At 31.6% G+C, this 72,089-nt stretch overlaps 3 protein-coding genes across 4 annotated transcripts; all 3 read right to left on the bottom strand.

The window, feature by feature from the left end:
- Window positions 1–6,848: 6,848 nt before the first annotated feature.
- On the bottom strand, window positions 6,849–11,980 carry LOC130663383 (protein pygopus). Of its 2 annotated transcripts, XM_057462563.1 has the most exons (5): window positions 11,678–11,980; window positions 10,454–10,748; window positions 9,356–10,378; window positions 7,826–7,971; window positions 6,851–7,749 (listed from the first exon to the last, which is right to left on the bottom strand). In XM_057462563.1, exons 2-5 carry the CDS (start codon window positions 10,667–10,669, stop codon window positions 7,629–7,631), a joined length of 1,506 nt encoding a protein of 501 aa, XP_057318546.1. In that variant the 5' UTR covers window positions 10,670–10,748; window positions 11,678–11,980; the 3' UTR covers window positions 6,851–7,628. The 2 variants fall into 2 exon arrangements, with proteins under 2 accessions (XP_057318547.1, XP_057318546.1); XM_057462564.1 differs by lacking the exon at window positions 11,678–11,980 and having other exon boundaries at window positions 6,849–7,749.
- Window positions 11,981–30,238: 18,258 nt separating this feature from the next.
- Window positions 30,239–32,095, bottom strand: LOC130678525 (trichohyalin-like). Its single transcript, XM_057485790.1, has one exon. It carries the CDS (start codon window positions 32,093–32,095, stop codon window positions 30,239–30,241), a length of 1,857 nt encoding a protein of 618 aa, XP_057341773.1.
- Window positions 32,096–37,655: 5,560 nt separating this feature from the next.
- LOC130663848 (uncharacterized) lies at window positions 37,656–58,983 on the bottom strand. The gene is given in 5 exon segments (XM_057463355.1): window positions 37,656–38,861; window positions 38,863–40,973; window positions 41,049–42,370; window positions 55,959–56,162; window positions 58,768–58,983. Coding segments are annotated over 3 exon segments (3,606 nt in total). The 5' UTR covers window positions 42,369–42,370; window positions 55,959–56,162; window positions 58,768–58,983; the 3' UTR covers window positions 37,656–38,686.
- Window positions 58,984–72,089: the final 13,106 nt, after the last annotated feature.

Raw genomic sequence — 72,089 nt, 5'->3', positions numbered from 1 at the left:
GAGAATATAATCGAGAATATAAATTTAAAAGCCGCTTCTTCATTAATGATTTTCGATTCTTAACTTTTCAAACTTTAGCATAAAACGTAACTTGTTAGAGCTCGAAAAGCTCATAAAAAAATGATTGCATGTAATAGCATTTTCGAGCTCGAGAAGCTTATAGTGATGTTTTCAAGCTCCTTGAGCTCGAACAGCGGGAAGTTTTGGGGCTAGCCCGCAGGACCAACCGACGCCCAGATTTTTTTTTGTTGATTATATTATAGACTTATTCTAAAGCTGCAAATTGAAAAAAAATTTTGAAAGCCAAAAGCGCATGTAGCTTAAATTAAGACGTCAAATGTTGATTTAGACACTTCTACACTAAATAGCTCCTATTTATAAACAAAGTATTTGAAATTTAAAAAAAAAATAAAAAATTGTTTATAAATATAATTATAATTGATAACGTAAATTTTTAGATTTCATTTTATTAACCCTTATTTTGATCACTTACATTTATTTCTGCCTGAAATACATTTATTGTGTTTTGAATATAATCGTGAATGAGAATTTTAAAAAACGCTTGCTCATTAATTATTTTCGATTTTTAAATTTTCAAACTTTGGCATGAAACGTAACTTGTTCGAGTTTGAAAATGTATTCACAAAAATGTTTGTAAGCTCCTTGACTCTGCGGGCCAGCCCCGTAAATTCCCGCTGTTTTTGAGCTCCTGGAGCTCAAAAATATTGTTGTAAATACATTTTGGAGCTCTTCGAGCTCGAAAGTACTTTTGTATGTCGTTGTTTTCGAAAAAAACCGTTTTTTACCATTTTTTCTCCAACGATTTCTCTCAAACGAATTGGCCGATTGAGACGTTTGAGGTGGAAATCAACGCGTTTTATTGAGTTCTAAAGCTGATCAAATTTTGGAATTGATTTATGTAGTCGTTTTTGAAATATTTCTAAAAAACTGAAAAAAATTTTTTTTTTTTAATTCTTTCGACAACGATTTCTCTTGAACGAATAAACCAACTTTGATGGTTGAGGTGGCATTCGACGCGGCTTATAAAGTTTTAGAGCTGATTAGATTTTAGAATCAATCCATCGCGCACATTACAAGTTATCTAAAAAAAACATTTTTGAAAAAATGTTATTTTTGGAATATCTCTGAACGAGCCCTACCGATCAAGCTCAATTGTTCACAGTCTGTAGGAATTAATAAGCTGCATCGAATGCCACCTCAGAGATCAACATCGGTTGATCTATCTTGAAATTAGTCAGAATAGCTTCCTAGAACCTCAAAACGTCAAGATCTCTTAAAAATTCGATTTTTGAAAATCGGACCGAAACCAATAACTTCCCGAATTTTTGAAAATTTACAATTTTCTTAGCGGGAAATTGAAAACTTAAGAAATTTTCCTACCAAAACTTATATTATTGAAACCAATGAGTAGTTGAAAACATAAATACGTACACAATCAGTTAAGCAGAGATCTGTGAAGCTTTAATATATTTATGTTTCTCATATGACACCTATTTTTTTCTTTATCGCATTTCCGGGCATTATTATGTCTACCGCAGGAACATATCGAGTAAATAAATACTTTATATCAATTCGTCATCAGGCATTTTGACTGAACACTTTATGTACTTCAGACTTGTAGTGTTCTGTTTCAATAATTCAGTTCTCAGAGAGATCTAGAAGTGAAAAGTATTTTAAAAGTATTATTTTTGTTCATTAGATATTTTATTTTTACAAACAATTTATGCTGTATTGTCGGTAAAGTGAGCATAAGGCTGATAAACATGAAGTGGAATTATGCTCGTTTACTGGTAATTGCAGCTTAAATAACTTCCTCGCAGAATTATAAAAAAATTGTCCCATTATATGATTCAAAGAACAAACAATTTCCATGCGGTACTCATATTTTAGTATAAAACCATATTATTGAAAAATTGGATTATGCTACTATATGAAGTGTCGCAAAGAAATAACGTTAACTACTATATTTACTTTCAACATTTTTTAATGATAAGTGAAATCCAATTTATACTTTTATGTGATAAATATTTTTCAGAAAATAGATATGATTCACATTCATTTCATTCTAACTCATCATCACTCCTGAAAATTATCTTATTTTATAGAATGAACAATTATTATATAATTTAATAGAATAAATTAAAATATCATAGTTTTGGTGAATTGAAAAATAATTGCAGTTGCAATTGTCTGATTGAATGTAGTAGTAAGTATGTTATCAAAATTTTTTTCATTCAATATTTATTTTGATCCACCAGTGTATTTTAGGGACTGTATTGAAGTGAACATACAATAATTTGAGTACGAATCTAAACTTTTCCATTGCGTGCTAGAACTTATTATTATGAAACCGTAATTTTTCACGTTTTTCTAATGAGTCATATTGAATTTAATTGATCCATTATTCAATTCATTTTTAAATAATTTTATCTAAAGTTTACAAGTTCATGATTTCACTCAACTTGTCATCTTTGAAAAATTTGATAGATATGTAGGACTTTAAACGTGTTTGAAATTAAATAGTTTTTTTTTTATAGTGATAATAATAATAAGTTAAAACAAATTGAAAAGATAATTGTTCAGTTTATTGTTCTATTATTTTTTTTATAATTAAAGTGTGTAACAAGATCAAAATGAATAAAAGAATTCTTGGAACTTCAGGCTATCAAGAGAGAATTAAATTACGATCAAAGACGCTATTTGATTATATCGCGTTACAGATGCCATAAGGGCGTATAAAAAAGTTTATTTTTCGGGATTCGACGTTATTATGTTCTAAAAGTATAATACTAAAAAAAAAAAATTTTTTTCAAAATTTCGTTCTTTTTCATACTTAAAAAAAATTTTTTTTTTTTTTTCAAATTCAAATGTTTTTTCAACTAACGAAAAAATTTTTCGTAAGTTCGAACGTTTTTTATCATTCTTATACTTTAAAGTCACAATCATATTGGTTGTGGAAACTAAATTTTTTCGTCTCTATCATACTTATAGAACATAATTATGTAAATTTCCGAAAAAAAAAAATTTACGCCCTTATGGCTTTTCAGCGATATATTTTGCAGGTATACACTTTTATAGCATCTGTAACGCGATATAATATTATGTATTTTCCATCATACTAGTATAAAGTTATGAATCTATTGAATTGTGTGAGATTTCATGAATATATGATTTTTCATAATTATGCCAAATTAGGCTCAAATTTCTTTTCAAGTCATGAGTAATTGTATATTATCCTAGATAATTTTGGATAATTATATATACGTAAAAAAATGAATTGTAAAAGTTAATAATTGATAATTTGGAATTTAGAATGTGGTAACAGTTTAATATCATTTCTAACAGTAATTTCGTGGTTTTATATAGAATAAATTTTAATAATTTTACTTTAAAGTTTATATGTAAATAAATCATGTTACAAGTAATAGAAATGACTGTTTGGTAGATGAAAATCTGTCTATCGGTTGACCCTGCGGGCCAGCCCTAAAACGTCACGCTGTTTTCGAGCTCTTTGAGCTTGAAAACTTTGTCGTGAATACATTTTCGAGCTCTTCGAAAAATTTTTTTGAATTCAATGACTGAGAGATCAGTAAAATCACGGAATGCAGCGACGTAAACGTGTTAAAAATTATTGGGTGTTGGTTTTGTAAATTTCCGAAAGATATTCCAAAAAAAAATTTTTTTGAAAAAATTTTTTTTTTGAAAATTTTGTTTCGAAAAAAAAGTTTTTTCTTTTTTGGAAATTTAAGCACTGTCTGCAATAAAATTGTGGACAAAGCTCAGAAAAAATGTTTGTTTTCATCTTGTTAAAGATTATGAGCTTTTCAGAGCAAAACACGTGATCCTTTAATTTTTTTAAAAATTTGATCGCGTGAAACAAAATAACGGCTGGTTGGATTAATCTGCCTCTCTGCAGGGTTTTTGTGGACATATTGAACTGTAAAATGCACAGTCAACATTATCGATTTCCACAATATTTTCGTTTCAGCGCTTGATTTTCCAAAAAACCACAAAAAGCCCTTTTTTTTGTTGTATTTTTAAATTCATGTGACAATAGAAAAAAATTTTTTTTTCGGAAAAGCAATGGCTAATCGTTGAAGGGAATTTATTCAAGTTTTTAAAACCCACCATTAACCTTCTGTGCGATCATTGGTTTCTGAGATATCGATAATCAAAGACAAAAGGATCCTTTTCCATTTGAAGACCGATATCTCGGCGAGAAGTGGACGTATCGAGGTCCATAAAAAAAGAAATTAAAGCTGAATAATGAAGGTATCCGATCCTTATAGAGGTTAAGTAAAAATAATTTTTTCCACGCCCGGAGACCAAAAAAAAAAAATTAAAAAAATTTGAACATTTTTTTGTCGCTGGTTTTTCTAAGATTACTCTGAAACCACTGACGCTAAAAAATTTTGAAGTTCTAATCCAAAAAGTAGATACTTGGAGCTACAATTTACTTTTTTTTTTTTTTTCTTGTACGACCATTTCTCTCAAAGTTAGAGCCTGTTGAAAATCGCCTAAAAATTTAGAATTTTTTTTTGATCCTTTAATTTTTTCCATTAGTGTATAATTTAGAGAATTTTTTTGAAAAAAATCAAGTGTCTCATTGAACGAAAAATTAACTTTTTTGACTAAAAAAGGCCGAAAAAGCGTTAAAAATTTTTTTGGTTTTGATTTCGAATTTTTTTTCAGAACGAGCGTTGAAAAGAAAAAAAATCTGTCTATCGGTTGACCCTGCGGACCAGCCCTGAAACTTCCCGCTGTTTTTGAGCTCAAGGAGCTCGAAAAAGTTGTTGTGGTTACATTTTCGAGCTCTTCGAGCTCGAAATATCTCACGAATGAATTAACCGATTTTGATGGTTGAGGCGGCAATCGACGTATATTATTGAGTTCTAGAGCTGATCAGATTTTGGGATTGTTTAGTTCAGTTGTTTCAAAGATATTGGCAAAAAACTGTTTTTCATCGTTTCTTTCTCCCACGATATCTCTCAGACAAATGACTCGATTTTGATGGTTGAGGTGGCAATCGACGCGTTTTATTAAGTTCTAGAGCTGATTAGATTTTGAAATTGATCAGATGAGTCACTTCAAAGATAATCGAAAAAAAACCGTTTTTTACCATTTCTTTCTCCAACGATATCTCTCGAACAAATTAACCGATTGAGATGGTTGAGGTCGCATTCGACGCGGCTTATGAAGTTCTAGAGCTGATTAGAAATCGATCGTTCAACTCGTTTCTGAGAAATCAATAAAATATTTTTAAAAAAAGTTTTTTTTTTCGTAATCGGTAATATTTTCGAGTATACTCCATCAAATGATCTGAAATTTTTTGAAAATTTGATGGCCAACAAGCTTTTTCGATTTCCACCTTAACCATCCAAGTCGGTTCATTAGTTAAAAAGTTATAGACCGGTCACACACACACATACATACATACAGACACTTGGACATCACTCTAAAAATAGCTTCCTAGGATCTCAGAACGTCGACTCTGATGAAATTTCAATTTTCGCAAATCGGGGTGAAAACAATAACTTCCCGAAATTTTGAAAATCATCGATTTTCTTAGCGGGAAGTTAAAAAAGATCCCTCATGACGTGGGATTATCATGACTATAGTCAAAGTTATATTCTTTTTAAGTAAAAATGATAACTCCGGAATGGGTGGAGATAAAGAGTTAAAAATTTAGCTGAAGACTTCTTTTTCCATGTATGAAAACATATTGAAAAATTTAAAAAATCGAATTCTTCGACCTAGGTTACCGGTGCAATGTTGTCGCATTGATATGGAATGACTCATATGTATGTAGTTGCCAAAATTTAAATTCAGTTTGTCATGAAATGGCATTTCTATTATTATTGTTATGATCAATTTTTTTATACAAATCATACAAAGTTTTACTTATGAAATTTGTTCAATTTCCAATAGCATACTATATTTTAATTATAAAAATTTTATCTTTAATCAATCTCCTACAGACAAGTTTCTTTCATGTATTGATATTAATACACTTCTTGTGACCAACATACTTTGTAGATGGTAGAGTATCGTTTTTGGCCACTTGAAAAATTTAAATAAAATCATTTGTAAAAGACGCAATGACATAGTTAATTTTTAAAATATGTACAAAGATGCTTCCATCACTTTGCAATGAAAATTTTATTTTTTGCTTTGTCATAATCTAAATTAAAAAATTAAATGTCCAAAAAATAAAGCAGTGGCCACAAATGGTAATTGTACCCTAATTCACGCGAAACAAATAATATGAAAAAGAATTTAACGATAATTTATTCGTTGTAATACTAATATGAGATTAAATTATACGAAAAATTCTGTTTTCAAAAACAATTATCAATTGATACTAGAGTAATAATTATAATTTGGGTAAAGCTAAGTGTACAATACGTGAAAATTTATTTTTTTATTCAGCTGCCACAGAATTTAAACATATGAAAACCCTTTAGTTTATAGTGAAGACGTTGAAATAATTTTTTGACGATAATGTTCCTGGTTTAAAGTTAACTGAATTGGGGTGAAATAGATTGCGATAGATTCCACGTAACTTCATAAAAAAAATTTAATTTTGGAAAAATAATTGTGTATAAATAAATAATAGTAAATGATGGACACAGACGTACGAGGCCAGTGGTTATTCAATTATATATATGAAAAAAAAAAATCGTAAGTTAAATACAAGAAATTATAAAATAAGATTAATTATGAGTTAAGAAGTATTTTTTTAGTTTTTAATTTGTACAATCAACCTAATTTTAAAAATTGATAATTTTATACAATATACCGTTATTAAATATATTCTAAATGCGATAAAGTACTGATATTATTTAATACTTATTAATATATTCTAAAAATTTATCCAAGATTTCTTTATACATTTTTGCCAAAGTTAATATTAATTAGCTTTTAATTTTGCATACGAGAGAAATAACAATAACACAAGAACTAATTTATCAGATCTGTATAGTAGGTATAAATGATTAATACAATATTAAATTACTGAAATTAAAGTCATTTTGCCTGAGAAAAATAATATTGTCAATTTTTGAGCCATATTGAGATATAAAATTTTATTTATATAAATTCCAAACATAATCTAAATTTTCAACAACTTCAAGCTAAAATTTTATTAACATTGTGAATTCTAATCATGTACATGAATATAAATTCACTCATGAATGTGTCTGCCCTAGCGGATCCGAATTACAGTAGATTATCGTATTTTTACCGCAAAATACCAGATTTTACTGCAAATTTGCCGCAGTTTACGGTAATCAACGGTAGAATATGACAAATTACGGCAATTTACCGCAATTCGTGGCATTTTGACCGTAACACGGTGAAATACTTCGCTTGACGTAAGTCTGCAGTAAATCTGCACGTTTACGATAAAATACCGCTACTTTTCGGTAAAATACCGCAAATTTACGGCTAATTAACCGTAACGTTATCGTAGGTCTTCCGAATACCGTAAATTACGGTAATTAGCGTAATTCGGATCCGCTAGGATGGGTACTGCAAATTATTGTTTAAAATTATATAAACTTCAACAGTGTTAATTGTGAATTATTGCAATAATGAACTAAGGGATGTTATGGTTTAAATTTCACTAACGGTATATTTTTAGCTTGTAAACATTTATCACACACCCACTCTGCATAAACTTCTTGAGTCAATAACTGGAAAGCAGCCTCCGATAATCCTGAGCATATTCTGGAATATTTATTCATAATTATTTGAATATAATAACAAACGTTTATAAAAAAATAATTTTATTAAATTTCCTCACCTGTGAAACCAAAAATTGCAACCCGACTCACACAATATGCCTTGATCATTGTCATGAACTTCTTTATGACAAATCCCACAAGGATAAATTGGTGGAGCATTCGGATTTTGTGAATTGAAAACCATTGGTTGGTCTGGAGGATAAATCTAAAATTAAAATAATTTGTTTCTAGATAAAGTAATCAATAATAGTTCATTTTTCACTCGGGTGATTAAATTGTTTGAGATAAGTAAAGAGTTTCCAGTCAATCTAAAAATACGAATTTTTTTCAATTTTAACTATCCATATTTCGAAACTTTATTTGTTGTGGCTAATTTTCAAAAAATGGTTCAGTCGATAAGTATGTGAAATAAAATTTTAGAAATAGATTATATAACTGAAAAGTAACTAATAAAAATAAATCACATTCGTTTAAAAATGGTATTCTGTTTATTTTTAGTTTAATGCTTGAAAAGAATATCTTCGCTCTCAGTAGAAAACCGTCTAACGCCGCATTTGATATAAAATGACATCTTTGCATTTCCTGTTTTGAAAATTTGACAAAACGCATTTTGATTTTGAGTCAATAAATATTTTTCTTTTTATTAATTCAACCCGTTAGTGAAATTACGAAGGATTAAATTTGATAAGCTTCGGAAAAATTTTTGACAAATATTTTATTTACAAAATTAATAAAATCCGTATATCACGTGAACGAATAACTTAAGCCACTTAACTAAGAGGACCTTTTTTATAGAGAATCAAATTTTCTAAAAAATCTTTATTTGCATTTTTACTACAAATTTCGTTATTTAGTCAATATCAACTAAAAACCTAGATTCTTATTAAAAAATGATTTTTTGAACCAATACAGAATAAACAATTAGTGTCTCAGTAAAATTACTATGAATACTTTTGAAGAGTATTAAATTGCCTACAAAATGCCGCAAACGGCGACCCGATAACTTGAAATGCGGCTGAGCTAAAGAATTGAAAAAAAAAAACTTAACTTTCTTGTGTATTTTAAATGGGAAAACTTCAAAATCAAATGTAAAGTACTTAAAATTAAAATTAAAGCTGAAAAACTCCGAAAGGACCACCCTAATCTGCATATTGAAATATATATATATATATATATATATATATATATATATATATATATATATATATATATATTTTTTTTAGTTGAAAAAATGACTTTTTCTTACTGTTTTGTAGTTCTCCAGTATAATTTACAAAGATGGTGTTAAGCTTTTTTCTACTGAGAAGCGCAACATATTTAATGATATTTTAAAAGTCACCAAAAAAATGTAACCTGAGTACACATAAGTTACTTTTTATTCAAAAGAATTTTTTAATTAAATAAATTAATGAATTTATCAGTAATTATAAAAATTTAATTTTCTTAAATAGGGAAATATTTATTCCATTAACGTTTTTGAAAGACTAATAATTTTTTGTTTTTTTTTTTAAACAGTATTTTTAAGTTTTCAAACGGTAATTTATTATTTTTGAATAATAGCGATAATTATGAATTATTTAAATTATTACCTTTCCTGCTGAAACTGGCATTGGTTTGGATCCCATACCAGGAGGCCCTTGGAATCCATGTGGTGGAATATTCATAGGATGACCCATAGGCGGTCCACTACCCATATTATTTGACATAGAACCCATAGGGCCGGATATATGTGTCATTTGATTAGAATGAGAAACATTCATATTTGACATATTATTCATTTGAGGGCCAGTTATATTCATATTGTTTAATGTAGTTGGCCCTGACATATTTATATTATTAGGCATCATAGAGCTCATAGTGGTCATGGGCCCATTAATAGGTCTTCCTAAATTATTGAGATTACTTCCCATATGGTTCGAATGTGGTTGCGAACCATTGTGGCTTAATGGACTGTTTACATTATTTATTGGGGGCCCATTAAGTGGACTGTTAGGCGGCATATGACCGGTCATATTATTTATATTTATTGGTCCATTCGGTAAATGATTGTGATTATTGCCTCCAATACTGTTCATTGGTGATCCTAAAGGCCCACCCATGGGACTTCCCATATTGTGACCCATATTATTCATTGGACTTCCCATTGGGCCACTATTTATACTGTTCATGGGGCTCCCCATTGGTGGCCCACTCATTTGAGAATTATTCATATGACTCATATTCATATGATTATTCATTGAGTTTATCGGTCCTGACGGTATATTGGATCCCATATTGTTCATTGGACTCATACCTCCCATTGGTGGATGATTCATTGGCGACATTCCTCCCATATGATTTATATGATTATTCATGGGTGAATTCCCCATTGGACTCATGTTTCCCATATTATGAGGAATCATTGGATTTATACCACTCATTGACGTAAGTGGGCTCATACCTCTCATAGAAGGACCAGTCATATGATGAGGATGGTGCGGATGCCCACCATGCATGTGCGGTGGTCCACCATGGATCATTGCACTTTGTGCACTTTGAGGCGGCGCATCGTCGAAAGGATTACTTGCCACTATTGTATCACCGTAACCAGATAAAGGTGGAGGTAATAAATCCTGAAATATTTAATTATATTGTCATTACTTTAATTTTAATACTTTCAGATTGATAAATATCGAACGATACATTACCTGTGCAGATGGAGTAGGTTGAGGAGCTGGTGGGGCTACATTAGCATTAGTTCTTCGTTTCTTTTTAGGATTGGCACCAGTCGGTGGTGGTGGTGGAGGATGAGGATGAGCATTAGATTCAGGATGTGGACCATTAGGTCCCATACCTACTCCCATTCCCATACCACTGAGTGGCATCCTAGCAAAAGGTGGCATGCCTGCAATATTATGGCTCATCTCCTTTATTCTGTTCTTTTATTTTATCATGCCTGGAGATTATTATGGATTAGTTACATAATTCTTAGTCTCCGGTGTGCTGCAATTTAAAAATAAATGTTCAATATTAAAACAAACATTGAATTTAACAAACAATAAATAAAAAAAAAATATGTATGTATGATCGTTCTCAGTAGAAAACCCCCTGACTCCACTTTTGTAAATAATACAGGAGCTACAAAACAGTACAGAAATCATTTTTTCAACTTAAAAAAAACTAAAAATTTTTAACATTTTATACTCGACTGTAAAACTAGGCTTTTTTGAATTTCCTATTAGTGATTTTCGTAATACTTTCAAACATTGAGGTAAAAAAATTATATCCTGAACAAGAATATTTGTATATTGTGCATATTTAAATATTTTTTTTTGTTTGAGCCAGGCGGTATTTGTGCGACAATTTTTAAAACTCGAAAATTCGAAAAAATAATTCAAACCAAAAATTAAAAACTTTTATTATGACGATTACCAACAGAAAAAGCAAAGAAGTCATTTTATATCAATTGTGGAGTTAGGCGGTTTTCTACTGAGAACGACGATTTATGTGTATACATATACATATACATATATATATATATATACATATATATATATATATATATATATATATATATATATATATATATGTATATATATATGTGTATGTACATATAAATATAAATATATACTTATACATATACATAGACATCTAGATATTATGTATAAGATTTAAAATTGACAAAGTGTAAAACTTTTGCGGGAAAATCAAGTATATTTTATATCACAATGAAATGGCGACTGCATGTAACTTGTAAGCGAATAGCCCTGTATCTTATTCTAAAAAAAAAAACGTAAAGCGAGCTTCACTATGCCAATTTTTAAAAGCAACCTAACCTACAGGTTTTCAATATTAAGTCGCGTAAGTTATCACGTTTTCGGTTACCGTTAGTATGTCTTAAAATATAAGAATACTTGTAACAGAATACATACCAAAACATTATTAAAACAAAAACAAATATATAATCATTGTTGAGCCTTCTTATTTATTTATTAATATCAACACAAATGAATTGTGTTTTGATGTTTTCATTGACCAACTTGTACAAATTTAACACTACGATCTTATTCTTTATTTGTTATGTTACACATTTTTGTCTTTTATTAAAATTGCCCCATTTTTTAAAATTATTTGTTTATACGAAAACACAAAATTCTAAAAAATTTAATTGTTCACTTTAAATTGCAGAAACCATTTTCGATACACGACCTCTCAGTAATGAAGCATAATGAAGCTAATGAAAAGAATTTACATGTGTACGTGTTGTGTTGAAATGGCGTGTTCGGCATACTTGCCAACATTTTCTAACGTAACTGGTAGATGGCGGTAATTTACACTTTTGAGAAAAATGTTTCCGATCGTTGTGTACATGTACTGCAGTCAACATCATGTTTTCTCTTATCCCAGTAAACACATTGACGTAAATTTGACGTCAGAGTGACCTTACGCTATGTCATCATTTACGTAAGATATGAGTCATGAATAAGTCAGGTGTGACTTATTATTTCACACTTTCTTACGTAAGGTTATGAATGTTATGATGTAAAACTAATGACGTAAACATGATGTAAATGTGATTATTGTGTGACATTCTATGACGTCAATATGACATATAGGTGATGTCAAAATTATCAATCTGGAAGAAATATTTTTGAAAATAAAAAAAAAAAGAAAATGAAATACCGAATTTTTTATTTGATTATTACCGCGCAAACCCATTACAAATTTAGCAACAAGATTTAATAACATAAGATAATGTCTGCTGGGCTCGAACACGGCTTCTCTTGGCTGGTAATCCTGAACGCTGCTCACTGGTCCACATCATGAAAGTTGGAGCTAAGTGTTTAATTGATTTATTTATAGTTAAATGCCGGAAAAGACGGAGTTTATAAGTTTTTGTGGTGGTTTTTTACAAAATTTAAAAAAACTCCATGAACTTTTATGAAATTTTATAAAGCTTCATAAAATTTTGTAAAAACTCAATATTGTATAACACTTTTTAGAAACAATAATACTGTTGGCACCGGATGATAATTTTATAGAATCTTATGAATTCCTATAAAATTCTTCGACATTTTATAAGAATTCTCATAAAATGCTAAAAGCATTTGATTAAATTTTATAAAATTTAACTCGAGAACAAAAAAAAATTATTTCAATCAAATTTTCCAAAATAGTGTAATACTTATTAAAAATTTTTGTAATTTTGCACGACTCATGATGCGAAGCAGAGTGTGCTTTACGATCGAAAAATTTTTTTCGCCTCACTTCGGCAACTATTTCAATTATTATACCCTTGTTAGTTCATGGAATTAAGATATTTTGCATACTTTAATGGAGATTAATTCCATACTTTTCAAAAATTTATTTAGTCCAATAAAAACGGAAAAAACGTCAAAATAGTTTAAAAAATTTTTGTGTCTGTCAAGTCTGAAACCCGTATACATTGCAACTTGCGAAAAAATGCAGTAATTGAATCAAATTTTTTTTAATAAAATTCTTTGAAAGAATTGTAGGTCTCTTATTGCGAATGGCTAGGTAACTCAGTGTCGTTTAATTACAATTAATAAAAGAATAAAAAAGGCTGTATAACTATATCTATATATATCTATGTAAAATTAACCCTAATAGCACAGTTTGCTTGAGCAAAAGTTTACTGTACAAAAGTTTTGTTGAATTTTTCGTAAAATTTCCGTCAACTTCGGACTTTTCCATTTTTTACAACAATTTGTATGCAACTTGCTATTGAATTTGACGTAAATTTACGGCCTGAATTAGAATGCAAATTCACTTCAAAAGTTGACTAGAAAAAAGTTGTCTTTAATTTTCAGGCAAATTTTATGTCAATTTATCGTTAATTCAACTTGAAAAATTGTTAAGTATATTTTTACCCTCAAATTGTAGACAATTTTAAGTATAAATTTGCTTATACCTTCTGAAATGGTAAGAATGAACATTACCGACTGTTTTTTTTCGTGAAAGTTACCTTCTAATTGAAGAAAAATTAACCGCAAATTTTTATTTTCAACTTTTGCTGTGAAATTGTTTGCAAATTCGGGCAGCAGATTTCAGATAATTTCAACATCGAATTACCGTCAATTTCAAGCTAAAGTGGCTATTAGGAAACATGGATGGTGATATATCTATCCCAGCAAACGAAGTCGGATTGAAGTCCAATACGAACCAACCCGATTCAATGCGATTTTTAAAAACAGTGTTTCGTGTTAAAACGCATTGAATCGGATAGAATAAATTCGAGGCAGAGTTCAACTTACCGACCAAGTCGGTAGTCCAGTCGATGCGCACGAAAAAATGGTCAAAGATCATTTTTTCGGTGGGTAAAGATCGATTTTGAAAATTTTTTTCTTTAAAATACTAGAAAAAATATAAGGAAAAAAGTTACCATCAATTTGGAGGTGGATCATTTTTTTTTTTTTTTAAATTAGATGTAAAATGAAATATCTCTGAAAGTATTGAGAAGTTATCGAGACAAACTAGTATCATTGTTTTGGGGATTTAATAACGAACAAACTGAATTTTGAACGAAGTCTCTACGACGAATAGTTGCTGAGATAAAAATTATCAAAGCGCGAAAAACGAGAAAGCGCGTCATTTCGTTTGAGCGCGGATAAACAAAAGAGTGTAACTCGGCAGCAAATCGATATTTTAACAATTTTTTTTCATTATTCTCTTAGTAAATCATATATCAACCATAAAAAAATTTGGTAACTTCCAAAAAATTTTTTTCGAATTTTAAATTTAAAAAAAAGTAAAAATCACTTTTTGTTAAATAAAATATAGAAAAAACGAAAAATAAATAAAATGACCTAATGGATAATTTCGTTTTAACCATTACCCAAACAATTACGGGTAATGACAGTTAAAAAAAATTTTTTTTTCATAAAAAAACTCGTTTTGAAAACTTTTGAAATTTATCAACAATTAAAAAAAAAAAAATTTTTTTTTTGATACGACACAAATTCATCTCGTGAAATTCTGAATCGAATGGTATATACGAATTGTTGTCGATTTTTTGAAATTTTTCCTTTACAATTTTCAATATAAGGACTTTAAAAAATTTCTTGCTACTAGTCCAGTCGATGCGCACGAAAAAATGGTCAAAGATCATTTTTTCGGTGGGTAAAGATCGATTTTGAAAAATTTTTTTTTCAAAATACTAGAAAAAATATAAGGAAAAAAGTTACCATAAATTTGGAGGGTGATCTTTTTTTTTTTATAAAAAAATTAGATGTAAAATGAAATATCTCTAAAAGTATTGAGAAGTTATCGAGACAAACTGGTATCATTGTTTTTGGGATTTAATAACGAACAAAATGAATTTTAAACGAAGTCTCTACGACGAATAGTTGCTGAGATAAAAATTATTAAAGCGCGAAAAACGAAAAAGCGCGTCATTTCGTTCGCGCGCGGATAAACAAAAGAGTGTAACTCGGCAGCAAATCGATATTTTAACAATTTTTTTTTTTATTCTCTTAGTAAATCATATATCAACCATAAAAAAATTTGGTAACTTCCAAAAAAATTTTTTCGAATTTTAAATTTAAAAAAAGTAAAAATCACTTTTTGTTAAATAAAAAATAGAAAAAATGAAAAATAAATAAAATGACCTAATGGATAATTTTGTTAAAACCATTACCCAAATAATTACGGGTAATGACAGTTAAAAAAAATTTTTTTTTCATAAAAAAACTCGTTTTGAAAACTTTTGAAATTTATCAACAATTAAAAAAAAAAAAAGTTTTTTTTTTGATACGACAGAAATTCATCTCGCGAAATTCTGAATCGAATGGTATATACGAATTTTTGTCGATTTTTTGAAATTTTTCTTTTATAATTTTCAATACAAGGACTTAGAAAAATTTCTTGCTACGGGACTTTAAAAAAATAGGACTTCGGATATCTTCGGGAATTGCTAGAGAGAGAAAGTAGGCATAAGACGTAGTGTCGTTTTCTAACGGATAACGACTACTTTTTCTCTCTAGCAATTCCCGAAGATATCCGAAGTCCTATTTTTTTAAAGTCCCGTAGCAAGAAATTTTTCTAAGTCCTTGTATTGAAAATTATAAAGGAAAAATTTCAAAAAATCGACGAAAATTCGTATATACCATTCGATTCAAAATTTCGGAGATGAATTTCTGTCGTATCAAAAAAAAAACTTTTTTTTTTTTTTTTTGTTGATAAATTTAAAAAATTTTCAAAACCGGTTTTTTTATGAAAAAAAAATTTTTTTTAACTGTCATTACCCGTAATTATTTGGGTAATGGTTTAAACAAAATTATCCATTAGGTCATTTTATTTATTTTTCATTTTTTCTATTTTTTATTTAACAAAAAGTGATTTTTACTTTTTTTTAAATTTAAAATTCGAAAAAATTTTTTTGGAAGTTACCAAATTTTTTTATGGTTGATATATGATTTACTAAGAGAATAATAAAAAAAAATTGTTAAAATATCGATTTGCTGCCGAGTTACACTCTTTTGTTTATCCGCGCGCGAACGAAATGACGCGCTTTTTCGTTTTTCGCGCTTTAATAATTTTTATCTCAGCAACTATTCGTCGTAGAGACTTCGTTTAAAATTCATTTTGTTCGTTATTAAATCCCAAAAACAATGATACCAGTTTGTCTCGATAACTTCTCAATACTTTTAGAGATATTTCATTTTACATCTAATTTTTTTATAAAAAAAAAAAGATCACCCTCCAAATTTATGGTAACTTTTTTCCTTATATTTTTTCTAGTATTTTGAAAAAAAAATTTTTCAAAATCGATCTTTACCCACCGAAAAAATGATCTTTGACCATTTTTTCGTGCGCATCGACTGGACTAATGATCACATGACTGATTGTCACGTCGACGCATGTCCGTAAGGGTGAAGTGGGGACGGTCCCGAGGCTAGCCCTACGCCCAAAATTATCGGTCAATGACCGATCCTGGATCAATTAGCGTTCAGACGTCTGTATTATTTAGTATCGATTATTAATCAGGCAATTATACTTGCAATATTCACGTACTTTCCCGAGTCGAAATTTAAGTCGTAGATTCAACGTTTTGAACGTTCAAATCGTAAATTCAACGTATTGGACGTTGAAATCGTAATTTGAACGTACACAGAAAAAAAGGAAATCTTGAAACAAGAAATAAAATGTCTTCGAAATTTTTTTCTTGAACCAAGCGAAATTTCTTACTTTATTGAAGTAAAAAAATTATTTGGATCAAGAAATTATTTCCTTCGCGGAAGACATAATTTTCTTAGTCTAAAACATGAATTCTTTAAAACAAGAAAAAACTTTCTTGGTCCCAAAAAATTTTTTTTTGGTTCGAGAAGATTTTTTTTTCAATTCAACAAATTTTTTTTTTGGCTGAAAATTGTTACGTTTTTAAGTTAAGAAAACATATCTTGAGCTGAAACGAAAAAGTTTTTGAACCATGAAAAATAATGTTTTAAACCAAGAACAAACTTTCTTGGCCCAAGAAAGTTTGTTCTTGGTTTAAAGCATTATTTTCTCGGGCCAAGAAAGTTTGTTTTTAACTCGAGAGATTTGTTTCTCGTCTAAAGACTGTTACCTTATCGAGTCAAGAAACAATGTCTTGAGCTAAAAAAAAAAGTTTTTGTACTAAGAAAAAAAATTTTTTAAACCAAGAAGAAACTTTCTTGGGCCAAGAATTTTTTTATTTGTCGCAAACAAAAAAAAAATTTTTCAGCCAAGAAATTAATTTCTTCAATTAAGCAAATAAATCTATCGAGCTAAAAAATTTTATTTTTTTTTGTTTCATTTTTTCAATGAACAATTTTTTTTTTGTTTAAATATTACAAACAATGCTGTGAAGCAAATAAATACTGTATCAGAAGCATTTATAAGGGATGGGCAAGTTTCGCAATAAGTTGAATATTTAAGCAAATTGAGAAAAAACAATTATCGCTTAAGCGAGGAATCGAACCCAGATCGATTTGGCGTCACGCGGGAGCTTTACCAACTAAGCCACCCCAGCCTTTGCTGGGCCACGTTTACTTTGCCCACATATACTGAACCACACTGGCTTATGGTCAGTCACATTTTTAAATCCTAAACCCAGAATTAATATTACAAATGTTATCGCCAATAATTTAGAAAAATGTTAGTTTTGACATTTTACCAAAATACTGAACGGATTGTATGAATCGTTCATAAATGAATTTCGACATAAATATAAAAAAGTTAAAAACAAAAAAACAAATGTAATTACAAAACAAATTGAAAAATTATTCAATATTATTTAATTAATTTATTATAATAATATAATTTAGTTATTTAATTTATTTAAAATAAAAAGGTGAACTCAAAATCCATTTGCTGCGCTAGTGTGAGAAAGAGAGAGAGTGGGGAGTATTCATTCCTTCGGTTGCGAAGGAGGGAGCATCTATGAGTGAGAATCCAAGAGAAAACTTTCTTGGCTTGAGACTCTAGTAATCTTGGTTTGAGATTTTTCGTGTGATTGGTCAGAGAAAGTACACTATACTCAAACCAAGAGTTTAAATTTGTTGAATCAACTCCCTTTATTTTTAGTTCGAGTTCGTACCGTTTATTGTTTCAAAACATCATAGTTCTTTAATTAAGTGTATAACTTTCTCGAACTAAATATTTTTATTTCTTGGTTTAAGTAAGTAACATACTCAGGTTAAGAAAAATTATTATTAAACTAAAAACTGCAAGTTTTTAAAACAAGTAATTCTATTATTGGACCAAGTATGAAATATGTATTGGCTTAAGAATTTTTTTTCTTAATTGAAGATTTAAAATTCAAGAAATTATTTCACTTCGTTCAAGAAATTTCCGGTTTTCATTCCACTCGTTAAAAAATTTCTTGGTTGAAGAAAAATTTTCTTGAGTCAAGATTTTTTTTTTTCTGTGTATTGAACGTTGAAATCGTAGTTTGAACGTATTGAACGTTAAAAACGTTAGTTGAACGTATTCAACGTATTGTGAGCGTAAATCAAACCGATAAGGAGTGTAAATAAGTAATATCAAAACTATTCAGATAACCACATGCTTTCAAATGGAAGTACGATAAAAATTATTTTTATAATTCTGTTAGGAGAATTTCAGTTTTTTGGTTGAAATTCTACTATCTGTTCAATGAAAATACTTAGTCCGAATTTTTTATTTGTGGAATTTTCTGTTGGGATTTTCTATAAGTGATGGAAAAATAATTTATGAACGAATTTCACGATATTCCACCCCTCAGCGGGTTGCGGGGGTGGGTATTAACAATGAAAATTTTAAATTTTCAAGCTATAGCTCCTATCGACTTCAAATTCGGTAGGAATCTTCTTTAAGTGATGTAAAAATAATTTATGAACAAATTTTACGATAGCTCACGCCACAGGAGTTGCGGGGGTGGGTGTTAACAATGAAAATTTTTAATTTCTAAGGTGTAGCTCTTATATGCTCTAAATTTGGTAAGAATCTGTTATATGTGAGGTAGAAATGATCTAAGAGCGAATTTTATGACAACCTACTTCCAATATGATCTGCGGGGGTGGGTGTTAACAATGAAAATTTTAAATACCTAAGCTATAGGTGCTACATACTCCCATTTTGGTAGCTATCTTTTATATGTGATGTAGAAATAATTCATAAACGAATTTTACGATATCTCACCCCGAAAAAGATTGCAGGGGCTTTAACAATGGAAAATTCCTGATTTTAAACTATAGCTCTATAGGGTCCAAATTGGGTAGGAATTTTCTGTGAGAGATGTAGAAATAATATACAAACGAATTTTACGATAGCTCACCTTACAGCGGGGTTTGCGGGGGTGGGTGTTAACTATTAAAATTTTTAATGAACAATTAAAAAAAAAAAAGTTGATTACCACAATTTTCACAAATTTTCAAAAAAATTTATAAATTTTAAAAAAAATTTTGATATTCAACTAGAAATTGTGCACCAAAAATGAAATTGCCTACTGAAAAAATCCATAAATGAGCTCCAAATCTTCAAAATATTTTTGAAATGCAAATGAAAATCAATCTGATAGTTTTCAAAGATCTCAAAATATCAAGATTGAATAAGAATTTGACTCTCAAAAATCAATCTCAATTTAATAACTTCCTTAATTCCAATCATCTGTGATTTTATTAGTTGATTGAATAAGCAAGTATCTAAAAATTAACTCAATCAAATCTTTAGGAAAAGCTTTTAGCTAAATTTAGCCCATAGGTTATTTTTTACGCATTGGTATATGTCATTTTTTCGTAACTTTTAATTTTTACTATGGATCATATATTTATTTTAAACAGTTGAATCTATATTTTTTACGTTCAATACGTTCAAATTACGATTTCAACGTTCAATACGTTCAAATTAGGATTTGAACGTTCAAAACGTTGAATCTACGATTTCAACGTTCAAAACGTTGAATCTACGACTTAAATTTCGACTCGGGTTATATTCTGTAAACCTTATATTTCTTTCTGGCAATTAACTTGCAAAGTAATATTTTTATTGTTTATTAGTTAGTAATTATAATTAAATTTAAGTATATTGAAAACATTATACGTTACCGGCGACACATTCGCGGTAATAATATTAGAATTAAGTAATAAAATCAGTGTACAACAAGGCGTTATTCCACGTGGTTACGGATTGCGTATCCGGCGTTCCAACTAGGACTGCGTTATCGTACCTTGCGGAAATTAATGTAAGTAAATGAATCTCTGTTACGATTGGCAATAAACTTGCATAATTCTATAATATCAACCCTTGACATTATACATTGCCTTCTAATCTATCCTTATCCTAAAATACTGGTAAGACTACCGAATAGTTTGATTTAATAATTATAAATTGAGTTACAAATAGTAATTTCACCACACAGAAAAAAAAATTAACTTGATTCAAGTGAAATATTCTTGAACCAAGGATACTAGTTTGAAAAATTCCATTTTTTTTGCTTCAAGAATTTATTTCTTGGCTCAAGAAGTTTCAGGATTCTTAAATCAAGATTTGTATATGCTTGGTTCAAAAGTACATTTTTTTTCACACAATAAATCTAACTCTCAAACCAAGTAACAGATTTACTTGAGTGAAGTGAACATTTTGACGCCAGGTGGTGCCTCGATGAGAACAGCGTACTTGCTTGTTTTTCTCGGTCAGTTGTAGTTAGTTTTGAATTGTAAGTTCACAATTTGAACATCAAAACATTAATCTCGCCGTTGATAATTATTTTTGTTTAATGTATATGCATATGAACAAATTTCGGTATCATAATACTTAAAGTACTAAATAATTACTGTGTTCAAACTTTAAAGATTTTCACAGTAAATGTATTTAATTGTCAATGCTTATTTACTGGGTAACCTCAAATTTTCTATTATTGAAAATGTGGCCATTAAACAAAAATATTATTTAAATTTTTAGTACAAATAAATTTTTTTTCAAATAAAAATATGCATTTAACTTCCAAATCAAAAATTAGTATAAGTAACCATTGTAGTAATAAACTGATTAATAATTTTTAAAAATATATTTGTATATTTCTGATCCGAATAAAATAACATCCTGATTCAAAAAATGCGCCATACTCAAACTAAGTCGGTATCATCCTGAGTCAATATTATCGGCCTCAAACCAAGAGAAAAAAATTCTTGGGAGAAATACATATATATCTTGTTTGAAAGCAAAAAAAAAGGCCATTCGGCAGCCGAAATGGAAGTAGATTTCTCATTGTTTAATTTTGTTCACTGTTCAAATAAAAGTTAATAATGAAATAAAATTTTTTTTTACATTTTCTTAAAAATTCTCGAGATACTAAAACAAAAAAAAACCAAAAATTATAAGTATCATGCCAAAAATTGAAGCTAACTAAATGATTTTCAGAAGAATTTTTGATGATAATACACTATATGTTTTGATTTGACATTATTTAAAGATACGTATGCATATATTCAAACTATCGGACCAATGGTATTCTGGACCCTATTCGAAAAATTATGATAGATTATGGTTTTAATGTTCGAGAATTCTACCATAAGGACAAAGGCGATAATTGGCTTTCAATAAAATCTACTAATAAAATATTCTAAAATTAAAAATTGATTGCGATAGATCAAAGTGTCATACTTGAAATTAGTACTAATATTTGAAATAAATAGCCTATTAGAATATCAAACGACGAGTAGATATAGAGAATATTATCATCATAACTAATGTTAATCTTGTTATTGATATATCATATCATTTATACACTGTCGATAAAACAAAATTGTATATACCCACTGAATTGAGATGTATGGATTTTATAAGTGTCACACTGCGATAATATGAATTTAAGTAGCTCCATGAATGTACTAAGAAGTAGGAGAACTAATGCAATAGCAAAATTTCATTGAATGAATGGTAAAATAAGTAATTTCAGTGGTCTAGGCATATATATAGGCATGAAAATTAAAGCTTATTTGAAGAGCTTTCAGATGAATTTGATATAAAGTCGATAAGTTATCACATTCAAAAGATATTGAAGGAAGAATAAGTAAAAATATGAATTTTTGACATTTTGAAAATTTTGAAATGCTATAACTTCTAAACTAATCGACCGATTGAGCTCATTTTCAAACTCGAACATGGTAGTCACGCACAAAATACGTATACTAAGTTTTAAGGTGATCGGTTTGAAATTGTGGCTATAATCAAAGTGAAAACCTGCATAAAATTAGCTTTTATAATATTTTGTAAATGTTCAAAACCATTGATCTATTAGAAAAAATGGTCAAATCAATGAGCTGTATAGTCAAAATTGAAGGCAATCGAACGAGCTTTCATATAGAACAAACGAAAATAAGCTATCTCTTTCCGTTAAGAAGTTACATCCAGTTAAAGCGGCAAACAATTTTTTTTTGAAAATTTTACAAAATTTCAATTGACCATAACTCCTAAACTTATTGGCCGAATTGGCTCATCTTCGAACTCATCCAAGGTAATCGTCCATAGAATAAGTATACTCAGTTTCATTAAGATCGGTGTAGAATTGCGGACGCTATCGTTGGAGAACGGCGCGTTATATTGTATATATATATATATATATATATATATATATATATATATATATATATATATATATATAAATACATATATAAACTTTTGAACTGAATGTATTTCCTGACTCAGCTCGCCGAGCTGAGTTTAGAGGTAGCAAAATTTTTCGAAAATTCCATCATGAGGACAAATACAATAGTTAGATTTTTATGAAATCTACTAAAATGCTTCTTTTAAGATTAAAATTTTTGAAAGAAAAATTTTTACTCTCCATTGAAGAGTAATAATTTATTTATTCAAGACTGAAATTTTTTTGAATTGAGAAGTTTAGATGTTTCGAAACAAGAATAATATTTTGAAGAAAATCATTTACTTGAACCAAGTTCATTTTTTTTTCTGTGCATCATTATAAGAATATCCTATAATTTTATAAGCCGTGAGGTAAGTTGATAAGTTTTAACCTGCGTTGCCGAGTTTGAATAAGTGCGGGTCTTTGCTTTGCAAGAACCCCAGCCCACTGCTCTGTCCAAGTAAAATAAAATTCGTTAGAGGCCAGCCTAAGCCAGGGTTCAACCCGCGAATTCTGGTGGCTGCTGGTAAAAATCGCGAAGACGAAAAGCGATTTGTCTCAATATATATATAAATAATTAATTTATATTTGATTATATATAGATCTAAAGATCTAAAATATAATAAAAACTACTATATATGGGTCTATATAGGTCAGGTCTAATAAGATCTAATCATATAGACCCATGTATAACTATATATGGGTATATACTATTATATATGGGGCATTCCACGCCAAATCGACCACTTTTGACCCCGACCCCTTTCGATTTGGCTGAAAATTGTTTTTCCTTTTATACCCGATTAAAATCATTTTTCAGAAAATTTTCAAATTTTTTTACCCAACCCAAAAAAAGTTATGAGTTTTTCAAAAATAAGGCTTTTATTTTATCAAATAGCTATAACTTCTTCAAGAATTGACTAATCGGGACGTTTTTTTCTTCAAAATTTTTGTCATTGAATGTACTTTAAAAAAAAAAATACAAAAAAATTTTATGATGATAAACTCTATGAAATTTTCAGTTTTTTTGAAAAAAAACCGTGATTTTCTTAAAGTACGTCATGTTTTATTTTTTTTTTTATTTTCTCAAAAAAAACTTCATTTAATGCTGCAATTTTTCCCGCCAATCCTAGAGTGGGCCGACTATTCCTTCTATTTTTTTTTATCAATTGAAAAAAAAATTTTTGCCCAGTTGGGCTTATTTTGCTAAACATCAGTCTGGAAATTTTTGAGGATTTATAGATGACATCCGGCTTTGAAGAATTTAGACAAAAAAATTCATTGATAGTGGTAATCCTTTTGAAATAGCGATGGACGTTAGACTTTTTTTTCGACAGCCTGTGGCATGGTCAAAAATGAACCAAACGGCAATTTTTTTTTTCATTTTCTTTGTTTTCACGTCTAGTTTTAAAAAAAAGTTACAATAAAATTGATTATGTATCTACAATTTTTTTTTCACTTTTTTGAAAAAAATCCAAATTTTTTTAAGGATTACCACTATCAATGAATTTTTTCGTCTCAATTCTTCAAAGCCGGATGTCATCTATAAATCCTCAAAAATTTCCAGACTGATGTTTAGCAAAATAAGCCCAACTGGGCAAAAATTTTTTTTTCAACTGATAAAAAAAAATAGAAGGAATAGTCGGCCCACTCTAGGATTGACGGGAAAAATTGCAGCATTAAATGAAGTTTTTTTTGAGAAAATAAAAAAAAAAATAAAACATGACGTACTTTAAGAATGTAACGGGTATTTTTATCTTTTTTTATTAACTAATTTATTATAAACAAATCTTACCCCCGGCTCGAGTGAAGCTCGCCGGAGTCCAGGATTCTGACGAGGGTAAACTATTGTGCAGAAGTAAACTATAAGTAAATTACCAAAACCTCTTTATTTTAATAAAAAAAATAACAGTAGTACGATTACAATAAACAGAGAAAAAAAAACCCACTCATACACGGCGTTACAATTCTTCGCCGTCGGTACAAATCGCGTTGCTAATCTCCCCTTCTCGGCCCTCTGTCCCCGTTTCCTGACGGGTAGCTAGTGCCGCCCCGCCGGCCCTATTCCGCGTTACCCGAGGGGAGAGTGAATAACATCCACCTCGCCCCCACCTACTCGGTTGTGATTGCCTACCACCGTTTGGCTGAAGGCCTCCGGGTGGGGAGTCGCCTTTTCGTCGTGGGTGAAACGGCTCACTTACCTGTGTTGTAGTCCGCGCCAGGTAGAGTGGACCCTCTTTAATTTCTCGACTAGAAGGCTCCCGTCGAGGAATTAAACCCAGAGAAAAGGTTGCCCAACGGTGGATAATTTTTCGGCTTTATCACCTCAACCTGATTGATCTGTCACCGAAAATTATTTGCCCAACATCGCCACCTATCGGGTGCCGTGGAACTTCGAAAATTCACCGATTCATTCTAAGTCTCACTTAATTTTCGCTGTGACATATTTATTTTCAATCAGACAATTCATACTTTTTCACAATAAATTATATCTTTGTACAAATTCTCGCCGGGACTTAGGCCCATGACAGAAAATTTAATTTATTGTGAAAAGGTATTTATCATAAATTATTTTCTATTCTAAATTTTCTTCGGACTTAGAATGAGAATGTAAATGAGTATTAATTTATAACATTTAAGTAGATAATACTTTGCATAAACTCGATTTTTGTTCTTCTTTAGAACAAAAATTATCGGCTCACTAATTCGCTTTTATCAGTTCGACGGTAGTTGCCGCACGCGAACCAACGTCGACCTTGTCAGCCCTCTATCGCAGCGGTGGCGAACTCTCGACGTTCCCTCTCATTTCAACATTTATTTACACTGAACCGTCGCTGATAATAATTTTAATCCCGGAAATAATAAATCAATAAAAATAATACATGTTTATAATAATATTTGCAAGTAACTAACAAATAATTTGTAAAGCATCCTTTAATCATAATGACAGAATTAACAATATTAATAAATGTAATTAATTATCATAATAATAACGATAGTAATCGTAATAGTAATCATCGTAATCATACGAAACAAAAAAAATAATAAACGTAAACAAAACAAAACTATAAAACAAAACTACTGTAGTTTCATGGTCTACGGCCATGTTCTTCACACCCCTCTTTCTTTGAAACGAAAAGTGGTGAACTTTGTTTGCCACTTTTCGTCTGGTAACTCCTTTCTTCATTCTTCTTTTTCGGCTTTGGATGCCCGTAGTCTGGCCAGCATGTCATGAGCAGTCTCATCCGACGAGACTATAGTAGGTGTTTTCTGGTTACGGGTTTGGCTCACTTTATACAGTCGTAGCTCGGCGTCATATGCCGTGTATCTGCGTCGCCTTTGATGCGGAAGGAACGGTAGACTTCTGACTTCGTTCAACGGCGTCAGAGTTGCCAACAACTGCTTCAACGACAGTTCCGGTCGTTTCCTTGGGCGCTCGAAGAGATCACCTGGCTTGTCCTCGAATTCTTCCGGATAATCCATCAATAATGGTGCATCGTCATATTGAGCCCAACTGGGTAAACGGGCCCCTGTCGGGGTATTTTCTGATGTCGTAACTGCCAAGGGTTTGTCTTGGCGGGGACTGTGTTCGTCTCGGAGGTCTGCGTGGACGTCGCTATGGGTAGTCTTTGGTTCGGAGGTAATCAGGATTTCCTCTAACAGGCGGGCTACCTTCTCCAACGAGTCAGTCGTTGGGTGATTTTTCCTTGGTCGAGTCCGTACAAACCCAGGATTGGCGGGATCATACGGCTCGGGGCCTGGTGCTATCCGGATCTTTTTGGGCAGTGTTCGGATCTCCGCTATTGAGACGTTCGGTCGCTGAAGTCTCTTCTTCTTAGGAGTTCGTCTGGTTTGTTTGCTTGGTTCGTCGACGCCCTTCCACTGGCGTGGACCTGGACTGGCCGAACCGAATAGCTCTGACATTTTTTTGCAGCGTTTTCGAGCGAGGCGAACTCGTCGAATATCGTGACTTGCGATCAAGGTAGCTGTGGGAACGTGGGGGTCGTTCTTCAGAACTTCCTCGAGGCGACGAACTTCTTCTTGAAACTCGCTGATCTTCAACGGCTCCATCGTCTATGAAAATTGTCGAAAAAAATGTGTATCTTAAGGCTATAGACACTTTACATAATTTCATACCCGCGTTATTAAAATAAAGAGGTTTTTTTTTTTTTTTGAATTTACGATCTGATTATCTTAAACTACCTTTTCGTCACGTTCGGCCATTTTCAAATCGGAGCCCACGACTCTATGACTAATTTTGCTAATCCGCGCTTCGTTCTCGATCGCGTTACGCGAGCATCCTCGTCGGGTTCCTCGATCGTCACTTTTGGTTCGTTTACTTGGGGTTCTGATGATTCCTTGAACTGTGCATTACCCTCATGGTATGGTTTGATGTCCTTGATATGCACAATATACGTTTTTCCCGCTTTTTCCAGCTCGTACACCGATGGTCCTACTACTTTAGAAATTACGAAACCCGTGGAAAACTTATTTGCCAGCTTGGCTGAAAAGTTGTCCCCTGCGGCAGACAGATGGTGTTCTCTTCGACTCACCAAGTCTCCGAGTTCAGGTTGCCACGACCCACGTTTCTTATCGTAGTATTTAGCCTGACGCTCGTACGCCTGCGCTAGGTTCACGTTTACTAATTCCATCGTTTCTTCCAAAGATTTCACCGCCTTATGGGAGTCGTGCTGCGCGTGTGTTCCTTTGTCGCTCAATGCCCTTATTGATACAGGTGGCATAATCTCGCGTCCATAATTTAGATACGCCGGTGAGAACTGCGTTGCCTCGTGTTTAGCCGTATTATACGCGAACATTAACTCCGGTAGCAGTTTATCCCACGTTTTCTGACTCTTTTCGACAAATTGGGCAATCATTGTTCCGATTACGCGATTTGTGCGCTCTACGGGGTTGCACTGAGGTGTGTAGGGTGGGGTTTTCACGTGTTGGATATGGAATCCTTGTAACAACGAAGTGAACTCTCTGCTTACGAATGGGGTTCCATTATCCGTGATCACCGTATCGACTCGTCCAAAGCGCAGTAAAACTTTATCCTTGAAGACTTTACTAATCGCGTCGGCCTTCTGGTGGCGTAACGGGTGCGCCTCGACCCATTTCGTGTATTTATCTTGAAATACCACGATATATGCCATTCCGCTGGTTGACCTAGGCTTTGGACCGATGATGTCTGCTGATACTACCGCCCAGGGTCTGGTAGCCGGTATAGTGCCCATCGGCGCGGACGGGGGTTGCTGTGACGGCTTGTACGCCTGACATTTTATACATTGACGGACATGCTCCGTGATTTCAGCGCGCATTCTTGGCCAATAATAACTACGTGATATCCTCGCGATAGTTTTTGCAATGCCTCCGTGTCCGGCGGTCGGAGCGTCATGATTTTCGTGCAAAACTCGGCGTCTACCTGCCTCTGGGATACATAACTTCCACACGTTTCCTCGATCCGCGTAATCCAGACTGTGATACGCGTGTCGGTATAAAAGATCGTTTTTCACGCAGTATTCTGGATACCTCTGTGGGTCGTTTTCGACGCCCTTTTTAACGCGCTCGTACCACGAGTCTCCCAAGATTAAAGCGTCGATTACGAGCTCGGCATCATGGTCCTCAGCTTCTTCGCTGTCGGCATTTTCCGGTTGACTACGTGACAAGGCGTCAGCCACTTTATTCCATTTTCCCCTTCGATATACAACGTTAAAGTCGTATTGCTGCAAATACATGTTCCACCTAGCCACTCGACCGCTCGGGCTTTCCATAGTACGCAACCATTTTAATGATTGGTGATCGGTGATTACCGTAAACTCATACCCCTCAAGATACTGTCTCATTTTTTGAATCGCCCAAACTACGGCTAGGCACTCCTTCTCAGTCACGGAGTAATTACGCTCCGCTTTATTCAAGGCTCGACTCGCGTATGCGATAACTTGTTCTTTACCCTCGTTCTCCTGCGTTAATACCGCGCCCAACCCTTCGTTACTCGCGTCGGTTTGCAAAGTGAACTTTTTGTTGAAATCCGGAGGAGTTAGCACCGGCGCGGATTTAAGATGGTCTTTCAGAGCGTCGAAGGCCGTTTGCTCTACTTCTGTCCATCTCCAACGTTTCTTTTTCTGGAGTAAGGAGGTGAGGGGTTTAGTTTGGTCTGCACAGTTCGGGATGAAACGTCGGTACCACGAAACCATTCCCAAGAACTGCCGTACTTCTTTCGTCGTCCGAGGTGGAGGGATCTCGCTGATTGCTTTCACCTTTTCTGGGTCCGTATGAATCCCGTGCTCGTCGATAACATGCCCGAGATAGACAACCGATGGTTCCAGGAAGCGACTTTTCTCGTGGTTAATCTTCAGGTTCGCGGCTCTGAGGCGTTCTAGCACTTTTTGCAATATTTCCATGTGGTGCTCGAGAGTTTCGCCGAGTATAATAATATCATCTAAATATACTACGACGTAAGGTTCCAAATCGACCCCTAAGACTTCGTGCATCGCTCGTTGAAATGTCGCAGGCGCCGAATGTAACCCGAAAGGCATCACGCGGAACTGGAATAAACCACGCCCGGGAATTGTAAAGGCAGTGATGGGTTTACTCTCTTGGTCCAGTGGTATTTGCCAATACCCGCTCTTTAAGTCAATTACGCTCTTATACTTGGCTCCTCGCAATTTGTCCAAGGAAGCGTTGACTTGGGGAATTGGAAAGGCATCCTTCTCGGAGACATCATTTACGTGCCGTAGATCGACGCAGAAACGATATTTTTGGTCTTTCTTCCGTACCATCACAATTGGTGAGCTCCATGGACTGCTAGACGGTTCTATTATGCCGTCTTGGAGCATTTTGTCCACCTCGTCGTTCATAATCTTTTGCATTTTTGGATTTTTCGGATAATAACGTGATTTGATTGGTTCTGTACCGGGTTTCAGCTTAATTCTATGAGTCGCGCAGCGAGTTGGACCTTTTACTCCTTCATCGAGCTTGAGTAAGGCTTTGATCTCTCGGCGGGCGGTCTCGAGATCGTATTTCACGTCGAGGGTATGACACTCGAACGTATTCTGCCTTCGCAGCAACTGGTACCCCATTTTGTTCAAGTTATCGACCCCTAAAAGCATATCATTCCTGTACGATGGAATAATATGAAACGGCAACGTGTAAGCTCGGCCTGCCTCGGATATCGCGATCCACGCTGTGCCGGTAGTTTGCACTACGTGGCTTCCTAAGCTTGATCCTCGTATCGGCGTTGGATCGTATTTTTCAAATAGCCCGTTATTTTGTACGAAGGTCCATGTGGCTGGCGAGATTACTGAAGCTGTCGCGCCAGTATCCATTAACGCGTGTATATCCCTTCCACCAAGTTTAACTTTGGCAAAGGGGCGGTTATCTCCTGTTCTTACTGTCGAGGGGTTGTACTGCTGCCGGGCTCCGACGCAGCCGTCGTCACGGTGTTGCCCCTCTTGTTTGTCTGAGTCTCGGCTCCCGATGTTCGTAAGTCTTGACGGTCCCCGGGTCGACTCTGGGAGCTGGTGTCGACCCTCGCGGCGTTTCCCTGCCACGGGCAGCAATCACGGGTCCACGTGCCCATTTTACCGCACCGCGAGCAAAATTTCACTCGTGGGTTCGTGCATTGGGGTTGTCGGTGGCCTTTCTGCCGACAGCGCCAACAATGTTCTCTCCAATCGTACTCAAAAATTTCTAACGCCGCGCCTGGTTTCGTAGTTTTTCCTGTAGCCGGCTTTCCGGTGTTAGTCTTCCCCGCTGCTGGCTTGCTACTCGACGGTGATTGCCCGCTTTCTTGAGCCACGAGCTGCTCGAACTCGCCTGCCAGTTGCAACAGTTCTGGAACGTTGGTGAACTCGGTTCGCTTGATATACCGACGGTATTCAGGTCTTAAATTTTGGTACAATCGCGCTAACTTGGCCTGGGAAGTCATCTGACCGTGTCGACGCATCACGGTCTGCAAGCTTGTCGCATACTCTTTTGCTATCTCCGTCTCTCTCTGCACCCGGTTCCGAATTTGTTCTTCGAGTTCGATCTCCCGGCCCGGGGATAAGAAGAAAGATTTTAAATCCGATGTAAAGTCTTCCCACGATATCCAGTCCCTCTTATTGTTTCGATACCAGTGTATGGCTTTATCGCGGAGAAGCATGGGAATGCAGTGGACTAGTTTGTCCTTCTGGAACCCGTAACTTTCAGTCAACTCGTCGATACGCTCGATGAAATCTAAAACATCGCGCTCGCCGTTGAAGGTAACGCCCCACTTGCGTACCACGTCTCTCGATCGGAATTCGTCGGTCTCTCTTGGCACTGCCGCTGGATAAATCGGGCCCGGATTCAATGCTGCCTGATTGGCTTGTCTTTCTAATTCTATTTCCCGTCGAATTTGTTCTGTGATTTCTCGTCTCAAGCGTTCTCGTATCTCACGGTCCTCTCGTTCCCTTTGCTCGCGCTCGCGTCTTTCTCGCTCTACTCGCAGTTCTCGCTCCCGTCTTTCCTGTTCTTCTTGATCTGGTGCCGGTCTCTCTCGTACCTCCTGTACCCTTCTTGCGTCTATCTCTTGCCTTACTTGTTCCCTAATCTCACGTCTTAGTCTTTCTCGTAGTTCTTGTTCTTCCCGCTCGCGTGTTTCACGCATCATTCTTTCTCTCTCAGCGCGTTCCTCACGTCCACGTCTTTCCTGCTCTTCCCGTACTCTCATCTCTCGTTCTCGGGCCTCAAGTTCCTCTCTTTCTCTTTGCTCGCGTGCTTCTCTCTCTCGTACCTCTTGTTCCCGTGCTCTTAATTCCTCGAGTTCACGTTTTTCGCGTTCAACTCGGCGCCTTTCTCGCTCTTCGCACTCCAACCTCTCTCTTTCCTGTTTTTCCATCTCCGCCCGAACTTCGCCCTCGACTTGCCGACGTAACTCAGCTTCTCTAGCTTCTTGTTCGCGGGTTGCTTTTGCTTGAGCGTCCCCTTGAGACTGATTATCGTCTAGCGACCGTTGTTCCTCCTCTGACTCGATCCCTTCCTCAGTATCATCTAATTCTATCTCGGACCGATCGAGATCACTCAACAGTTGGTCGTATATTCCCTCTCGTCCCGCGTTCGCGATCTTGGATTTATTTAGCTGGGCTCTCAGTAAGATCCGTAACTCCGATAATGTCGCCCTTGATTCGACTGACACGTTGTACTTCTTCAATTCCTCAATCACGTCGGATTTTCGTAAGGACCAAAGCCACGTTTGGGAACCCACCGTTGCTCGCGCTGCCATTCTCAAAATAAAATTTTATTCTACTCCGTTTGAAATAGCCGATCGCGTCGCGGTTTACTAAACTCCTACCCCGTTACCCGAAAGCTAAACTAGTCCCTGTTCGAGCGCCAAAATTTGTAACGGGTATTTTTATCTTTTTTTATTAACTAATTTATTATAAACAAATCTTACCCCCGGCTCGAGTGAAGCTCGCCGGAGTCCAGGATTCTGACGAGGGTAAACTATTGTGCAGAAGTAAACTATAAGTAAATTACCAAAACCTCTTTATTTTAATAAAAAAAATAACAGTAGTACGATTACAATAAACAGAGAAAAAAAAACCCACTCATACACGGCGTTACAATTCTTCGCCGTCGGTACAAATCGCGTTGCTAATCTCCCCTTCTCGGCCCTCTGTCCCCGTTTCCTGACGGGTAGCTAGTGCCGCCCCGCCGGCCCTATTCCGCGTTACCCGAGGGGAGAGTGAATAACATCCACCTCGCCCCCACCTACTCGGTTGTGATTGCCTACCACCGTTTGGCTGAAGGCCTCCGGGTGGGGAGTCGCCTTTTCGTCGTGGGTGAAACGGCTCACTTACCTGTGTTGTAGTCCGCGCCAGGTAGAGTGGACCCTCTTTAATTTCTCGACTAGAAGGCTCCCGTCGAGGAATTAAACCCAGAGAAAAGGTTGCCCAACGGTGGATAATTTTTCGGCTTTATCACCTCAACCTGATTGATCTGTCACCGAAAATTATTTGCCCAACATCGCCACCTATCGGGTGCCGTGGAACTTCGAAAATTCACCGATTCATTCTAAGTCTCACTTAATTTTCGCTGTGACATATTTATTTTCAATCAGACAATTCATACTTTTTCACAATAAATTATATCTTTGTACAAATTCTCGCCGGGACTTAGGCCCATGACAGAAAATTTAATTTATTGTGAAAAGGTATTTATCATAAATTATTTTCTATTCTAAATTTTCTTCGGACTTAGAATGAGAATGTAAATGAGTATTAATTTATAACATTTAAGTAGATAATACTTTGCATAAACTCGATTTTTGTTCTTCTTTAGAACAAAAATTATCGGCTCACTAATTCGCTTTTATCAGTTCGACGGTAGTTGCCGCACGCGAACCAACGTCGACCTTGTCAGCCCTCTATCGCAGCGGTGGCGAACTCTCGACGTTCCCTCTCATTTCAACATTTATTTACACTGAACCGTCGCTGATAATAATTTTAATCCCGGAAATAATAAATCAATAAAAATAATACATGTTTATAATAATATTCGCAAGTAACTAACAAATAATTTGTAAAGCATCCTTTAATCATAATGACAGAATTAACAATATTAATAAATGTAATTAATTATCATAATAATAACGATAGTAATCGTAATAGTAATCATCGTAATCATACGAAACAAAAAAAATAATAAACGTAAACAAAACAAAACTATAAAACAAAACTACTGTAGTTTCATGGTCTACGGCCATGTTCTTCACAAGAAAATCACGGTTTTTTTCAAAAAAACTGAAAATTTCATAGAGTTTATCATCATAGAATTTTTTTGTATTTTTTTTTTAAAAGTACATTCAATGACAAAAATTTTGAAAAAAAAAACGTCCCGATTAGTCAATTCTTGAAGAAGTTATAGCTATTTGATAAAATAAAAGCCTTATTTTTGAAAGACTCATAACTTTTTTTGGGTTGGGTAAAAAAATTTGAAAATTGTCTGAAAAATGATTTTAATGGGGTATAAAAGGAAAAAAAATTTTCAGCCAAATCGAAAGGGGTCGGGGTCAAAAGTGGTCGATTTGGCGTGGAATGCCCCATATACTATATATATATTCCATATACAATCATATATAATTAGGCAAAATCATTTTGTCCCGGGATATAATTAGATCTAATTATATATAAGGCTATATATACTTATATATAGGTCTATATCTAACCATAAATATTCTATATATAATCATATGTAATTAGGCGAAATCATTTTTTTCCCGGTATAATTAGGTCTAATTATATATAAGGCTATATATAGGTCTATATATAACCATATATATTCTATATATAATCATATACAATTAGGCAAAATCATTTTTTTTCCGGTATAATTAGGTCTAATTATATATAAGACTATATATACTTATATATAGGTCTATATATAACCATATATATTCTATATATAATCATATATAATTAGGCAAAATCATTTTTTTCCCGGTATAATTAGGTCTAATTATATATAAGGCTATATATGCTTATATATAGGTCTATATATAACCATATATAATTATATATAATACCATATATAATTATATATATTCCATATATAATCATATATAATTATATATAATTAGGCAAAATCATTTTTTCCCGGGTACTTATTTGATTGCGTACCGAATCTGAATTAAAAAGTAATTTTCAATTTTTGATCCCATGTGTTTGAATTAATAAGTAATTTTTTAATTTTTAATCCCTCGTATCTGAATTAGAACTAATTTTTGAAATTTTAGACCCACGTGTCAATTTAAAAACTACTTTTTTAAATTTCAATTTCACTTTTCTTATTAAAAATTGGTTTTTCGATTCTTAATCCCACGTGTTTATATTTAAATTATTTTTTCAATTTTTCAATTCAAGTTGTTGAATTAAAAATTAACTTTGTAATTTTAATCGATATAATTTCAATTACGGATTGAAAATTAAATTTTTGATTCCAAATATTCTCATTAAAGAATTCGCAACCGTGTGTATAGCCTCCCTGCGTTTAACGTAATAGTAATGATCAGATGGTTCCACTTTTGACCACCAGATGGTGTAATTATCGAATGATATAATAATAATAGCAAACGGCAATAATAATAACAGTCATCCCATAGACTATACATTAGACAGTGTATAGCCACCATACATAGACTATACATAAAAAGGTTACGATTTTTTTTCTCGCGTTACGGACGTTTTTTGCCGGCTAGGGTACCTCTCCGCAACGCGCCATAAGGAACTTCGTTCCAAAAAAAACAATTGAATAACTATGTTTAAAAAATTGCATTAATTGAATTTAAAACTATTACAAAAAATAAAGAGAACATCATATTATCAAAATTTCAATAATAAATGAATATAATTTATTATAATTTTAAATAAAATATTTTTAAATTAATAAAACTGTATGGTTTAAATGAAAGCAAAACTTTTTTTAATGTAATTATGGAATTCATTGAAACTTTTAGTAAATATTCAGTAAAATAATTTTTTTAAGCTTAGTCTTGGGAATATATAGTACTGGATATTTTTAAGTAAAAGAATAAATTTCTATTTCCAAATGCATATTTTTTCGATTTATCAACTATCCCAAGCAGACTTGATTTACCGTAAATTAACGGTATTTCTACCGTAAATCTACCGTAGAATACGGTACATTACCGTGAAAATCCGGGCGGATTTACCGTAATTTACGGTACATGGGAAAATTACGGTGGGTTTATCATAAATCACGGTGGATTTGCCGTAAACTACGGTATTTCTACCGTAAGTTACCGTAAATTTACCGTATTTTAGAATTAAAATTTTTAATTCGGTCGAATTTAGTTGTTTAATCAGGGTAAAGAGAAAAGTTTTTTGTTTTTTTATCTTTCTACGGAGCAACTACACCCGTGTTCCGATATTGCACTGCGAGCACTGTTCAGTGCTCGTAATGCATGTCGAAGGTCACACCTTACAGTGGTCACAGTGTATATCGGAACATAGCCTACATAACTCGATACAGGGGCATTCCGTCTACGTTTCCTATATTCTTTATGTTAAATTACGATATTTCAATAACTAATAACGCGAAAACTCTTCGTCAGATGTACCTGAAAAAATTAATTTATACGTATTTGATATTAATTAATAACATAGTAAAAATTCAGATTGTTATCTAAATGTCGCAGTAATGTCGGAACAACCTTAAAATTTCCTTTAAACCTGTGGTCATTGTTTTCCCCTATACTTAGCGGTTCGTCTTAAATAATGAAAAAATCACGATTTTCTTCAAAAAATAGAGTTCGATAGCTCTTACTGGTGAACCAGCGCAAGCTACATTAATAAACCCGAGAGCAATTTTAAAGAGCATGGAATCCCCTACAAGATCCGATAATTCGTTTTTCAATATCGTGAAAAGCAGCTCAGCATTAGAAATTTGAAAAAAAAAAAAAAAAAATCGGTCTATAAGTCGACCCCGCGGGCCAGCCCCAAAACGTCCCATTGTTTTCGAGCTCGTCGATCGGCGTGTTTTATCAAGTTCTAAAGCTGATAAAATTTTGAAATTGATTTATCTAGTCGTTCTTGAGAAATTTCAAAAAAACCGAAAAACAATTTTTTTTTGAATTCTTTCGTCAACGGTTTCTCTTGAACGAATTAACCGATTTTGATGGTTAAGGTGGCATTCGACGCGGCTTATAAAGTTTTAGAGCTGATTAGATTTTGGAATCAATCCATCGAGCAAATTAAAAATTATCCAAATAAAACATTCTTGAAAAAATTTTAATTTTGAAATATCTCCAAACGCACCCTACCGATTAACCTCAAATTTTTACAGCTTCAAGATATTTACAAGCCGCGTCGAATGACACCTCAAAGATCAAAATCGATCTATCCGTTCAAGAGTTATGAATATTTACATACATACGTATGTACGTACGTACACACATACATACACTCGGACATCATCGTGAAATTAGTCAGGATAGCTTCCTAGAACCTGAAAACGTCAAAATCTGATAGAAATTCGATTTCTGCAAATCGGACCGAAACCAATAACTTCCCGAATTTTTGAAAATTTTCAATTTTCTTAGCGGGAAGTTAAAAATTTTTTTACATGCATTTTAAATGGAAAAATATCAAATTCAAATAGTAAGTACTTAGCATTGGAATTAAGAGCTCATCTTTGGTAAGAATTTTTTTTTCTTTATGTAGATTAAGATTTTGCTTGAACACTTGAAAAAAAAAAACTTTTGCGGAAATGAATCACCCTAATCATATATGATGATATTTAATCATATATGATCAGACATAGTCAATTTTCATATATGATCATATATGGCCAGATATGAACTTTTTTTTCCGGGTCATACCGAATTGTTCTTAGTACTGTGAAACCGTTAGAATATGAAATAATTGAAAATTTTTAATCATTCCGAATATTTTTTAATCTTAAAAATATAATTAAGAATGATTTGAAAGTATTAAAAATTTTTTAATCATTTCAAATCATTTCTTTCAATCAGAGTAAGTATAGTTATTGTTCAGTAGAGCTGCTGAAAATATTATTTCATTTTGTAGTCATATCGTGTACATAATATCTACTAACCTCATAAAGTGTTCTATCTATTGGTATCACTTTTAGTACTCGTGAGACTAAGACAGAGCTTCCTAGAGAAGTTTAGTGATTAGGATCAATTGTTATTTACTTTCAATTAGTTGAAAATAATTATGTTAACCAATCTTTTTGAAAAAATTTGAAGATCAATGATTATTAAATAAGATGATAAAATAATAACAATTTAGTCATATCTATATTTATTCACAAATAAGAAATAATCCATTCGGGACCTAATTTGACATCTCAATTGGGTTACTGATCCTTGATTTTGGATTTCTGGTTCTTAGTTTATTGATGGGCGATGCACGCGCCCAGATGAAGCACTAAGTAAATGAATAAAATATTAAATTAAAGAAATTCTTTAAATGCAGTTAGAATAATGACTGTTCCTTTAAAAAATGAAACTAAAATAATAATACTCAATTAATGTTAAATAAAATTTATTTCACAATTTCCCTCTATCCTACAATCAAGCCAGGTACTTGGCTATACCATAGTATCGGCTATACTATAAGACACGCTTGAGCAAGATTCTAGTGCCAGTGCCTTGAGCAAAACCCCTGGTCACCAGTATCTTTTTCTACGTATGGATCTTGTGCAAGATCATACATAGCAAGAAATCGTCATCAAGACTTGTGCATGACTTGTTCGAGGCGTTATATATAAGAATACCCTGGCGGTTTTGAATCACCCTGGAAACAGCCTGGAAACACCCTGGGAGTGGAAACACGGTGGAATCACGGTGGATCCAGGGTTACACGGTGGATTTGTGCCATTTTATCACCGTGTAACCACCGTGGACCCACCGTGATTCCACCGTGTTTCCAGGGTGATTCAAAACCGCCAGGGTATCGAAGATATCTTATATCAATGGTGCAGTTGAAAAGTTTCTCACGCATTTCTTGCACCAGTAACTTACGTTAGGTACTTATGCATGGCTTGCTCCAGATCTGCTCAAGGCTCAAGGTCAATTTTGAGCCTTGAGCAGATCTTGAGCAAGCCATGCGCAACTATTTTCAGCTAGAGTTTTCCTCCAGAATTGAATTATAATCTGGCACAAATTTCTGGTGTAAGGCTTGCACTAGACTTGCTATTGAAATCTGGCCATAAATGTCTGCAGCAAGACACATAGGTAGGAAAAGACACTAACGCCTATCGAACTTGAGACCAGACTTGCTCAAGCCTTGAACAAGATTGTTATATGGGTAGATATTCCTGAATTCAGTGCTCAAATACCCATATTACTGAAGGAGGATTGACCAAATTCTCTAGTACGAGGGAATAAGGTCACACCCTCACAACATGGACTTTTGCCATTGATACTAAAAATTCTATCACCACGTTTAATTCGCCCATTTTTATTTGTAATTGAATGTGCTAGTGTTCGATTTGGTGTCTCCGTCCTCACAATCAATACCATTACTCAATATTTTTTCTACATTCCCATTCGGATTATCTTTATGAAGAAAATCAACAGCCATATCTTGAATTTCTCTATTGTCATTTAAACTGGCTTCTTCAACTAATTGAGCCAATTCTTGTTGTGATATCGAACTTGTAGTATTGGCTAAAGAACTAGTACTTCCAAATTTGTCATTACAAAATATTCTAATTTCATTTTTATCGTTGATAAGTTGTTGATTTTCTTTGATTTTGCTTTTGAAAGTTGGTAATTTATTAGAGTTCGTTGCACTTAAACTTGTATTATCTTTTGAGTTGTCTGTTTTTTCAAATACTTTTTTTATATCCGTGACGCTAATACTTCGATATCCAATAGTTTTTTGAAGGGGAATTTTTGAATGCTTGAATCCATTTACTCTCTTAACAGTTTCTTGAATAGTATCAGTACTTATCGACCTTCTATATGGTGGAATATTCGATACAAAAATCTTATTTTTAATCACAGTTTCATTTGTTAGGCTGGATTTTATTGACGGTTTTACAGTATGAGTGGACTGAGATAATTTTTCATGTGAAAAAGAATTTCGATGACGTCCGCCAGGTCGACTAATAGTCGATTCTGTTTTACCCAATAAAATATCTTCAAGGTCCATCTGACTTTTAGATCTTATAACTGTACTATCTTTCAAATCGATTGACGCTCTGGATCGACGCCGCGTCATTAATGCCGTTAAGATATCACTGTTATGAATATTTTCTGACTTCATTTCATTGTAATTAGTTGATTCTTTAGAAGAAATTTTATCATGCAATTGTGGTTGACATGTATCATTTTGATTAGATTTAAGTGGATTAGTGAAACTTAAATTTTTGTCAGTTTGAAAACTAGAATTTTTTACCAATATAGCTTTTGCTTCTGTTTGAACCAGCATTTCTGAATCATTAAAATTTTGGAGATCAGCCTTTAAAGCTACTTCAGTCAATGATCCATAAGAAGATTTTGCCGGTGAAATTTTTAAATTTCCGCACTGTTGTTCAAGTTCTGGTCTACTTTTCAAATGATCAATCATTTCAACATATGCAATTTTGATATCTTTATCACTCGAACCATCATTATTAATATTAGCTGTATTTTTTAACGATGTAAATTTGTGGTTTTCTTCAACAGAATTAGAAACAAACGAATCTTTTGTAGTTGTCAATTTTCTTAGTATTGATGAAGATCTATTAAGATTTTGCCCACTTCGGCATCTTGCACTGGCTAAAATATTTTTCCGATTGATTGCTTCAACACTTTGAGGTTTGAGAACTCGTTGCGAAAAAGATTCAAGGCTCGTTGGAGAACCAGAAGTGAGAGTTGACGAAGAACTGTAATTGGTCTCAGTACTACTTGATCGCCTCAGTGTTCGTATTTGAGGCATTGTAGATTGTTGCAAATTGTATTCGGAAGACGGAGAACGAGGTCTTGAATATTTACTACTGCTACTATCATTAAAAAGTTTATCAAATGCTAGACTTGATATGTCTGATGAATAAATTGGTTTTCTATTAAATTGAAGTTGTTCATTAATCAAATAATTTTTTGGTGGTAATTCTATCATCAATGACGTTGAATAGGATTTGTTTGAGAATAAATGTGATCGTTCAGACGATACTGGAGAGGCTGGTGGGCTGAAACCTCGTGATATACTACTCTGTGAGCTACACACAGCTGAGTCATTATCGGAATCATCATAGTCGACTCGAATTCTTCTTGGATCTATTTTCATGCGGCGTGATACATTTTCGGATGTTACATTTGAAGTGAATTTAAAATTGTAATCACTACGAGTTGGATTGCAGATACTCTCAAGACTCCTTGGTCCTTCAATTTGTGTACCCGCTAATACCAGATTATTTTGTTGAGTTGTAGTGGTGATTGCAATCGATGCAGAATCATTTGATAAACCACAAACTGTCGAGCTCTTTCGCTTGAATGCTGGCGAGTATTTAGGGAGTACCAGAGGTATTGGCATCTTGAATGAAGCTGTTTTGAAGGGAGCGCTTTGAGTGCTGACATTACTGGCCAATGAGTTTTGTGAACCCCACTTACCTTCAGTATGGATTTTCGGGAACTAAAAAAAAATAGAAAATTGTTTTTGGATGAAATAATTAATTCATTTTTCAGTAAAAATATTTGATTAATTTACCTGTTGAATAAGAATAGAGTCTCTGGATTTGATTTCTGGCAAATCAATAATAGGCTGGTCAATTGCAGCCACATCTTTTTCTGGTATAACAAGTCCACGTAGTTTTGATATACTTTTTTTTCTTTGTTCTATCAACTGATTTAAACGTGTTTTTCTCAAATCTATATTACTTCTTGGAAATATTGACGATAGCGAGTTTGTCCTTGAAATTTGGCAGTTACTAGGAGGTGGGAGTTCATAACTATAAGACATGCCTCCCGAAAAACTAGTTGCTCGAGATAAAGATGGTGATTTCGTTGTGGCCATTGATTTATTCATAGGAATAGTTTTTTCAAGTGATTCTGGTTTTGATAATATACTGGAAAGTTTCGTTATTGCAGGAGAATTTAACTCTTGTAATTTCTTTTTTGATGAAGTCAATATGGAATTATTTGACGGAAAGCTATTAGAGTAAAGTAATGAATTTTCAGTAGGCAAAAATAGCGGTAGACACGATTTTTTTTCGCTGCATTTTGTTGCTAAAGAAATTTCTGAATTTTTACAAGGTCTCGTTAAATTGCATGGATTAGAGAAACGATCAACCAAGCAAGTTGTCTTATTTCTCTCGTCTTTATTTTTCACATCACCAAAGGAATTCTCGGAAGAATTGTACTTCAAGAGTAGCGGGTTAGAGTTGGTCACAACACTCGTGATTGGATCAGTTGGGAAAAATGGCGTTTCAACATTATCGTTCGATGAGAACATTGCAATTTTATCTCTCACGGATTGCTCAGATCTATCATTTTGATGTCGAGAATCCTTACTCGGCGTAAACTTTCTAGAAAAATTGTCAATGGACGTGCTCTTAATTAGTGAAATAGATTTTTTCGTTTTCAATGGCTCTGTTAATGTTAGAGGTAGAGGTGAACAATCAGGATAGTTTTTTTTTGAAGACTCTAACTTGATTTTCGATTCTTTTGGTTGGTATCCCGTAATTACTAACTTTTCGGTAATTATTGAATGTAGGTTCCCGACATTACAGGGATTCATTTCAACACTATTTTGTGTCAAGTTTACTATTCCAGAGGTCATCATTTTTTTTTTTGATAAACTTGGATTTATACATTCCTGAAATTTAGTTGCAGTGTAACAACTATTGATATTTCTGTCGTTATAAACTGTTTTTACTTCTACAGAACTTAGACAGTTGTTTTTATGGGATTCAATTTCTGGACACTGTTGTAAAGTTACTCTCGATTCTTGATATGCTGTTGGAAACTCATCCCCATCAGGGGGTAGACGTTGACCACCTCCACAGTTATCCATTTCACCATTCGTCATTCCTACAAACAAATAAAGAAAGATTTATTTCAAAAGAACATCACTTCATTTTATAATGTCTTCAAGAAAAAACATCTGGGAATCGATTGAACCTCCGGGCCAGCCCCAAAACTTCCCGCTGTTTTCAAGCTCAAAGAGATCGAAAACTTTATTTTAAATATTTTTAACTTGACGATATTAAGTTTATATTAGTTCTTGCAAGTTTTGAAACAGAAATATTTTATATTAGACTTGGAAAATTCAAGACATCAAAAATGATTAATAAACAAGTTTTCTTAAAATTTTTATTGCACGACTCATGATGCGAAGCATCAGAGAGTGCTTTACGATCTAAAAATTTTTTTCGCCTCACTTCGGCAACTATTTTAATTATTATACCCTTGTTAGTTCACGGAATCAAGATATTTTGCATACTATTTTGAAGATAAATTAATGGAGATTAATTTCATACTTTTGAAAAATTTATTTAGTTCAATAAAAACGGAAAAAACATCAAAATAGTTTTAAAAAATTTCCTGTCCGTCAAGTCTGAAACCCGTATACATGATAACTTGTGAAAAAATCCAGTAATTGAATCAAATTTTTTTTTTTAAATTCTTTGATAGATTTGTAGGTCTCCTATTGCAAATGGCTAGGTAACAGTGTCGTTTAATTACAATTAATAAAATAAAAAAAGGCTGTATAACTATATCTATGTACACGGAAAAAAAATTCACGGATTTTTTACGATTTAACTATCGTAATTTTCATTATATAGTATTGTAACGCTGGACTATAAGTTTTCAATAATAATTTTTACAATAGACTATCGTAATTTTTATTTTATAATTTATACTACTACCTGAAAGAAAAAATCAGATACTATAGAGTAAATTATACAAGTTGCGTTGACATAAATTCTAATACAACTATCGTAAAATGAATGAGTCGGTAATGTAGAATTTCTTTAAATATAAAATAATAATTAGAAGTCAATGGAGTAAAATATATTTTCTTAAGAAAGTAGAACTTATAATTAATATAAAAGAAAAATTTATCATTTGGAATTTTTTTTTTTTTTAACAGTTAAATTGAGAAGGAAAATACAATCTCGAAATAAAAATAAAACATGTTGAAGTAGTAATAAAAAACATTTATTTAATAATTTTTCAAATATATTTTTTTGGTACATATAAAATTTATTATTAATTAACTCAACTTTATCAGTTATAATTTCACATCAGATTCCGAAAGTATTATAATTTTTTCCTTTTGAATAAATAACTCATTTCTTTGTATTCAAAATACGCACATGTAGAAAATTAAAAAAACCATAGGCGCAATTTTTTCGAATACTTTTTTTTTATAATTTATCATTTAAAAAAAAATCCAAAAATTATTAGGCGTCTGCTAACTTCAGTATCATATAGAAACGTTAAATGTCCATAATTTGAGGTTATTGAAATGTTTTACCTCTCGCAAAGCCGGGTAAATTATTCATGGTCGACAAATGAAGAATATCCTGTAACAAAATTAGAAGAATTGAATTTATCAGAAAAAAGAAATTTTCATTCTTTTAGAATCATTTATCCTATGACCATAATACTACTAAAATTTTTATAAAAATAAACTTCATGTCCAGATAAATAATTTTAAAACGAACGATATACCCACAGAATATCCAGTTTAATAAAAATTGAATAGTAATAATTATACTTACACCGCCAAATTATTATATTCCATAATCTATGTAGGTTTGTAATGAAGAAAGCACAGTTTTTTTTTAAATTTCTTATTTACAATTGTCCAAAAAACATCATGAAAAATAACCTCTATTTCTGCACTACACTGTAGATATATAGTTGAACCACAAATAATACACACAAAGTAGATGTCATCATTTGTATATATATGTATATATACTCACACAAGCATCACATCATGGTATTGTGACATTTGTCTTTCATACGGAAACGCTTCAGATGGCATATACTATACCATTTCAAAAAATTTACAATTCAACTATCGTAATTTTTGTGACTTGTATTGTAAAAACATAGAGGCAGCACTGTAAATTAAGAGGAAGAATAAAAGAATAAATATTATAATTAAATCTCATTTTTTATTCTTTTACTATTTACGATAGTAACATTGTAATATTTCTTATTGAATTTTATACAACAAACTCTTAATAAAATTACGATAGTGAATAGTAAAAAATCTTTTACAAACTGTAAATTTTCGTATCATATATTTGAAAGTTACAGATAATAAAAGTATAGTCCAGGATTACGATAGTAATATTGGAATTTTTCGTCGAATTTTTTTTCCGTGTATATCTATGTAAAATTAACATGGATGGTGATATATCTATACATTATACGTACATTTATCCCACCAGGGGCGCTTGCGAATTATCGTACTAGTGCAGCTGTTTTTTTTTTGCTAATTGGTAAGCCTGAATTTTTTCAATTCAATTTTTTTTTATTTACATATATTTTTTTTGTTTTTGTTATTAATCGAGATATTTTGAGTAGGTTCTTTTATAATTATAAAAAAAATACTATTATAATTAAAAAAAAAAAAAAAAAAAAAAAAAAAAAAAAAAAAAAATTTAATGAAAGAAAATTGTATATATTTTAAATTTATTCGTGCTTCACGCCATTTTTTTTATTATTATTTTATTATTTCATAATAAATGAGTATTATGAGTCGTGCACTTTTGGATTTTCCAAATTTTTACGATTACGTTCAATTAAATCAATGTATTAAGATAGAAAAAAATGTAAGGGATTGAAATGAGTTTTGACTCAGATTATAGTGTTAATACTCAAAAAATCCGAGAAAAATATTAAAATAGTTATTGGCGTAACTAGTAGGGTAAGTGATTCATAATGTGTCCCCATACAGGAAGCCCCAGAGTTGAACGACGGGGCCATGTCTGGGACATTGTTGGGAAGCCCATCTTGGCAAACCTATACTGTCCCATGCCCGGGCCATAACTGGGTAATTAGTCTTGGCCATTCCAATGATCACCCAGGCTTGGGCCAAGGCTGGATAACGTAGCCTTGGCCAAGCCTAGAGTCACCCTAACTTGGGCCAAGTTTGCGTAACCTAACCTCGGCCGTTGGATGGTAACCCTAACATGGGCCAAGATTGGGTAACCTAGCCTTGGCCAAGCCTAGAGTCACCCTAACTTGGGCCAAGTTTGCGTAACCTAACCTCGGCCGTTGGATGGTAACCCTAACATGGGCCAAGACTGGGTAACCTAGCCTTGGCCAAGCCTAGAGTCACCCTAACTTGGGCCAAGTTTGCGTAACCGAACCTCGGCCGTTGGATGGTAACCCTAACATGGGCCAAGACTGGGTAACCTAGCCTTGGCCGAACCAATGATTACCCGAATTTAAGCCAAGACTAGGTTCCCCTGCCTTGATCATTCAATGGCAAGCCAGATTTGGGCCAAGGTAGGATTATCCAAGTTCGGCTATACCTATAGTTTCCCATCCTTGGGCCAGAATTGGTTAACCCACATTTTTTATTAATTATTCAATTAACTCATTATTATGGTTTTTTAAATTAATAATTGTTTATTTTTGAATTAAAATAAGTTTTAATTAATAAATATTATAATATTGCGATTAAAATTATTTACAACTAATAATTGAAATATTTTTTAGTTCGTTGTTATTTGCAATCAACAACCGTAATTTTATAATTTTAATTATAAAAATTAATTTAAGTAAGAAATAACTCATGAATTTCTACGATAAATGTTATTTTTAATATTGCGGGTGGTAGAGCAAGACAATTCAACTGGGTTTCTGATAAATAATCAATTAAATTTAATAAATTTTATTTTTAAAAATTATGTAATTATAATAAAAATAATACGAAATTATTATTTTTTTTCTTAATCGAAAATATTTATTTAATTGCTTTTTATATTTCATAAAACCAAGTGGTTGTAGTAAAATGAATAAGTACAACATATAAAAGTTTCGGTTCAACATTAGTAGGATCGTCCAGTAGCTACCGTTCAAACCTAGAGATCAGAAGGACGGCAGTTCGCGCCCAGAGCCCAGCAGAATTTTCATTGAGTTTTTTTACATCATTTACCTCACTTAAATAGTTTAAACGTTAATGATCACAAACTCTATTAGGATAATAATAATAAAATTTTTTTTTAATTAAATTTATTTGTTTTGTCGATGCATGGGCCAAGTCTGGCAAGCAAGCATGGGCCAGGTCTGGCAAACAAGCATGGCTCAGATCTGGCAACCACGCATGGGCCAGCCTTGGCAATGATGCCTGGGCCATTGGTAACAACCAAGCCTGGCACCCTGTTATCATCCCAGACTTTTGCCAAAGCTGGGCCAAAGCGGGTTTACAAGCATGGGCCAGAGATCGACAGCATTGCGCCATGCGTGGTCCATATCTGGCCCCGTCGTATTTTCCTGTATGGGTCAGCGCGATGCGTTTAGCACGAGTTGCAGGTGCGCAGGAAAGAGCGAAGCGAGTGCATACTGCGCACCGGAGACGAGTGCTAAACGCATCGCGGGTGCCGGATTATGACTTACCCTACATGTTGCGCCCATAATTTTATTCAACTCATATATGCGCTATTGAAGTTTTATTAATCGCCTAAAAATCGAAGTCTCAATAGCTGTTTAGTGACATGGTGAAAATGTCTAGTGACATTCGGCATCACAATCTTGGCTACTCAATGGATAACAACAGGGAATTGTAATTACCCAATATTTAGTAAGAGCTCGAAAGATAGTTACGTTTATTTTCATTACGTCACAATGGCCGGGACAGTAGACATCTTTATTGCGTTTTGACAAATAATTTTTCACCAGTCGGTAAGAACGGCCATTTAGGGTTCGCATTTTAGGCATGATAAAACGTGAATAGCGCGCATGAGTTGAGTAAACGGTGTTTATGTTTATTTGGGATGCGGAAAATTTGTTTGTGAAGTGTATATGAATAGCGAACTCGTTCTATATAGAAGTTGGCGTAAGGGTAACTTGTAAATATAAAAATTCCATGTGGAAATTTTTTTGTTCCATCTGTTTCATTTGTTAGCTTTTAGCATAATTGTTTCTTTGTTTTTCTATGCGGGATTCTAAATAAATATTCTGAATTATGAAATTACCTGCTTGGTTGTGTGGAATCACGACTTTCGAATTTTCAAATTTTCCGGTTCGCATTTTTTTCCCTAGTACTTTTTATACGGGCAAAAGCTGCGACACTACTTATATGATTAAATTGGTACATCGTTTTTTTTCCCGTGATCTATTATTTTCGAGAGCAAATAATAATTGATAAATAAATAATCAATTTTTCCAATCAATTAATAAATTAAGTGAATGTCCTTCTAATATCTTCAACATCAGTTTTTGTTCTTAGAAATTTGTATTATTCAGCCAACACTTCCTTACTCGAATTATTATTTAAAATTTTATTCTTTACTAATTGCGTAATCATTTAGTAACTTATTATGCTTTAATTGTCATAGTCCATTTATTTTATTGCATGAATAAATTTTTACATGCCTAGTAAAATTGTGCTAAACATCTCGATATTTAAAAATAAATTACTTTTTATCAACGATTAATATATAAAATTGGCATTTATTCGAATAGAAATTATCATCTCAACAACTGTACTTGTGCATGAACAACTGAGTCAACATATGACGAAAGTAATTGTTTCTCAAAAAACCACACTCTTATCGGAACATTTATTTTTATATTCTTTGTCTTGTCAAACGATCGGTATCGTTTTAAAACAATCAATTCTTATCTATAATATTGTATTTTTTTGTCATATTTTACAGAATTTTATTGCACTATACATTAAGTTGTAATAAATTTTTCAGGGAATTGATTTTAAATAATTACAGCTGGCGCATTTAGTTATTTATTTTTATGTCAAGGCACGGGTCAAATGGCAAATTTTATACACTAGTTTTTAATAAGAATAATTTTCCTTAATGCTAAAAATACAAACAATAATATACGATTTATTTATAAATCAAATTTGAGGCTATGAATTCGAATGCTGTAGTTTTTAACAAATAGTTTCTTGCTATTTTAAGGATCGATTGTTTTCTCTTGTTCGAAAGTCTAAGCTAGTAAATAATCAGATATTTTATTTTTGAAAACCGCGCCCTGGTGGATCCGAATTACGATAAATTAAGGTAATTATCGTAAAATACCGTAATTTACGGTGAAATACGATATGCTACGGTAAAATACAGTATCTTAGGCAAACGTACACGGAGAAAAAAATATAGCTCCTCGAACGATCTAAAGTATAGCAACTCGTAGATCGTTACCACAACAATATGTATACTTATGGTAACAATACCGTATCGTTCCTGTAACTATCTATTAGATAGCTGTGAGCCCTATACGACTTTCCGTAGTCGTCACCTCACACGGCACCACCTAACCTATTTAAGCATCCATTTTCGCACCTATTTTGTGTATCGGGTATAATTGTTGCTAGCAGACGCTTAATAAATAAATTATTTTATTTAATCAAAATTATTTATTTATCATTTATTTATTAATGATAAAGATTTTTAAACGTCTCATATCATTTGCAACGCACGTGACGTCAGATACACTGAGAGAAAAAAATTTTTTTTCAAGTATTTTATTTACTTATTTCTGTGAATACTTAGAACAAGAAATTTTTCCTAAATTGAAGTATAATATTTCTTATTTTAGCAACTATTGCTTCGATCTAGTAATATAATACTAGACACATAAGTTACTTGTCACAAGCAATTATTTCTTGAATTAAGTTGTCATATTTCTATATTCAAAAAAAACAATTACATAAGCCAAGAAAAATCGTTCTTGGACCAAGCAATTTTTTTCCAAGTTCGAGAATATTTTTCTCTCAAGTCAAGAAACTTTATTCTTAGCTAAAGACATTTTTCGTATTGAGTCAAATAAAAAATTCTTAAACTAAAATAAAAAAATTTTGAACTAAGTAAAAAATTTTTCATCCCAAGTGATTTTTTTTTTCAGTTTGAGAATATTTTTTTCTCAAGTCAAGAAACTTTATTCTTAGCTAAAGACATTTTTTGTATTAAGTTAAAAAAAAAAGTTCTTGAACTAAAACAAGAAAAATTTTAAACTAAGTAAAAAAATTTCTTAGCTCAAGTGATTTTTTTTTCAGTTCAAGAGTATTTTTTTCTCAACTTAAGGAATTTTTTTTTCATGGTGTGACGAGTCACAACATTTAAGTATATAAAAAAAAAAAATTATCAAAAGAAAAACAAATAAACGCAAAAAAATACAATGCGTGTAAAAAAATAAATAAATTTAAATGAATAAAGAGAGAGAGAAAAAATAAGGCGAGTGAAAATAACAAAGTGTGCAGGCGCAGAGTGCAAAAGAAAAAATTAGTACCAGGAGTCGCTGCTAGGCGCAGAAGAGCGCTGCAACATTTTCCTAGTTGGACAGTTAGAATAGAAATAATAACTTCCGCTCAAAGGAGTTGAAAAGTCACTCTGGCAACTACTCACTACAGGAGAATATCCTAGTAGAAGAGTTCAAGTAATCTCGGGGAAAATACTTGTGAGTAGATTTTTGGAATGTTTTTCAGTCATATCAAACAGCGCAGAGGAATCCGAAGAAGCATCCATACGGATTATGTTTTAATACTAAATATAAATGTTACTTAGTGAACTTGAATTTTATATACTAAATGAGAAAATTTAATTATCAAATTTAAGTATTGTAATTACTAAATATAAATTTTCAATTACTGAACTTAAGTTGTTCAGATACTAAATGAAAATTTTCAATTATTATACTTAAGTGTTTTAAATAATAAATGAAAACATATAATTATTAAATTTAAGTATTTTAAATGCTAAATTAGAATATTTAAATATCGATCACGAGTATTTTAAATACTAATCTTCAATTTTCAATTATTGAACTTAAGTATTTCAACTACTCGATGTGAATTTTTATTATTTAATTGGAGTATTTTAATCATTTATTTAAATTATTTTAGATACTAAATTTCAATTTTTTATTATTTAACATTAGTATTTTTTTACTAAACCTGAGTTTTTAGTATTAATAGATTTCACAAGTATTTTTACTAGAATTAAGAAATTATTTACTTGGTACTATTAAAGTATCTAAAATACTTGAATCAAGTATTTTTACTTGAAAATATGCACTTTTTTCTCTCAGTGTAGGGCTCAGAACGATACGGTATAGGTCTCAGAGCTATCTACCGTATTGTTGTCAGAACGATACAGTAGATCGTTGCAGTAACAATCTACCCTCGCGGACTTGGAATCACTGTAAAATCATGGTGAAATCCCAGTGAGATTATAGTAAAAACATTGTGAAACCATGGTGAAATTACGGTGAAATCACTGTGATTTTGTGCCATTCGGTCACTGTAGTTTTATGGTTATCTCACAGTGGTATTGCTGTGAGTTTATTGTGATACCGCAGCCAATTCACAGTGAATTCACAGTGAATTCACAGTGAATTCAAAGTGAATTTACAGTGACCTTACAGGAAATTCACAGTGAATATACAGTGACTTGACCGTGAATTTTTGGTGAAGTCACAGTAAATATACAGTAAATTGGCAGTGAATTTTCTGTGAATTCACAGTGAATATGCAGTGGATTTCCTGTGAATTTCTGACTATTTTATTCGTAAACTTTAAAACTGGAAATATTAATAAAAATAAGAATAACAATATTAATATTAATATTAATATTAATATTAATAATAATAATAATAATAATAATAATAATAATAATAATAATAATAATAATAATAATAATAATAATAATAATAATAATAATAATAATAATAACGAGCGATCTGCAGTCACTACGTGAAATTCCAAGATTTCGGACTCTTTCAGAAGAGTTATTCTGAGTTGATAGAACTCTCAGTAGAAAATTTGTGCAGCTGTCAAAAGATTCATTTAGAGTTTTTTAGAAAAATAATTGATTTCCTTAACACGTATTTTTTTTTGTACTTTGACAAAAATCGTTCAAGAAAACATTAATGTCATAGTGTAATACAAGATACCTCTGTATTACTATCAAAAATGGATAATCATCTCTCTGCTAACATTCAGCGAGTAACGCATTCCATGAATGCCTCAAGATCAGAATTTATAACTTCTGAAATAAGTATCTTACTAGGGACACTACAAAAGGTGGGCGCGATCTAGTGGTGAGCACTGAACTACTTCCGCTGCTGCTGCCTAGCATCATAACTTTTAAATCAATAATCATTAGGATTAAATATATATTCATTAATCTCGAACAAATATATATATATATATATATATTTATTCTAAATGGATATATTTTTTTGTGTCTAAGTAATATTTATTAGAGTTGATATAGTAATATGTTGCTTTAATATTTGGGGTTGTTGGCACAGTAAAATAATTTAGTTGTCTATTAAATAAATATTTTCTTAACTTAACCAAATGATTTTATTATCTTAGAGAGAGAATTATTAATGTCAACCAAATATAGTCTATTAAATCATTTATTAAAAATGAGAAAATAAATCATGTCAACGTAATAAAATTTAGTTGTCCCAAATCAATTTTAGTTCAATAGAATTTAACAAAACCAATTTAATTGCCGAAGAGGACTTTTTTTTGTGAATTAAAACTTCCTGTAGAAAATTTGTGCAGCTGTGAAAAGTGTTATTTGGAGTTTTTTATATTTATTAAAATGTAAAAAAAATATTCATGTTATTTTTTTTTAACTGTTGATTATTTATGATTTTTAAGTTTAAAAAAATTTAGAAATAGTATGAGCGTTTAAACACATGAGTGGAATTATCAAAAAATTTTTATAAATTTGATAAAAAAAAAAAAAATGTTTTTAATTACTTCTTTAGATTCCACCAGATGATTTATTATCTAACATGTTTAAGCCACAATTATATTTATATTCTAATATATGTATAAATAATTACCAGCCGTAACAAGTAATTGAAGTATCAATTATCGTCGGCATTATAAATTCGTCTCTTGACACTTAAGCTTCTAGCAACAAATTATTTTGCACACGGCAACGTAATCCGCCAGAAATTTTAATAAATATAAAAAACTCCAAATAACACTTTTCACAGCTGCACAAATTTTCTACAGGAAGTTTTAATGCACGAAAAAAATTCCTCTTCGGCAATTAAATTGGTTTTGTTAAATTCTATTAAACGAAAATTGATTTAGGACAACTTAATTTTATTACGTTGACATGATCTATTTTCTCATTTTTAATAAATAATTTAATAGACTATATTTGGTTGACATTAATAATTCTCTCTCTAAGATAATAAAATCATTTGGTTAAGTTAAGAAAATATTTATTTAATAGACAACTAAATTATTTTACAGTGCCAACAACCCCAAATATTAAAGCAACATATTATTATATCAACTCTAATAAATATTACTTAGACACAAAAAAATATATCCATTTAGAATAAATATATATATATATATATATATTTGTTCGAGATTAATGAATATATATTTAATCCTAATGATTATTGATTTAATAGTTATGATGCTAGGCAGCAGCAGCGGAAGAAGTTCAGTGCTCACCACTAGATCGCGCCCACCTTTTGTAGTGTCCCTGGTAAGATACTTATTTCAGAAGTTATAAATTCTGATCTTGAAGCATTTATGGAATGCGTTACTCGCTGAATGTTAGCAGAGAGATAATAATCCATTTTTGATAGTAATACAGGGGTATCTTGTATTACACTATGACATTAATGTTTTCTTGAACAATTTTTGTCAAAGTACAAAGAAAAATACGTGTTAAGGAAATCAATTATTTTTCTAAAAAACTCTAAATGACTCTTTTGACAGCTGCACAAATTTTCTACTGAGAGTTCTATCAACTCAGAATAACTCTTCTGAAAGAGTCCGAAATCTTGGAATTACTCTGACTTTATACGTCAAATTAAAAGTTATTCCGAGTTTATAAGACTTTTTCAAACTTCGAAGAATGCTTGAACAACTTTTTTTCTGATAATTTAAAATCACCATAAAACTATAGTCAAACCACCATAAATTTACTGTGGAATCATGGTGAAATCACCACAAATTTACGGTGGAATCATAGTGAAATCACCACAAATTTACGGTGGAATCATGGTGAAATCACCATCAATTTACTGTGAAATCACCATTAATTCACTGTAAACTCGCAGTGAAATCACTGTAAAATCATAGTGAAATCACCATAGTTTACTGTGAAATCATGGTGAAATCACCATAAATTTACTGTAGAATCATGGGGAAATCACCATAAATTTATTGTGAAATCATGGTGAAATCACCATTAATTCACTGTAAACTCGCAGTGAAATCACAGGGAAATCACTACTAAATCACAATGACAAAATGGCACAAAATCACTGTGAATTCACTATGAATTCACCGTAAACACACCGTAAACTCACGGTGAAAGTGAATTCACTGTGATTTCACTGTGATTTCACAGTGATTCCAAGTCCGCGAGGGTAGTAGATAACTTTTTCGTATTGTTACTGTAACTATACAGTATACTTCTCAGAACAATATTTTTTTCTCTGTGTACGGTATCTTATGGCAAAAATATGGCATTTTTGCCGTAAATTTACGACATCAAGACGGTAATTTATCGTGAAATTACGTTGACTCGGTGGTATTTAACCGTAAAATGAGTATTGCACTGTAAAAACTATAAAAATAAAAAAGTGTACGGTGCTTACAGTAAAAATGCCACAAATTACGGTAAATTGCTGTCTTTTACCGTTATTCGCCGGAAAATACTGTAAATTACCATACATTACTGTAAATTTGCCATAGAAATACCGTATTTTACGGCAAAAATGTGGTAAATTTTTTTTCGTTAACTTAACATATTTTTATGCTTTAATTGAAAATTTTTACTTGTTTTAAGAGTTTTTGTTTCTTAATATAAGTGATATTTTATCGAAGAAAGCCGTGTCAAGTTATTGTAACAATATTGCATTTTTTTGTTTGAAAAAATAAAATTTCTTGGAATAATTACTATTCGTTTAACGCAAAAATTTTCCTATGCTCCAACCAAGAAAAAAAGTTGCTCAAACTTAGAAAAAAATTTCTTGGAAGAAAATATATATATGGAGGAGAGATAATTTGCTGGTGCTAGGCAGCAGCAGCGAGAATAGTTCGGTGCTCGCTACCTCGACTTCGCCTCGGCCAACAATTACATGTGATCTGAGACTTTCTTATTTACTTCCCGAGGAGTGTATACTATTTTTCTCCTCGACGGAGGCGGAAAGCCGCAACTTCGTTTTGCATATGGGGACAAAAGTTGACGCTTTTCGCCCGGAGGTGAGAAAAAAAAGTTCTTGGTTTGAGATGTTGATAGATATTGTGACAATTTACTATACTCACCAACCAAGACAAAAAAGTATCTTGTTTTGATAGTTTTTTTTACTTGGTTAGAAACAAAATAAATTTGATTTAAAATAAATATTCTTGAATCAAGATTATTTAACTTGAATTAAAATTTAATTATTCTGGATACAATATTTTTATAATATTAGTCGAAGAAAATGTTCTCGGTTTAAAATAATCAATTACTCAGCCCAAGTACAAAAAAATGAAGGCAAAAATTATCTTGGGCCAAGTCAACCTTTTTTTCTGTGTAGAAATGCCGTATTATTGTGGTAACAATATCACATTATTACGGTAGAAATGCGGTATTATTATAGTACAAGTACAGTATTATTATGGTAGAAATTTCGTATTGATATCATAGAAATAAAGTATTAATATTATAGAAATGCCGTATTAATACAGTAGAAATACCGTATTATAACGGTAGAAATAACGTATAAATACGGTAGTAATAACGTATTAATACGGTAGAAATGCAGTATTGGCAGGGTGCGGAGTATAGGGTGGGGACAATCGAATCGATTGTAGCGCCTGCAGTGGACGAAATACGCGTTAAATCACACTTGTCTTGTGAATAGTTAAATGAAAGCAGTGTTAAAAAATAAGAACAAGTAGTTGTTGTGTTGTTAATTGTAAAAATACTGACAGAAATAGTAATTGCAAGTTTTATACATTTCCATCCATGATGTTCATCTTTGGCTAAAAATTATTACGGGAAATTTTTTAAATTACAAATTTTTAACACAAAGTATTTTTAATTATTGAGTTTTAAAATTCAAAATTACGAATTATTGAAATCACTTTAATTTCTTTACTTAATGCAAATTGATAATTTTAACTTTGAAAAAATTATAATTATAATTATATTTTAACTCATTTGTTATTATGACTATTATTGTTGTTATTGTTATTATTACAAGCTAACCTTATGTCGTTCAAAATAATATTTATTTTGTATTTATTAAAATTTTTCATACTTATTTTTTCAGTACAATCTACTCTATATTTTTGAGGTATTACATTTTTTCAAACGTCGGCAATGTTAATTGCTGCATAGTGAGTCAAAGTTACGATTTGCCATTATAATTTTCAATATGCAAAATATCGTATCAAGTTTATTAATGTTTTATTTATATTAGGTATACATACCTTAAGGTGTAATTTCATGGGGGCTCTTACAAGTATTGGAATCCAAATCGGTATAGTATTTATTATTTTTTTTTTTTTCTATCGAATGATGGACTCGAACCGTTGATATTTCGTAGATATGAAGTATAAACCCTGTACCTTAGTCCACTCGGCCACCACGCACGATGAAATTAAGGAAGTTATTCTTATATTTAAGTGATATATCTACATGCGTAAAATATAACAGTTAAACTGTAAAAATTACTGGAGCCAAGAATACTTTGGGAGAGCTAAGGTAGCTAGAATGACGTTTTCGAAAGGACTTCATTATTTTGTATAGTGAGTTTTTCAAGTCCAGTAACCAAATTTATAAATTACTGTGTGAGCTGTAATATTTCTTAATACATATATCATTCTTTACAATTTAGCAGTTCACGAGTTAATTTTAATTTTTCAGGGAAATACTTAATATTTCTTCATAAGGCAAAAAATACATTTTAAGAGAATCGTAATTTTTACAGTTTTTGATATGAATAAGTTTTTGAACAAAGAAAACTTCCATAATAAGAGACAATAATATTTCAAAATTTTATTTAGCTTAAAGTACGTATTAAAACTACGAAACTTGCTGCCTAAACTGCAATATCTTAATTATTGCATAAAATTTAGAAATTACGGTATAAATTGAAACTGTCATAATTTTGAATTCGAAGAGCTCATTTCCACATATTACACTGTAATAGCTCTTGTTTTCTTTTTTCATGTGAAAGTTATGGAGTATTCACACTCATGTAAACACACACACACACACACACACACACACACACACACACACACACACACACACACGCGCGCGTACACACACACACACGCACACACATACACACACATACATACATACATACATACATACATACATACATACATACATACATACATCATTCTGAAAATAGTCAGAATAGCTTATTCAGATTTTAATACGTCGAGGTCAGATGAAAAGTCGATTTTCGATAATCGAACTGGAAACCATCGCTCTGACAGAAAATTGTCGATTTTCGTAGTAGGAAATAAGAACTTTAACTATGACTTTATGTACTATACTGAGGTATTTCTTTTGAGATCGTAAGTTTTGTCGATCGAAATGAGTTAGATATTTACTTGTTACATACTTAAATTCAAATTAAAAAATTAATTTTATTTACTCACAATACACTGAAGTTACTCACAATAATTATTGATCTCTGTGGAAATGAAAAGATGTTTTTTTTTTTTTAAACAGTTAGATCTCTAGAAACGAAAATACTTTATTTCAATTTATTAAATTAGTTTTGAATTCATTTCAAACTTGTTGCAACACCATTTATTTGTTAATGATCTGAGAATAACGATCTGAATTCGCTTGATTCCCTGGCGAATCCGAATTACGGTAAATCACCGTAAATTACGGCATTCAGAATAATTGCGCCAAAATACGGAATTTTATGGCAAATTACGGTGTTTTACGGTAAAATACCGTATTTTGCGGTGAGTTACGGTATTTTACGGTAAAGGTACGGTTAATTCACCGTAAATTAGCGGCAGTCCTACGGTATTTTACAGTAGAAATGCGATATTTTACCGCAAATTTGAGGTAACTGTGGCATTTCGCCGGAAACACCACGAATTGCAGTAATTTACCGTAATTTGCTAACTTATACCGTAAATTCCCGGATTTCACCACAACTTACTGTAATTCACCGTATTCTGCCGTAATTTGCCGCAAATTATTGTAAAATGCAGCAAATTTAAAGTAAAATACGGAATTTTACGGCAAATTAGGCATTTTACGGAAAAATGTCGAATTTTGTGGTAGGTTGTGGTATTTCGCGGTAAATTACGGTAATTTAAGTAAATTGCGTTATTTTACGGTAAAGGTGAGATTAATTCACTGTAAATTTGCAGCAATCCTGCGGTATTTTATGGTAAAAATGCGGCATTCTACCGCAAATTTGCAGTAACATTGCGGCGTATGTTTCGTCAAGTGAAGTATCTCACTGTGTTCCGGTAAAAATGCGACGAATTGCAGTAAAAATTACCGTCGTTTTTCGTCTTATACTTTAAATTCCCGTATTTTACCGCGAATTACCTTGAATGCGGCAAATTTGCAGTAAAATACAGTATTTCGCCGTAATTCGGATACGCTAGGGTTACCACTTACTCCAAAAACTCAAATATTGTTTTAACCGAGAAGTTGTTGGGCTTATTAACTACAAAAAGATTTTTTGAAGAATTATTTCTATAAACACTAAAACCTATAGCTTTTTCACATCTAGATACAGTCAATTTAGTATACAGAAGAATGTATTTCCCATAGGTAGTTCTATATAAAAACTAAGGATTTTGTCTAATCTCGTGATGCAATTCAGTTAACTCATTCATGGGTTTCGTTGTATGTGACGTCTTCACTCATTTAAATCAGTTTTAAAACAAATGACGTCAGAAAGTTTTTTTTTTACTGTATTATTTTACTTTTATACAGGTGAATAGATCTTAAAAAACTTGTAAAAATATACCATTTTGCACACACAGTCTTATTATTTATTTTGTCGGTCTAATATTTTTGACCATTCTATCTATTGGACACTTTATCGTCGGACTATTCGCTAATATGTCGTATAAAGCATAAAAAATTGTATGGATTTGATGAATAAGTATGGCAAAAAAGTCTTATCTGAAACTAATATTTTTTCACTCTATTCTTTCTTGGCTAAAATATTTTTCAAAAATAGATAAATTCTGAAAAAACTTTATTTCCCCATGACTTAAAAGATAACACATAAATTAACTTTACCTATACTAAAGTGGAATTTCTGAATGATTACTTCATTTCACGTTTGCCCGATCATAATTTACAAGGACTTTTCATAACACAAATAATTTGACAAAAACGAATTCAATAAATAATTAAACAACAGTACAATTTATAATCGACATTTAATACACACAAGAAATGATAAGCATGATTAAAGAGTGAAATTAATTGAGGTGATTGGTACTGAGGCTGCGGATCGACTGAACGACACTGATGATAGCAAACATCTTCCGTGGTTAGTGTTGTGTGACCGGTTCAGAGAGGGGATTAACTTCGAAACATCGCGCCACTAAGCCACCACACCATTGTCAGTTTGTGACATCATGTGCTGACTTTAGAAACTGGCTCTCGAACGGTCGCTAATAGTTCATTGAGTCCTTTACTGTGTATGAATATATAAAGCCCATATATTCAAAAATTTTAAATCATACTATAATAAAGTCGAAGAATCTGTAACATTTACCTGATTTATTTAATAGGACTCGAAAGTCTTAAGAAGGAGGGCATGATGGACCCATTTGAGAAATCCGAAAAAAAAAGAATTTTTTTGTGAGTTTTGTATTTTGTCGGGGTCAAAATGTCTACTAGAGTAATATATCCCGTCAGGATAACTTGAATTTGTTGAGGAAATAAGTATAAAAAGGGAAAAAAAAGTTTATTATTCTGCTTTGGACATCACTATAATTTTTTTTTTTTTTTACTGCTTCTAGAATCATACAGAATGGATTTATTGTAAAAATAATTTCGGTAATCTTTTTGACTTCGGCAATCATGATGCATTTAATCTCGCAAATTTAGTTTATTAAACTGACAAACCAATGGTTTAATATTAATTTAATAATATATTTTTATCGAAACTCATATCGCGTTACTGATGCCATAAGGGCGTACCAAAAAATTTTTTTCGAGAAACAACGTATTTATACTTAAAACGCGTAGAAATGACGAAAAAAATTTTTTTTCAAATTTGAAATTAACTTTGATCAATATTGTTTAGAATTTTAAATTTGTAATAATTTCTTTATTTGAGAATTAGTTTTAAAAAATTTTTTTTCGTCATTTCTACGCGTTTCAAGTAAAAATACGTTGTTTCCCGAAAAAAACTTTTTCGGTATGCCCTTATGGCTCCCGGTAGGTACCCTGGGTGCCATAAGGGCGTACTAAAATTTTTTTTTGCATTTCTGCCCGTTTTAGGCATAACTACGTTGATTCCCAGAAAAAATTTTTTTATACGCCCTTATGCCTTTTCAAGAGAATTTTTTTCGGGATACGCCCTTATGGCATCAGTAACGCGAGATTATTGTTTTTTACTTTTTTTTTAATTTTTCAAACACAATTTTAGTTTGGTTCGTTAGTAGACCGAGAAAAATATAAATAGATTTACAATAAATAAATGCGATTCTAACAGAAATTGAATAAAGTCGGAAACTAAAATTTAAGCGCATTGATCTGAACTTTACTTGTTCCGACCACCATGGAAATAATACATATGGGGCATTCCATGTCAAATCAACGAGGTTTTGATCTGACCCCCTTCGATTTCGCTGAAACTTTTTTATCATTTTTTATCCTACCAAAGACATTTTTCTGAATTTTTTCAGATTTTTTTACCCAACCCAAAAAAAGCTACGAATTTTTAAAAAAAACCGCTCTTTTATTTTAAATTGCTATAACTTTCTCACAAATTAATCTTTCGGCACTTTTTTTTTTCAAAACTTGTGTTTTTAAATGTGGTTTTCAGAAAAAAATACAAAAAATTTTTCGAAAGTCACGATATATGAAATATTTAAGTTTTTTCAAAAAAACCGTCATTTTTTCGAAGTCCGAAACCTTCGATTCTCAATTTTTTTGTCTAAAAAAAAACTTCAACTATGACAGTATTTAACCCCGCTATTCCCATTTTGTGCCGACTTTCCTTTATATTTTTTTTTTGATTGAAAATAAAAAAATTTCTAAATTTGGCTTATTTTTTATGACTGCGCTGAAGTTTTTTTGGATTGTTTTTAAAAGCTCAGAAGTTGAATAAAATTGTACAAAAACAATCGTAAAGTGTATTAGGGGCAAGGATTAATTTTTTCGGAGGAAAATTCCCAATTTTTAAATCTAGTAAAACCTAAACTTACAATTCACCTTCTCAATAAGAAAATTTATAGATAAACTGAGAAAAATATCGATAGCCCGAACTAAGAATCGAACCTAGACCATGTCGGTATCGCGCCGAGTGCTCTACCAGTTGAGATATCCGGTACTATACTATAATCCGTTGATCTAAAATTGTCTATAAGGCTATCTATATTTTTCTCAACTGGTAGAGCACTCGGCGCGATACCGACATGGTCTAGGTTCGATTCTCGGTTCGGGCTATCGATATTTTTCTCAGTTTATCTATAAATTTTCTTATTGAGAAGGTTAATTGTAAGTTTAGGTTTTACTAGATTTAAAAATTGGGAATTTTCATCCGAAAAAATTAATCCTTGCCCCTAATACACTTTACGATTGTTTTTGTACAATTTTATTCAACTTCTGAGCTTTTAAAAACAATCCAAAAAAACTTCAGCGCAGTCATAAAAAATAAGCCAAATTTAGAAATTTTTTTATTTTCAATCAAAAAAAAAATATAAAGGAAAGTCGGCACAAAATGGGAATAGCGGGGTTAAATACTGTCATAGTTGAAGTTTTTTTTTAGACAAAAAAATTGAGAATCGAAGGTTTCGGACTTCGAAAAAATGACGGTTTTTTTGAAAAAACTTAAATATTTCATATATCGTGACTTTCGAAAAATTTTTTGTATTTTTTTCTAAAAACCACATTTAAAAACACAAATTTTGAAAAAAAAAAGTGCCGAAAGATTAATTTGTGAGAAAGGTTTAGCAATTTAAAGAAGGCCATTCGGCATCCGAAATCGAAGGTAGATTTTCTAATTAATCTATATAAAAAGTTTCATACATACATATCTTGTGATACATGTTAGTTGCATAGTCATGATATGAAATTAGGCTCGTTATTATAATGGGACAAGTATAAGTTATGTGGAATGAAAACCATATTTTCCACATTTTTTGATTCCATTAAAATTTTCAAGGCTATCATACTATTGGAAGAAATGATCAAAATATAAAGTTTCAGGTTATAAATTAAAGCTTATTAGTCAAGCTTTGAAATACTTTTTACAGAAATTATCTATGAGTTTTAGTTTTAAAGTTATATGGACTTTAAAGTTAAAGAAAGTGAAGAACGGATTTTCTCGAAAAATCGTTAAAATTTCAAAACGCTATAACTTCTTAACTAATCGACCGATTCAGCCCATCTTCGAACTTAACCGTGGTAATCGCCCATAGAATAAGTGTGAAAAATTTCATTAAGATCGGATAAGAATTGTAGACGCAATCGTGTCCTCAAAAGTCCGTTATATTACATTAGTATATTGTACAACTAGTGCGGTAAGTTGTCGATTGCCCACGAGAGCGAAGTTGAGCGCACGAACGAAGTGAGTGCGCTCATTCGCTCGAGTGGGTAATCGACAACACCGCACGAATTGAACACAGTTTTTTTTATCATTAATGCAATATAAGTACTATCTTAGTGCTCGCTGTTTTATTCTCCAAGTAGCTTTTTGCTGATTCAACTGTTGCCGCGACATTTTTGTGGGTTAAACGATAATCTGCATGCGACAAGAAGTAAATTTGAGTGCGACAAGTTTACTTGTCGCACTCAAATTTACTTCTTGTCGCACGCAGATAATCGTTTAACGCACACAAATGTCGTGGAAACAGTTGAATGGGCAAACAGCTATTTGGCGAACAAAAGAGCGTGCGCCAAGATAGCACTTATATTGCATGAATGATAAAAAAAAATATATATATATATATATATATACATATATAAATTTTTTAACGAATGATATTTTTGAACTCTACTCAACTAATTATGATAGTCTATGACGAAATTCCTTGAAAAATCGACTATGAGGACAAATACAATACCTAGATTTTTAAAAAAATCTACCTAAAAAAAAGAGCGGTTTTTTTAAAAAATTCGTAACTTTTTTTGGGTTGAGTAAAAAAATCTGAAAAAATTCCGAAAAATGTCTTTCGTAGGTATAAAAATGATAAAAAAGTTTCATCGAAATCGAAGGGGGTCGGGTTAAAACCTCGGTGATTTTGCATGGAATGCCCCATATGTAAATAATAAAAAAGGCCATTTGGCAGCCGAAATGGAAGGTAGATTTTCCAATTAATCTATATAAAAAGTTTCATACATACATATCTTGTGACTCATGTTAGTGCATAGTCATGATATGAAGTAGGCTTGTTTTCTAAGAGTGAGGGTCAAAAAAGACAACGACTATTTTCGATAGAGAACTTCAGATAGTTGATTTGACAAAACATTATATAGGTAATGTACCAAACTAACCTTCACGTAAACAAAGTATATAGAAAATTTAATTAATGTGATCATAATTGTAATCGCTATTACGATGGCAAGACCAGTTATAATTATAGGACGTACAGGTACGTTTGAAACAACATAAGTGATAAAAGAAATCTTTTTAAAATATAAAATAGCTGTGAAATTTACAGGTTATTTACTTCACAATAAAATACTTCACAACTGACGAAATTGTATTATAATGGGAAATGCTTAAGTTATGTGGAATAAAAAACCATATTCCCAACATTTTTTGATTTCATTAAAAATTTCAAGGCTATCAAATTATTGGAAGGAATAGTCAAAACATAAAGCTTAAGGTCATAAATTAAAAATTATTAGACAAGCTTTCAGATACTCTTTACGGATATTGTCTATGAATGTTAGTTTTGAAGTTATATAAACTTTAGCAGTGATTAAAAACTGATTTTTACGAAAAATCGTGAAAATTTCAAACAGTTATAACTTCAAAACTATTCGAACGATTCAGCCCATCTTTGAACTTGATCAAGATAATCGCCTATAGAATAAGTGTGAAAAATTTCATCAAGATCTGATAAGAACTGTGGGTGCTATCGTAATGACAAGACCAGTGATAATTATAAGGATTAGAGGTACATTCGATACATCATAAATGATAAAAGAAATACTTTTAAAATGTAAAATAGCAGTGAAATTTACAGGTTATTTTGTGCACAATAAAATACAACTGACGAAACTATGGATTATAATGGGACAAGCATAAGTTATGTGGATGGAAAACCATATTTTCAACATTTTTTGATTCCATTAAAATTTTCAAGGCTATCAAATTATTGGAAGAAATGGTCAAAATATATAGTTTAAGGTCATAAATTAAAGCTTATTAGTCAAGCTTTAAGATACTTTTTACAGAAATTATCTATAAGTTTTAGTTTTAAAGTTATATGGACTTTAAAAGTGATTAAAAACTGATTTTTTCGAAAAATCGTTAAAATTTCAAACAGCCATAACTTCTAAACTAATTGAACGATTCAGCCCATCTTCGAACTTAACCGTGGTAACCCTGGTTGAAAAAGTGGATTAAAAAGGATTAAAAAAGCACACATATTTAATACTTCTTTAATACTCTTAATTCTCCGGAGAATTCAGATCGAACATAAAATGAATCCTTTTTGATTCTCCTTCGTCTAGCGAAAAAATTATTATCGTTTTAGGATTAAAAAGAATAAAAAAGGATTAAATATTTTTAATCCTAACTTATCCTTTTTAATTCTAAAATAATATTGCAATTTCTGATCGCGCGGAGGATTCGAAAGTATAAAAAAGGATTCGAAAAAGTTTAATTCTAACTAATTCTTTTTAATTATAAAACAATATTTAATTTCTGTTCCCGTGGAGGATTCAAGAGAATAAAAGAGGATTCAAGAAAGTTTAATTCTAACTAATTCTTTTTAATTCTAAAATATTATTTAATTTCTGTTCTTGCGGAGGATTCAATAGGATAAAAAAGAATTCGAAAAAGTTTAATTCTAACTAATTCTTTTTAATTCTAAAATAACTTTGAATTTCTGTTCACGCGGAGGATGCAATAGGATAACAGAGAATTGGAAAAAGTTTAATTCTAACTAATTCTTTTTAATTCTAAAATAATATTTAATTTCTGTTCCCGTGGAGGATGCAATAGGATAACAAAGAATTGGAAAAAGTTTAATTCTAACTAATTCTTTTTAATTATAAAATAATATTTAATTTCTGTTCCCGTGGAGGATTCAAGAGAATAAAAGAGGATTCAAGAAAGTTTAATTCTAACTAATTCTTTTTAATTCTAAAATATTGTTTAATTTCGGTTCTCGCGGAGGACTCAATAGGATAAAAAAGGATTCGAAAAAGTTTAATTCTAACTAATTCTTTTTAATTCTAAAATAACTTTGAATTTCTGGTCTCGCGGAGGATGCAATAGGATAACAGAGAATTGGAAAAAGTTTAATTCTAACTAATTCTTTTTAATTTTAAAATAACTTTGAATTTCTATTTTCGCGGAGGATTCAAGAGAATAAAAGAGGATTCAAGAAAGTTTAATTCTAACTAATTCTTTTTAATTCTGAAATAATATTTAATTTCTGTTCCCGGGGAGGATTCAAGAGAATAAAAGAGGATTCAAAAAAGTTTAATTCTAACTAATTCTTTTTAATTCGAAAAATATTATTTAATTTCTGTTCTCGCGGAGGATTCAATAGGATAAAAGAGGATTCCACAAAGTTTAATTCTAACTAATTCTTTTTAATTCTAAAATATTATTTAATTTCTGTTCTCGCGGAGAATTCAAAAGAATGAAAGAGGATTCAAAAAAGTTTAATTCTAACTAATTCTTTTTAATTCTATAATAATATTTAATTTCTGTTCCCGTGGAGGATGCAATAGGATAACAGAGAATTAGAAAAAGTTTAATTCTAAGTAATTCTTTTTAATTATAAAATAATATTTAATTTCTGTTCCCGTGGAGGATTCAAGAGAATAAAAGAGGATTCAAGAAAGTTTAATTCTAACTAATTCTTTTTAATTCTAAAATATTATTTACTTTCTGTTCTTGCGGAAGATTCAATAGGATAAAAAAGGATCCGAAAAAGTTTAATCCTAACTAATTCTTTTTAATTCTAAAATAACTTTGAATTTCTGTTCTCGCGGAGGATGCAATAGGATAACAGAGAATTGGAAAAAGTTTAATTCTAATTAATTTTTTTTTAATTTTAAAATAATTTTGAATTTCTGTTTTCGCGGAGGATTCAAGAGAATAAAAGAGGATTCAAGAAAGTTTAATTCTAACTAATTCTTTTTAATTATAAAATAATATTTAATTTCTGTTCCCGTGGAGGATTCAAGAGAATAAAAGAGGATTCAAAAAAGTTTAATTCTAACTAATTCTTTTTAATTCTAAAATAATATTTAATTTCTGTTCCCGTGGAGGACTCAAGAGAATAAAAGAGGATTCCAGAAAGTTTAATTCTAACTAATTCTTTTTAATTCTAAAATATTATTTAATTTCTGTTCTCGCGGAGGATTCAATAGGATAAAAAAGGATTCGAAAAAGTTTAATTCTAACTAATTCTTTTTAATTCTAAAATAACTTCGAATTTCTGTTCTTGTGGACGATTCAAGAGAATAAAAGAGGATTCGAAATGGTTTAATTCTAACTAATTCTTCTTAATTCTGAAAGAATATTCAATTTCTGTTCTCGCGGAGGATTCCGGAGAATAAAAGAGTACTCGGAAATATTTAATTCTAACTAATTCTTTTGAATCCCTAGCGAATTTGGTTACACCGAAAAAATATCTAAAACATACCTGGTATTTGAGTATCATTTTGGTATGTTTTCAGTAGAATTCTAAAAGTATACTCAAATTATACTTATCCACAATAATAATTTAGATATTTTTTTGAACAATTTATACCGAAGTTATACTGAGATAAAAAAATTAATTTCTTAGATATCGATATGTTTAATGTGTTTAAGTATATTAGTTGAACAATTTATTTATATGTTTTTTTGATAAATAATTCAAAAAAAAAAAAGGGAAAAAAGTGATAATTGACTGAGGTTCCGAACTTGTGACTTCTCACTTGAGAGTCTCGTGAAGTCCTCATAGCGCTGTCACGGGTCTTCATGAAATAAACAATTTTATTTTTATTTATGGTTTGATTTTTTTATGCATTATATTTATGTTAACTATCTATACTATTATTGTAATAGAATCAAATAAATAATAAATTGATGATAATTGTATGTTTATCAAACACAAACAGAAACATTTCCTATAACAGTGAAATTTTTTTTTATTTTGGTAAAATAAAAAAAAAAGTAAATAAGTATTTACTACTCAATATCATTATAATACTAAACACTTAATTGATATAGTATTTTTATAATTTTCTATGTAGGCAATAAATTTATTTACTTCAAACTTCAAAGAGACATTTTTCTTTTTTACCAGGTAAAGACTTATATAGATAGATACTGTCCTCAACCTCTCTGATTTCGGTATAATTTGAGTATAAATCTTGCTTGAAATAGATATTTTTTCAGTATTATTTAAGTATGAAAAATTCAAAAACATACCCAAAACATGAGACGATTTGAGTATAATCTGGGTATTCATTGGGTATAATTCGTAAAGCATACCGAAATATTTATCAATTTTAACTACACCAAAAATGAACCCAAAAGAAATTTAAATTTTCGGTGTAAACAAATTCGCTAGGGATTCTAAAATAATATTCAATTTCTGTTCTCGTGGAGGATTCAAGAGAATAAAAGAGGATTCGGAAAAATTTAATTCTAACTAATCCTGTTTAATTCTAAAATAATGTTGCGATTTCTGTTCTTCCCGAGAATCCGAGAGAATAAAACAGGATTTGAAAAAGTTTAATTCCATCTTATTTTTTTTAATTTCAAAGTCATGTTGCAATTCCTGTTCTCGCTGAGAATTCGCGAGAATTGTAACCATAACAAAAAAAATTATTTTTCTTTTAAACTTTGAAAAAACAAAATAATAATGATTAGTAATTATTTATATATTAAAATTTTATTCTGGGAAAGAAAAGAAATAATAATTTTATACGTGAAATTTTATTTTGTTTTATGGAGAAAGTTTTCGGAAAAAAAAAGTAATTAAAAGAGAAAGAGAAAAAGGCAACGGGAAAAAAACGGAAGAGTGATCGTGAGATGCTCGCCGACCGACAATCTGGCGGGAGAGAGTAAGTGAGCGAAAGTTAGTTCCGCGCTCACCGCTAGAGCGTGCGGGCTTGTTGGATATGGACACTTATAGTAGAAGTGTTAAAAGCAAATGCAGCGGACGTTATCGTCAGTCATCACTCCACTGCTACCAAGTGAACTTTGCGTAGCAGAGTGGGAAGTACCTACTGGTAGTGGCGCAGTATACCCTGCACCACGTCCTATATATATATATATATATATATATCTGGTATAGATAATATATTATATTTGGTATAACCAGTGGTCTTCCCCATGGACAATTCGGGATATCCATCCCAGTTCGGGCTCTCTATATTTTTATATGTCATGGTCATAAAAAAAATAGTCTTCTGATCGATTTTAAGAGCTTGACATTAAAATAAAAATAACTAGAAAACAATGCGGAATTCGAAAAAACTTTATTTGGTATAACTTCTAGGGAATAAAATTGTCTACAAAAAAGGTCCTATGATATTTTGTAATAGGTCTGATAGTTTCGCCGGAAAAGTAAAAAAAACTCAAAATTTAATATGAATTCGACTTTAACCTCAAATAACTTTTAAACAAATAGATTCCGCAAAAAATGATAAGAATCTTTTTTTGTAGAGCATTCAATTCCCTACAAAAATATGCCTGCCAATTATTCCTGTGACGCATCGTTAGCTACTTATAAAAATCAGAAGACATAAAAAAAATTTTTCCCATGTTATTCTTATGGGAAATAGAAAAGTGCAATGCGGACAATGTTAATATTAATATTAAGAGCTCTAATTTTCACAGGCGTCTTTTTTTATCTAAAGGAAACTTTAGAACCTGTTTGGAAGAAAAAAAAAAAATTTGTTTGTTTTTTGAATCACCCTAATATATATATATATATATATATATATATATATATATATATATATAAATTTTTTAACGAATGGTATTTTTGAACTCTATTCAACTAATTATGATAGTTTATGACGAAATTCCTTGAAAAATCGACCATGAGGACAAATACAATAGTTAGATTTTTAAAAAAATCTACCTAAAAAAAAAAAATAATGTTGAAATATGAAAATTATATATCTTATTTTGATAAAAAATATAACAAAAACATAAAAACGATATACGACAATATAATTAATTTATCTGAATCATAATGATGATTCATATCAAATGTAATGATTATATCATATCACCTGCACCGAAGTCACGGTTTAAATGCCTATTTGTCAGTTAAAACAAGCCAATTTCAAACCAATACTATTTAGCAGATAGAAACTGATCAGTTTCGGCCAACTAATTTGATTTCTGACTTCATATCTCTATTAGAAGTGCATTTGCTTATTGTAAACGTCTAAATATTTATATCATTCTAATAACCAATCAAACTGATAGTTGTGTTCGGAAAAATAAACAATGTAATAAAAATTCGAATAAAAACAAATTTTTGAAGTAATAAAAAGTCATTGTTTTCCTCTTTAAATTATACTTAAAACTGCACATTCAAAATATAGTATTTTTTTTTTTTAACGTGCTATCAGTCAGAAATTAGCCTTCTGGTTCACTCCATTAGACTCCTAGCATCAATGAAGGTACTATAAAAAATAGAGTGCATCGTTCGGAATAAAACACCGTTTCAGTCTTTGAATGATGTTAGCCCTCTCTTTTAGTGCAGGCAGTCAACTTTACCCTTGTTTAAAATTGTATTATTTCATCTCTTTCCACCCATTCATTTTTGTTATGTACAATTACTATGTAAGATTCTATAAGGAACCTTATAAGATCTTCTACGTTCTCACACGAAACATACATGACTATGTAAGAGTTTTATAAGCTCCGTACATGAATCTTGCATGCTTAGGGTTCAAAAATTTATGCAACAATCTTATGGTGTAAGAGTGAATTAGCGAAATTCACCAGCAAATAGTGAATGTATACGAATTCAGAGTTATAGTCATACCACTTTTTTAAAATAAGTGATAAGATCATCACTGTAAATAGTGACCCGGAAAAAAATAATTTTGTCTCATCATATATAGCTATATATAAAGTGGATATAATTATATATGCAATTATGTACACAATTGTGTGTGATTATATATGGATTTATATACACTAGGGCGGGTCGATAAACAACATTATTTATTTATTTTTTTTTTTGGGCACCACCAGAAATTGATAGGATATGTCAAAACAAAAATTCTGTCAGAAGATCGGCTCTTAAATTCAAGTTTTAGAGGTAGCTCATGGCATTTTTCGATTCTCCATTTGAATCGTTTATTTAAGAAACCCCATAAGTCATGTTTTTTACGAAATTAGGTTTTTTGCATTTTTGGTTTCTTTAGAAATCCCGCCATAGAAATCAATCAAAATATGCATCAAATCAGCGTTTAAAAAAAAATAAACGGGGTGACAGCAATTTCATTTAATTGAGAAACCCCAGAAGTCAATGACTCAAATAAACATATGCAGCACTGATCTCTATACTAACTGGATAGCTGATACACTCGTTGTCATTAATGCCTGGTCCCCCAGACTATAGAATCTTAGCCATGCAGGGGACCAGGCATTAATGACAACCAGTGTACATATGGAAGAATTTCGAAAAAATAGGCCTTGCCTGGAGCGAAGCCAGCGCCGCAAAATAGTTGTCAGGGAACTAATATGAATATAAGAGCGCATGCGTTAAATAAAAAAGGACACATAGGGGAACTTAAATTACGAGAATGTTACTTTGAAGTGTGGAAAGTTATTTTACTAGAGTAATTATCGGCTAAAGTAAATAAAAATAATTGTTGAAAGAGTAGCAAATGTAATTAGTAAGGCTGTACATCTAAACCGGCTTAACCGGTTAAAAAAGTTAACCAGGTTAATTAGCTGGCTAGCTCGTCAGCTTAGCTAATTTAACCGGTTAACTTCATTAGCTTGGCTAAGCAGCCAAAGGCTTAACCGGTTAACTCAAATTAGCTAGGCTAATTAGCTGAGGGTTTAATCGGTTAAATGGTTAATTTTTTTTTTCATCTATTCGCTACCTTATCTTAAAAAATATATATGAAATATCATATTTATTTAATTTTAGACCGAAAAAGCTATAACAAAAAATTTATACTATTAGTTAAAAAAAAATTCAATTCAATTTTGAAAATTATTTAATTAAAAATATATATCGCGTTAATTATGCCAAAAGGGCGTATCTCAAAATATACGCCTTTTTGGCTATGTAAAATTAAAAAGGCGTATTAAAAAATCTTCTTTTTCCGGATAAATTTGGGAATTTCACAACAAAAAACTATCTAGAAAAAAACGAAAAAAAAATTTAAAAGCCAAAAGGGCGTACCATTTTTATCCTTTTCAATTATTATTAATTCTTAGCGAAAAAAAAAATCAAGAGAACAGTAAAATAAATGACTTTAAAACTCGATCAACTGGAGAAAAACATTAAATTAAATGAAAAAAACGTTCCCAAGTTGATCAGAAAAAAAGATATTTTTATACGCCCTTTTGGCATAAGTAACACGATATATATTTTTAATTAAATAATTTTCAAAATTGAATTGAATTTTTTTTAACTAATAGTATAAATTTTTTGTTATAGCTTTTTCGGTCTAAAATTAAATAAATATGATATTTCATATATATTTTTTAAGATAAGGTAGCGAATAAATGAAAAAAAAAATTAACCATTTAACGGATTAAACCCTCAGCTAATTAGCCTAGCTAATTTGAGTTAACCGGTTAAGCCTTTGGCTGCTTAGCCAAGCTAATGAAGTTAACCGGTTAAATTAGCTAAGCTGGCGAGCTAGCCAGCTAATTAACCTGGTTAACTTTTTTAACCGGTTAAGCCGGTTTAGATGTACAGCCCTAGTAATTAGCATATTATATATTGGTAAATTGTATAGTATATTATATAGCAGTAATAGAGTAGTGAATTCAATTGATTCAGCTTATGCTGAGAAAATAATTATAACATATAAAGAGCAGACTTTTTTATATAATTTCTATCGTTAAATATCACAATGATAATATTTCCAGAAATACAAATTAATTGTTTAGAAATGATCAATTGAGCGAAAATAAATTGATATTTATTGTGAAATTTATAGATTTTTGTAATAATAATGTTAGAATAATGTTAAATAGTGAAAGATTTTTTATG

This window comes from Microplitis mediator, chromosome 2 (assembly GCF_029852145.1).
Source record: "Microplitis mediator isolate UGA2020A chromosome 2, iyMicMedi2.1, whole genome shotgun sequence".
Lineage (NCBI taxonomy): Eukaryota > Metazoa > Arthropoda > Insecta > Hymenoptera > Braconidae > Microplitis > Microplitis mediator.
This window is presented reverse-complemented; position numbering and strand designations above follow the sequence as displayed.

Excerpts from the sequence above, each read along its gene's own strand:
- LOC130663383 (XM_057462563.1), bottom strand. The coding sequence starts at position 10,669 with ATGAGCCATAATATTGCAGGCATGCCACCTTTTGCTAGGATGCCACTC. Across the intron at positions 7,972-9,355 it reads TGCCAGTTTCAGCAGGAAAG|ATTTATCCTCCAGACCAACC; the intron begins GTAATAATTTAA and ends TTTTAATTTTAG. Across the intron at positions 7,750-7,825 it reads TGCAATTTTTGGTTTCACAG|AATATGCTCAGGATTATCGG; the intron begins GTGAGGAAATTT and ends TAAATATTCCAG.
- LOC130678525 (XM_057485790.1), bottom strand. The coding sequence starts at position 32,095 with ATGGCAGCGCGAGCAACGGTGGGTTCCCAAACGTGGCTTTGGTCCTTA.